The sequence below is a fragment of the Vitis vinifera genome, chromosome 9 (genome assembly GCF_030704535.1).
Source record: "Vitis vinifera cultivar Pinot Noir 40024 chromosome 9, ASM3070453v1".
In the NCBI taxonomy this organism is placed as follows: Eukaryota; Viridiplantae; Streptophyta; class Magnoliopsida; order Vitales; family Vitaceae; genus Vitis; species Vitis vinifera.
Window position 1 is genome coordinate 8,650,384 of NC_081813.1, and position 64,316 is coordinate 8,714,699.

Genomic DNA, 64,316 nt, shown 5'->3' on the forward strand with positions numbered 1-64,316 from the left:
AATCAACGGGTTTGAATCCTACCTAGACAAATGATATTCAAACTCTAAGCTCTCAAATATTTATCCCAACGTTCTCTAATATTTCTAATCTCTATGGAAAAGAAATTATGTATAGAGAAGTTAGGAAATCTAACTCATACACAAAGTTTCTAATTTGAGAAGACCTTTTACCTTCTCTTAATTTTTATTTTTTTTATTTTTTATTTTTAAATTATGATTTTACAATTAAGTTTGAGACCCTACAATAAAGATCAAGAAAAACCACATAAACATACACATGATTTTAATGTACTTTGACTAACTATATTTATATTCACAAATAAAATAAAATCATTTTATTTTTTCATAGAGAATATTAGAATTATATATATATATAGACACATATCCTCTTGTAACTATATCATTAACTATGAGCTCTTATTCTATCAAGTGTCTCTTACTCTTTTCTACATCTCTACCTACTAGATAAATATTTTACACGCTTATCTGTATTTCATAACTTTTTTTTTTCTCATTTTCTAGAATTTTTACAAAGATATGTTTACCAACTTTCCAAATTTTACATGGATATCTATTTTTATAACAAATTTTCAATACATAAATTATTTTGTATAATATTCTTTTACAAAAATAATATATACTACAAAATTTTAGATGCTTAGTAATATAACATAATATTTTTGCTACCTAAAAGTTAACTTTTACTTCCATCTCTATTCTAAAAAATTTTAAATCTATATCTAATTCTACGACCATTAAAAAGCACATGTTAGTCATCTTTAATTTCAAAATCCAAAACAACAAATTTATTTCATTAAAGAGGTTGTTAATTGATTAATTAACCATACAATACCCTAATTAATCAGTTAACCCAATCCAAATATACCACTCACTTATCCCTATGCAACCTTGCATGATTACCAAAAATGCTCTTATGCATAAAAGTGAACTAAAAATTCATCCAACCCTTATAAACTATGTCATCAAGGCATATGAGCTCAAAGTAAGGACCACTAGGCCCCATAGGAGTACATGCTCTCTCATAATCAAATTCTGAAATTGACACAACATTGCACTACAAAGAGTCAACAACATTCCAGTACCCTATGTATATTACAACCAGACACTAAGTGCTCGAGTCCGTGACATACTATCCACTACATGCAAACTCCCCATGAACCGGTGTTCATAATCTAACAAGGTAGTGTTATCACCTATCAATATTACCTCTCAAATTCTTGAGTTACAAATCTCACTTATTATGTGATTAATTGACATAGTCTAGTTCCAAAGAGCATATGTCAAATTCCTTAAAGGAATTACTGTGGTCACTTCATGATCACATGTCCTTTGGATCACCTAAGGGGATACACTATCTTAATCCCATGAGATATCATGGTACCTCTATTGAGAATACCTATTGCCACCAGCCTTTATCAATAATGACTCAATCCATAGGGATATATGACTACTTTAGGATCTCACCCATAAGTCAAAGCCTCTTGTTGATTTTGGCACAGGCTCAATATCCTCTCAAGGTTGAGAGTCCATGTAATATAGTAGCTTGGTGAATCATGATAATTAATAACCTTGCGTCATGATTCACCATAGGTCATGTCTAGTGTGCATCACATACATTAGTACACTCATCATGGGAAACTCATCTCGACGTCCAAGACAACTCATCCGACTTATATCTTTTGTGCAACTCCTAATGCACCCAAATCATGTACAATATAAGATACATAGATTGAATACTCAAATCATTATCAATATACCAAAGGGATAGCAAGGGGATAGTTAAGTCTAACTTCATTACATCATGTTTTGTTTTTTTGGGGCTCAATCCCAGTAGTTATCTTATGAAAAATACCAAATAAATAAATAAATAAATAAATAAAACTAGAACTACTTTAAGACTTATACATTTTCAAATTATTTAATCTTTATATCGATGAGTTAAAATGAGTGATATGAGTTTGAAGTAGTAAATAAAAATGATTTATTGACTATAAATCTTTTTTTTTTCTTTACTTTTTCTTTTTCTTTTTCAAATTTTTCTCTTTATTTTCTTTCCCCTACATTTTCCCTCAAATTTTTTGGAAACCAAACAAAACCTATAAAAATCTATTTTCTAGTTTTAAAATAGTAGTGACCTCAACATCAAAAATGAGTTTACAATAGGTTAACTCATTGAATAGAACAATAGGTTTATTCACATGTAATTTCCAATAAATAAATAAAAATATATGTATCCTATGATAAAAACCACTAAAATGAAAGGTTTTATTTTTGTTTGGAATTCTAAAACTAGTAAATTTGTAGTATGCTTTTCTCTGTGGTTCACCATTTTGTCTTTTTACATCATAAAGTTAACTACATAAATAAAAAAACAAAAATTAAAAAATAAAAATAACTAAAAATTTAAATGTTATAATTAGTAGCATTTAACAAATGAATATTTTTTAGAACATACAGAAATTGCAATGTCATTTTGATAGCATAAACATGGTGGAATTGATATTAAGGGAAGAGAAACACTTTCTTGCTTGAGAAGTTGGAATCAATTAGACTTGTAAACATGATACCTAAGAACTACTTGTAATTACTATATTAAAGGTGTGTCATTTTATGGAACTAAAGGCGACCATCTTTTTCACACTTTAAGTTGGGCCATCTTTTTCATACCTTAGGTGTGCCATTTAAGTCCTTTTTAGGGGCACCAACTAAAAAATACATTAGTCCAAAAATTGAGGCCTTTAGCAACAATTTCCGATTATGGGTTAGGTTTAAGACTTCAAACTCATTTAGGCATGCCCAATTGATCCTATTAAGATGTCAAGTTGGAATCTCATTAATAGTTTGTTAGAGGACAACTAATTGTTACGGGGACTATAAGGATCTTCTTGAATATTGATCTTACAGGGAGTATAGTGATTATAATAATAGATAATTTTTTCAATTAAAGATTATTTTGTCTATATAGAATAATATGGTTTATATATATAATAGGGAGTATTTGTCTATATAATAGGGAATATATATATATATATATATATAACCCCTTTTTACTAATTCATTCCATGTCTCAAACTATATCTAGATTTCATAGGAATTGTTGTTGAGGCTGATAACATTATACCACAAAGCACCCACTATAAATATAAGGAAACGAGGTAGTTATTGTAATTATTACATCACATAATATTTACTAATCATAATCTTCAATATTTTTAAGTATGATTTTATATTAAATATTAGTTATTGGAAACACTTTTTAATTTTATACTATTGAAAGTAAAATTAAAGCATATAATGAAAATTGTAATTTATGATTATTAATTAATTAGAGAAGTGTGAAACAATCTTGTATTATTGACTCCACTATGGAAATCAAATATGTTGTTGCTTTTGAAGTGGCAAAGGAAGTTGTTTGGCTTCAAAAGTTCCTATTATGACTTGGGGTAGTGCCCTTGCTTGTACCGTCCCTAGTATTGTTTTCTAATAACAATGGGGCGATGACACAATCTAAAGAACCAAGAAGTTAACCATTGGAAAGGTAAGCATATTGAGAGGAAGTATCACTTGATACCTGAGATAGTGATGAGAAGAGATGTGGCTATGGAGAAGATCGCTTCTACAAAGAACCTAGCGGATCTCTTCTCAAAGACTTTGTCTACTAGAATCTTTTATGGTCATAGGGATGGTTTAGGTGTCAGATGTGTTCCCAACGTGATTTAAAGCTAGTGAGAGTTTGTTGGGATTGAGCCCTAGGAAGCATGGCATGATGTAACAAATAGAGATTCATTTACAAATTTATTTATCTATGTTTCATAGTTTCCCTTTGTTATCCCATTTCCATTAATTGGTTATTTGAGTATACACGCTCCACATCACTTGCATTGTACATGACTTAGGGACATTAGGAGTTGCATAGAAGATCCAAGTCATGAATTCCTTGTAAAGTGATTAGTTATCAACAATCGGTTCATGGATTTGGTTAATCCATCTAAAAGTATAATGCACTACTTCCTAATTGGAGAGATGACTTATCTTAGCCATCAGGATGATTTTCCTACTTTTACGAAGACTTTGTCTACTAGAGTCTGTTATGGTCATAGAGATGACTTAGGTGTCACATGTGTTCCCAACATGCTTTAAAGCTAGTGGAATTTTGTTGGAATTGAGCCCTAGAAAGCATAACATGATGTAACAAATAGAGATTCATTTACAAATATATTTATATATGTTTCATAGTTTCCCTTTGTTATCCTATTTTCATTAATTGGCTATTTGAATACACATGCTCTACATCACTTGCATTGTACATCACTTGCATTGTACATGACTTAGGTGCATTAGGAGTTGCACAAAAGATTCAAGTCATAGGTTCCTTGTAGAGTGATTAGTTATCAATAGTCGGTTCATGGATTTGGTCAATCCATTTGAGATTATAATGCACTACCTCCTAATTGGAGAAATAACTTCTCTTGGCCATCAAGATGATTTTCCTATGGTGAGTGCACTAGTGCATGTAATGCACACTAGATTGGACTTATGGTGAATCATGATGTAAGGCCATCAATTGTCATGATTCATCGAACTATTATACTGCATGGACCCCTAACCTTGAGAGGATATTAAGTCTATACCAAAGTCAACAAGAGGCTTTGACCTATAGGTAAGACCCTAAAGTAGTCATATATCCCTATAGATTAGGTCACTATAAGGATAAAAATATCAAAAATTACGGATATATCGGTATTTCAATTTTATGGATATATCGGAGATACATCGGTGGATATTTTGGAAAAAAATATCGATAGATGTAAAATTGATCAAAATTTATAAAAATATAAGAACAACTTCATAAAAATGTAATTAGAAGTATAATAGATATTTTAAAGTTGTTTTATTAAAGAATTTGATATATGTATAATATGATTTATCATATTTAATAATAATATCGTATACATCAATAAAAATATGAATTTCATAATTGTACATTTATTATTAAATTAAATCAAATATTATGATATTTGATTATAATATGTCTAATTTTAAAATATATATTAATATTAAAATTATGATTCATTTAATTCAATTGTATTAAATGATATAAAATAAATTATGATATATGTACAATTTTTTAATATTTAATTAATTTATTAATGATATTAAAAGTATTTTGAAGAAAAATGTTATGATAATTTTTATATTTTTGGTAATCAATTAAAAGAAATTTTTGTATTTAATTATAAATAATTATAATTAATTTTCTCTCTAAAATATTCTTTTAAATTTTCTTTATATGATGACTTTAAATATATGTTTTTAGTGCATTACATTTAACAAGGGCAAACTTGCCCTAGTGGTAAGATGAGTTGAAACCCAAACCTTTTGTTTGGGGTTTGAGTCCCCTCAACGGCAAGAAAAAAAGACATTTTTTAGGGTGCATTGTAGCAATGTTGACCCCGCGTTGACTGTTTAATATATTGCCAAAAATCGGCAATTTATCGTCAATATATCGATAAATATCATTGATTTTTTACGATTTCTCTCGAAATTTCGCCAGAACGATATTTCTCCACAAAATATCGTATTCATACCCTTCGATACACGATATATATATATATATATATATATATATATATATCGCCGACATATCACAATATTTTCTTCCATGGGTCACTGTTGATGGAGGTTGGTGGTAATAAGTATTTTCGATATAAGCACTATGATATCTCATGAATTGAGACAGTGTGTCTCTTTGGGTGATCCAAAGAACATGTGATCTAGAAAGCTATAGTCATAGCATTTCCTTTAATGGAAATTTGACATATGCTCCTTGGCGTTAGAGTATGTCAACTGATCACATGATAAGTGGGATCTATAACTCAAGTATTAGAGGGGTAATCTTGATAGATGATAGCACTACCTTGTTAGATTAGGATACCGGTTGGAGTCTCATGTAGTAGATAGTTTGTCCCATTAGGTTTTACTAGTAAGGTTTTAAATAAGGTAACTGTAGTAGTTTAAAAAAATATTGTATTCATTTTCCTTCATTAAGGTTTTTCCTATAGGGCTTTTCTTTGTAAGGTTTTAATGAGACATATTCTTATGTCATCAAAGGGGGAGTGTTATAAAATATAAGAATTTATCGGATTGTGAAAACTTATGGATGATCATCCATATTAATATAAGTCTCTTCCTTACTCTCTATAAAAAAAAAAAAAAGGAAAGCTCTTAATGAAATGATATTCTATTTTTCTCTATGCATTCTCATTTATTATTTTCTTGTTTCTTCTCTAATTCTTTTATTAAAGAATAAAGAAACATGAAAAAAAAAGGTTTAGTAAATAAATTATTAAATGTTTAATAAGAATGGTAAAGATATAGAAAAACAAAGGATTTTTTACCAAAAAAATTATTTAATTTTTTTTTGTAAAAGGTTATGAAAATATGTATCAAAGAATAAAGAAGCATAGATAAAGAATGAATGGAACACAATAGGAATTTTAGTAAATAAATTATTTAATTTTTTTATAAAAAGGTATGAAAAATATTTAAGAATTAAGCAATATGGAATAACAAGACCGAGTAAATAAAGTATTTAAAATTTTTTTTATAAATATTATAAATAAAAAATATTCAAATAGAAGATTTAGAGAAATATGGAAATAGAATAATCTATAAATAAATAAATTATTCAAAATTCTTTCTAAACAAGGCAATATATGTTAAAAAAGAAAATATATGAAAAAAAGATTGAGAGAATGAAATTTTCAATAGAGGAAATGGTGTTTTAGAAAGAAAAAAAAAAGTTTATGAGGATAAATGATTTGTTAGGAAAAAAAATAGGGAAAATAAAAAAATAAAAAATAGAAAATAAATTTAAAGTGAATAAATTATTTTTGTGTATTATTTCTAACCCATTTCATAATTTTTTTATATGTACAAAAATTATTTAAGAGTGAATTATTTTTTCCTTCCACATTTTATTTAGTTTTCTTAATACTTTGGTATTTATATATATATATATATTTTTTAATTTTTTATTAAATAAAAAAATTAAAATATTTTATTTTTTCTATTCAATTAAAATAACGTAGAACGAAGTGAATTTGTTAGAATTTGCCAGTGATGATTAATATTAGGGTTGTTCTATGGTACCCACTCTTCATTTTGGAGGTACTACCCACATTTGACCCCAATAAAAAGATGACATGTGTAAAGTATATATCATTAAAAAATTTACAAAAACTTATCAAACCGGTAAAGATGACTTGTTGGTGAGAAATAATCACATGCATTTCATATATATCTAAATATTACAACTTTTTTATAATTTATTATTAAATATCAAATATAATTTGTTATTTAATGCATTACTTAACTCTATCTAAAAAAGAAAATCCTACCAACTACTTTTATACTCTCATTATTCATATATAAAAAAAATGGATAGTAATTTAATATGAAAATTAAATAATTTCAACTACCAAATTACAAAATATGTAAGAGGTATTTTGATGAATCAAATTTCAAGATCAAGTTTAAAACTTTTTGAGAGAGAAAATTTTAAATTTGTATTATATGAAGAAGATGAAGGATTTCAAGTGATTACAAATGTCAAAGGTAACATTTGATATTATTTTTATCCAAATATAATTGTTGTAGGAAGAAATGTGATGTTAAATAACGATTTTAGAATTTTTTATGAGTTTATTATAAAATTTTGTTATCAAATTGTTATTAATATTTTTATATAATTTTTTTTTTTTTTTTTTGTTCATAGATTAAATTTGAAGATGAAGCTTTATATGTCTTGAAGGATGTCAAGTGATTACAAGTGTTAAAAGGTAACATTTGATTTTTTTTTTTTTTTCCATTTACATATAACTATTGTAGGTAGAAATGTCATGTTAAAGGACATTTAAATATGTAATGATTTATAACATCTAGATTTTTATTTTTTATTTTTAGTTATTAGTAATCAAATTGAGAGCATTTAGTCATTTGTTATGAAATTGTCATCAATATTTTGTAAGAAATGGTACAAACTTTCTAAGAGAGGGTAGAAACATTATAAGAGATGGTACGATCTTTCTAAGAGAGGGTACGAACTTTCTAAGAGAGGGTACGAACTTTATAAGAGATGGTATGAACTTTCTAAGATAGGGTACGAACTTTCTAAGAGATGGTACGAACTTTCTAAGAGATGGTACGAACTTTCTAAGAGAGGGTACGAACTTTGTAAGATAGGATACGAACTTTGTAAGAAATGGTACGAATTTTCTAAGAAATGGTACGAACTTTCTAAGAGAGAGTATGAACTTTCTAACAGATGGTACAAATTTTCTAAGAGAGTGTACGAACTTTCTAAGAGATGGTACGAACTTTTTAAGAGAGGGTACGAACTTTCTAAGACAAGGTACAAACTTTCTAAGATAGGGTACGAACTTTCTAAGAGATGATACAAACTTTCTAAGAGAGGGTACGAACTTTCTAAAAGAGGGTATGAACTTTCTAAGAGATAGTACGAACTTTATAAGACAGGGTACAAACTTTTTAAGAAAAAAGGGTACGAACTTTCTAAGAGAGGATACGAACTTTCTAATAGAGGGTACAAACTTTGTAAGACAGGGTGCGAACTTTGTAAGACAGGGTACGAACTTTGTAAGACAGAGTAATAACTTTGTAAGAGATGGTACGAACTTTCTAAGAGAGGGTATGAACTTTCTAAGAGAGTGTACGAACATTGTAAGAAATGGTACAAACTTTCTAAGAGATTATATGAACTTTCTAAGAGATTGTACGAACTTTGTAAGAGATGGTACGAACTTTGTAAGAGATGGTACAAACTTTGTAAGACAGTATACGAACTTTGTAAGAGATGGAACGAACTTTCTAAGAGATGATACGAACTTTCTAAGAGATTGTATGAACTTTCTAAGAGATGGTATGAACTTTCTAAGAGATGGTACGAACTTTGTAAGAGAGGGTATGAACTTTCTAAGAGAAGGTACGAACTTTATAATAGAGTGTACGAAATTTGAAAATATAATATTTTACAATTACGTAGTGTTTTAATATTTTAATTTTCTTGAAAATAGTTTTCATCATTTCTATGCTTGATTAGTATCAATAAACAATATTATTTGTATTTTTAAGTGGAAAAAATCAAAAAAATCAAAAAAATCGAAAATTTTAGGATATGGAGAATATGATTAGTATGAAGAATGTGAGGATTTCTCATAATCTTCATATCTTTTCTCACATTTTTCGTATCCTCTCTAATTTTTTAGTGTTTTAATTTTCTAATTTTTTTTTTAGGATAATTTACATTATTTCCAATTTTAAAATTTTAAAAATCTTTTTTTTTTGTAACAATTCTATCAATAATAACTCAAAATAATATTATTAAACCATGTTATTGTTATTTCAAGTTAAAAAGTAAATATGAAATTTTAAAAATATAAATAATTTAGGGTACAAAAAATATGAGAATGGTACGAAAAATGTGATAAATACATGTTTGGTACTTTCATCATATTTTTCATATTGATTTTTAGTTTTAAAATTTTTGAAATTACAAATTTATTTTTGAAAATACTATCATTAGTAACTCAAAAGAGTATTAATAATTTATTTTATTCTAATTTAACTTTAAAAACCTTAAATTAAAAAAACGTAAAATTTGGAGAGTACTGAAAAAAATTAGGACGATCTAATTACCTAAGTTTTACATATGATTATCAAAATGTTGAATTTTAATGAAAATATTCATTTTATATTAAAATATTATCATATTAATTTTATGTTGAATTTAAATGTTTAATAATTTGTTAAAAATAAAATAATGTAATTATGATATATGATGATTTTTTTTTTTTTGTTAATAAATATGTTTTCAAATTTTATATCATTTTTATTTTTATTTTTATTTTTATTCTATTTTTATCTCATATTTATTTATTTAAACCAAAAATTGTTGAGAAGGGAGGAAGAAAGAAGGCCACGTTTAAGTAGAATTTTTATTTCAAATTTAAAATGGATGGCCAAGATGTAATATTGAACATCCAACGGCTTAGAAAAACTTTTGTGTATGTATCGAAGAGGTACCCTAAAATTTTCCTTAATATTAACATGTGACTTTTAGTTTTTTGTTTGTTTATGTTTTTGTTTTTTTTTTTTTATCGGGGGGTATGAAACCGAATGAAATCTGTACGTATACGCTTGATTAGGTTTTATAGACCATTCCCTTTCATTCTCCCGCACACAGAGCATTCGTTGTTTCTTCTCTCTATTCTGCTGTGCTCTCTCCCAAAATGCTTTCATTCTCTTCCTCCAAATCTTTCACAACCGCGAAAGGTTTTCCTAATCTACACTCTCTCTCCAATCCCTTTTCTGATTCCATTTCTCTCCGTTTGAACCCACCAACTATTCTCAATCTCCGCTCGAAATCCCTTCAAATCACAGCCATTGACGCCGCTCAGCCCTACGACTACGAAACCCAACTCCGAACCCAGTTCAACAAGTCCAACAACCTCAAAATTGCCATCATTGGCTTTGGCAACTTCGGCCAATTCCTGGCTAAAACCTTTGTCAAACAAGGCCACACCGTCCTCGCCCACTCCCGCTCAAACTACGTTGACGTCGCACGAAAGCTCGGCGTTTCGTTCTTCCAAGATCCGCACGACCTCTGCGAAGAACACCCAGAAGTTGTATTGCTATGCAGTTCCATACTTTCAACCAAGTCGGTACTGAAATCGCTCCCGTTTCAGAGATTGCGTCGGAACACGCTGTTTGTGGACGTTTTGTCGGTAAAAGAATTTCCCAGAAATCTTTTTCTCGAAACTTTGCCTGCTGAGTTTGATATTCTTTGTACACACCCTATGTTTGGCCCGGAGAGTGGTAAAAATGGGTGGGCAGGGCTTCCATTTGTGTATGATAAGGTAAGAATTGGGAACGATGAATTTAGGATGGCTAGGTGTTCTAAATTCTTGGATATTTTCGCCAGAGAGGGGTGTAGAATGGTGGAAATGACTTGTGCTGAGCATGATAAATATGCAGCCGGGTCTCAATTTATAACCCATACGATGGGGAGGGTTTTGGAGAGGTTTGGATTGGAGTCGACGGAGATTAATACAAAGGGGTATGAGACGTTGTTGAATTTAGTGGAGAATACAGCAGGAGATAGTTTCGATCTGTACTATGGTTTGTTTGTGTATAACAATAATGCAATGGAGCAGCTTGAGAGGTTGGATATGGCATTTGAGTCGATCAAAAAAGAGATTTTTGGGTATATGCATCGCCTTTATAGGAAGCAGTTGTTTGAGGATGAAGGAGGATTGGGAGTTTCCAAGGACAAAAAGGTAGGGCAAAAGCTGCTTCATGGTGGTTCTGCTCTGGAGCTTCCTTCAGATACTCTGCCTCCCAATGGTGCTGCTCGGGAACCTCCTTCAGAGACTGTTAAACAAACGCCTTAAATGGACAGCTTTTGTGCTATGTGGTATGTGTGTGCTTAAAATTCATTAATTACTAGTTTTCTTTTTATTCCTTCCCCTTTTTTCTTGCCTCTTTGGATCTTATGGATGTGGGAGACAGATGTATTTGAATTTAATAAGAAGTGAAATTTATTTATAACAATTTAATTCTCAGGGAATTTTTTTTTTTTCTTTTTTTTTTTTTTCTATCAATGGATAAGAGTATAGGTTTTCTTTTGGTTTGCCTGCAGAACATGAGTTTGAGGACTACTATGCATATTAACTTCCTGTTGAGTTAGTTTGGCGCTACTACATTTAGGTCAAAGTTTAGATCTTTTATATTGCGGCAATTGAAACGTTTTTCTTAATTGTATTGGGTGTTAGAGGTTTTAATTGTTCTCTTAATTAGCAAATAGTTTTGGAAATAGACTCCTGCTATGTGCAGTTCAGAATGTTTTTCTTTGGTCCAAATCTTGTGATGCATGATGTGAACATTTGGTATTTTGTTCCTAGATAGAGAGACAATAATAAAGAATCATAGAGATGAAAATAGATAAAAGGAAAACAAAGAAAAATTGAGAAGTTGGAGAAGGGAGAATTGATGCAAGTTTAGCTAATCCTTTATCTTCCAATTGTAAAAAAATTTGTCCTGTCCTAAATTAACTTTTGAGTGGATTCTTCTATGAGAATATTTTGAATGTGTACCTGTAACATGAATCAGAATTTTTCTTATTGAGGCATTGTAACAGGCTTGGATTTGACTCCATACTTGTTTCTGGTAAAAAAAAAAAAATTGTTTCTGGATTACTGGTTTATTGGAGCAATTTTGTTTTTGCTCTTTCCCTGAAATTCCTTGTTTCTGACTCTGGCTTACCTATGAAATTTGAAACTGCTTCTTCAAGTGGTTATGTTAGGTGGGCAGCTTTAGCTGTCAAGATGAGAGAGTTGGGGTTTTTTAGGCTATTGATAAACTTTGTGGTCATTTAAGGAAGGATACTCTTGGTGTTGGGGTTGAATATGCTCATTTTTTGGTGGGATGTGTCAACCTGCACTAAAGTGGTGAAACATGTTCACTCGGAAGTGAATTGAGTGAACGGGGGGAGGTTTCCTGGGACATTTTAGACCCTGTGAAAAGGATGAGGCTTTAAGAAGCAATTTTGGATCTTGTCTATTTCTCCACTTTCCTATGGCATTTGCATCTTGACACTTTTGTTTTGGATTCACATGGATTCATTGGCTGCCTGACTGATATATCTACCTTAATGGAAGTAGTTTTTCTAGTTTTGGTAGGAAATGCTTTGAGAATGGCACTGTTATCATCCAGCTGGATCCTTTGAGAATAATGATATGAAGAAATGGTGCTGCAAGCTTTATCTTAAACTAATACAAGGTTAAATCTGTCTTTTACCCAAACATCACTACAAATTGGAGGCCAGTGGATTCTCCTCTTCACAAGTTAGAAATATACCTTTCTTTTTTCATAAGCAAATGAGGCAAATATTATAAGGAAAGCACCAGATAAAAGGAAAAATGTATAGGATGTATACAAAGAATACCAAAACTGGCAAACCAAAGGGAAAAGGGTAAACAAAAAACAACCCACCTCTCCTTACTTCGAGTTCAGTCTGTCTACAAAGCTTGTCATTGAAGAAGCATGATCATCATCCATATACAATCTAGCCCTATTCATGAAGTTATATATATATATATATATATATATATATATCCTATGTCAAAGGTTTATCCAATTTGCATATGTTTCTTATATCTCCATAATTAAACTAAGTGTTGGACTTATTTTCTTGCACACTGTTGATAGAGTAAATTTTGGATTCTTATGTGGGAAATGTTTAAACTCCATAATTGAACTCAAGACCATATGCATGATATGTGGAAGAAGTAGAAGGATCATGATTTATGACTATAATGAAGATAAATCCCAGGATACTTATAGACTAATTTTGAGTTCAAATTCGGTAAATTTACGAAGTCTGGTATGATAGTTTGGATATTTATTGAAAATGTATCAAGATGAAATTATTTCTACTTGGTTAAAGTTTGCCAAGTTTCTTGGTAGACCATGAAGTAGAGAGAAAAGGAGAGGAGAAAAAAGAATAGGAAACCTTCCTATTTGAGAATATCATTGAAAGGATAATAAGAAAATTAAATCTCATTAATTAGCTTCTTTACCAAGAAAGATCGAGTCTTGTAGAATTTCTTCACCCATAGGTTCATTTTACATTGATTAAGAAATGGGATCCAAGTCTGTTGCCAAGACTCTACAAGAAGGTCCCCTTGGTTTATGTTGCAATGCACATGCTAGGAACATCTTATTTAAAAGAACTTATATTAGAAATTCAATTTTGTAAAGAATGCCTTGATTGATAATTAAAAATGAAAAAAAAAACAAATAAAGAAAACAACTCCTTTTTACTTGTTCTCTGGTTAGACTCCTAGACTCACTTCAATTCTTTCTTTTTTGTTAAATTTATCCATTCTTCTTTTCTCCCTCTTGTCTGTTTTCATTTCCTTTCAATTCTTATCTCTTTTCATATAAACCATGAGCATAATGGCAAATTTGTTGCATGGATGAATGGAAATTAGTTTTCCATTAAGCTTTGGCTGGTTCATTTCACAGTAGTTTTTCTAGACTGTATTTTCTCTTGTATTTAAGATACTGGAAATAAGCTCCCTTTGAAGCACCTCAAGAAATTGTATTTTCCCTTATGATTAAATTTCATGTGTTTCACGTCCATACATGATACTCCTCTTGCATGCACATACTTAGGTATCGAATATCCATACATTACCTAAGACTACTTATTTTAATTACAAAGAGTATGTACATGCAGCAAAGGATCCATAGCATCCACAAACTACCATATTAAGACAAACTTCTTTCTTACAAACCACAGTAGACAAGGATTGTATTTTAAGGTTTTGCTACATGAAGGGCTCTCTGCCCTTTCTGGTAGTATTTCCAGTGTATATCAGCATAATCTTTCACCTTCTTGAATAACCTTGGTCTTTCCTCATCAATTAAGCCTTCTTCTGGTCCAATCAATTTTCCGGATTCAGGTGTATAGAAGACAGCCACAGAAATCCTCTCCCTTTCTGAGCTAGCCAATACCCGGTGCACTGGACTCTTGAATATTCCATTACTCATTATCTGCTTGTGTCAAAGAGAACCAAATCTACAATTTAACCATATATTATTTCCTCTTATGTTAATCTGGTATTATGTAAACCACATTAGGGTTATCTATGAAATTATTTAACTAATTAATTATTAAAACAACATTTCTAATGTATGAATATTTTTTCTTATTGTTAGTATTTTTTAATGAGTTCAAGCATGACCTTTTTCTCTATTGAAAACTATGATGCCACTAGGTAAGCTGTAAACTGTGTTATTGTTTCCGTGGAACATCATTTGGAGCCGTTGTGTTCCTACTAAGGTGGGTTTCTTTGCTTGGGAAGATTCGTGGGGGAAGGTCCAAACCTATATCAACTCAAAAGGAGGGGGTGGAACATAGCTAACAGATGTTTCCTTTTTTGTGATGAAGAGGAGACGATTAATCACATTTTTATCCATTGTTCCAAGGCGAGGGTTTTGTGGAAGCTTGTTTTTGCTCTATTTGGTGTGATGTGGATCCTTCCGCTTTCAGCTAGAGATACTCTTCTAGGTTGGCATGGTTCTTTTGTGGGCAAGAAGCGTAGAAAGGCTTGGATGGCAGCTCCTCTTTGTTTATTTTGGTCGGTTTGGAAGAAAAGAAATAGGATAGCTTTTGATAATGAGGTTATTTCGATTCAAATGATGAAATATTCGTTTGTTTGTAATCTTTGGTCCAGGTCTAAGTCTTGTTTAGATGTAGGACCTTTACCTTTAATCAACTTTTTTGATTGGTTGGGTTCTAGGTGAGGGCTGGTGAGTTTTTGCTTCTCTTTGTTCTTGCCCTTTGGCATCTCTTATATACTCCCTGTATGCTTTGGGTTGCCTTTTAGGCGCCTTTTTATCTTAATATATTTTTTCTGTGTTTATCTATCAAAAATAAATAAATAAATAAACTGTGTTATTGTTATTTATGGCATAGGCAGACTTGGGGTATTCTGCAAGGGCCTACTGGAATGGTGTTTAATGAATCTCAGTTAGGAAAAGAAAAATGAATGGCATCAAATTATTGTTGGATTATGGACACTATGATCTTTTCATTAAGTTGAACTTTTGACAGAATAGGTCAAGTAAATAGAAATTTCTGGAGGCTTGCTTTGTAAGTGACTATGCCAACTATGTCAGATAAAAGATTAAGAGTCTGTGTACCTCCATTTGATCACCCATAAGGACTAGGAGAGCATTAGAAATTGTAGGAATTGTAAGCCAGCAATCATCTTTGAGGATTTGAAGACCATCTACTTCATTTTGCAAGAGAATTGTGTATCCTGAACCATCTGCATGGGGTTTTAAGCCTAGGACAATATCAGGCCTCAGACATCGTGAGTAGTAATTAAACCTTGCTTGCAGTGCTCCTCGTTCACCAAATTGATTCAAGAAGCATTTTTCTTCTAAATTCAGTGACTTTGCCATGGCCTTGGAAATCATCTCTGTCACTATCTTCATCTTGATGGTGTAGTTCTCTAATACATCTCTGCATAAATATAAATTCTAAGTGCCTCTTGCATATAATAGTCAATGAAATTGCTGAGAACTTGAATATGAAATGGAACTCACATAAGAGGTCTGATGTTAATTTACATTCTCTTGTTTAAGTTGGTCAGCTTACTGTATCAAATCGATCACTGCAATTATTGTTCTTGGTGTTGATGCATATGCTGTTGGTTTTCTTTTATTATTGCTAAAAGCCTAAAACTGTCCGATTATGATGCCTAATCGTGTAATTATATGCTGTAACTAAAAATGCTATCTTGATACAACTATCAGAAAAGTATGCTAAAATCATTTATAGAATTTGAGAATTTTGGTGAATAATAAATATGTGAGCTGTTATAATAATTAATATAATTATATAATAAGGTCAAAATGACAAAAGTTTTTCTACTTGGATTGTGTTTGGTCTAATTCCTATTAATTTGGCTTGATTATTTGTAACTGCATATTTGTACTACTAAAAGAAATTCTAGTTTTTGGGCCAAGGTTCTTGAGATTCCTGCATTAAGACATAGAGAACCATAGGATCTCCAAGGCTCTACTCTTGTAGTTGGTTTTAGGTGTTTTGTTTGCTTGAGGACTGCCCAACTAGTGGCTGGACTAATGGGATTCTACTGAACCAAAGTGAAATCCAAAATTGGAGATGGAGAGAAGGGACCAGTGGGAAAAGGAGTTTTTTGTTGAGGGAGTTTGTGGAACTACCTGAAAGAATTTGGGCTTTCTGGCCAAAATTTATATTTCCTTAGATCTTCTGGGTATACATCGAGAAACACACGATCAGACCAGTCAAGGTATTGTCCTTCTTCAGGGGTGGGATCAGCTCCATACCCTTCAAATTCTTCAACTCCTTTAGAAATCTTCTTCTTCTCTTCTATTGGCTGTTCAAAGAACTCCTTTGTGACTTGACGAATCTCATCTAGAAAGGAAGTTGAGATCCCATGACCTGTTGCCTGGAAATCCAAGACGAGCCCTTAAGTATACGCTAGCAGAGTTTCAAATGTATAAGATGAAGTAGGTAAACAACTTGAATCACACAGTTTTTATGAAGTTTAAGATCCTATAAAGGCCAATTTCATTTGCTAATCAATAACTGGATTAAGCTTTAAGATTGCAGTTTCCAGCTACTCCTATGCAGATTATCTGGTGGTAAGGATATATAGTTGGTATATCTCTTATGCAAGTGCTTAAATCTGATTCTTAAACTTCGAAGGTATGAGTATATTCTTTTTAATGCCATAAGGCCTGAGCTTCCTAAATCTGCTTTCATCTGAAAGCAGTGAAACTATTTGGAGCAGATAAACCATTGGCTGTCTAGAAGACTAAACTAATTATTTTTAGAACTTTCAACTTTAAACCTGAAAGCAGCCCCATGAGGAAAGCGCTGATTTAAGCTTCTGTAATTCTTTTTCAGTAGTCTCTGGTGCTGAAGATGAGAAAAGACTTAGATCGATGATGGGAATGGGAGATAATGAAGAAGAAACATCTTCACTACCATCACCATCCCTGCAAATATACGGCTGCGGTGGATCCTCCCCTTTGAGGACCATTTCCTGGACACGCTTGGCCAGCAATACGTCCAGGGGAAGAACAGAAACTCCAGCCATATTCTCAGCTCTCTCCTGGGAATGAAGCAGCAGGAATTTGTGAGGCCTTGTTAGTGTTATTTACTGGCTTAGGTGAAGATAATAAGCATATGAAAGCAGCCTTGTCATTGTCATTCTCTAGTTGGATGGAACACTTCGTGGGCCTTCATGTTTGAATTCTTGCTGGTCTAGGGGTAGTGCTGATGGAGATATGAGAAAGACATAATTGGACTCTTGATGCTGTTATAATTAAAGGTAGAAAACTTCATGGGCCATACTTTGTGCTTGATTATAGGTCTGAGTGCTGCCTAGTCACATTGGTCTTGAGTGGTTCTGGACTTGACTCAAACAGCCTAACTTGCAGTAGTTACCAGGAATAGTGGGTTTGGGTGCCTACTTTTAAGCCTTCTAGATCTGATCTGAAATTTGTTTGAATAACCACTAATTCTGTTTTAGCAGATTACGTATCTGGGCATTAGACATTGGCTGATCCTTAAGATCATTTTTACTGATATGAACAAAAACTGCTAAGTGGGAAAATGTATGAATCGATTGAATGATGTGACTTGGGTGGTAGATATTTTCTAGGCGTCCAATGGTAAGGCAGTGAGGGAAAGGGTGATGTTGTTAAGAGCTCTGAGCTATGACAAGTGGGCCATTGGCATCCAGACTTCTTTGCCTTCGGATTGTACCATTTAATTGGCTCATAGTCTGACTGCAAGAAGGAATAGACCATTAGTACTACTTTTCCAGCTGTGGCTTGAATCAATTTGCTTTTTGTTTGGACAAGAAAAAGTACTTAAGAAAAAAAAAATGAATTATTTTCTTTGGTTTATTGCGAAAAGTAATTAAAATTAGTTTTAAAAGAAATCCATATTTTTAAATTATTTATTCTTGGACAAAAGAGGGAATCAGATCAATAAATTAAACAAAAATGGAAAATAATAAAATCTTTGATAAAATAAGTCAAAGTGTGCTCCATTATCATGCTTCACTGTCTTTTTCTTCCCACACTTAACCTTCTCTAAGCTTTAAGCTTTTTAGCACCTTGACTTTGACACTAATTTATTTGTTTCACTCTTTCATACTTTCATATTTATTGATTTTAATCATTTTTTTAATATATTAAATATAAAATTATAATATATAATAAATTATAACAAATTTAATATAAACATAAATAGGTAGTGCATAAAAATAAAAATATTATCTCGCACTCAAAACACTTGATAATTTAGATTATTAATTATATTAATACATTTGATAATTTAGGGTTTAGATTTAAAAACTATGTTGTATTATTTAGAGGTTAAGTATATAAGATTTTTTATATTAATGATAATAAAATATTTATTTATTTTATCATGTATAAATAAAATAAAATAAAAATATTTGTATCATATTATTTTTAGTTTTCAAATTTTCATATAAAAATCACAATCAATGGTTGTAGTTTTAGCTTATGATTCTAACTTGATCGTAGTTCTAGCTTTTTACTTAATTAAAATTTTAATTCTTTTATTTATACAAAATTAAAAAAATTATAAAATTTTGTATTTAATATTTTATATTAATTTTCTCTTAATTTTATTAAGAATGGCCCTTGGTTAATTTTCATTTCTTACCTAACTAATACTAGTTTACATATTACTAAGAGAATTCACTCATATACGGCTTGTTTATAAAAAGGATATTTATTGATCAGAAGAAGAAGCCCCTTGCATAAAAATTAGTGGAGTCTAATGGTAGAAGTAGCAACTATGAAAGCATGCCCAACATGAAGCAATGGAGCATCTATTTCAACCACTTGAATATATTGATCATTTTACTCAAAAATTTTGATTAAGATAAATGATAAATACTTAGTACTAGTGCTTGCATTTGACCACAACATATGCATATTTGAAGCTCACTACCAACCATCTTTTGATGTCGATCGTCCATTTTTTATTATCTAGTCGTGCATGTACGAGGACCATTAACTTCTGATGTCGAAATGAAATAGATACACTTTTGTTCCATCATACATGGGTGGGGATTATTGACTTTAACTAATATCAGAAGGAATAAGGCATATCGTTCATAAATTTTGGTACATCCTTAAAAAAAATGGATATATTCTAAATAAAATACAATACATTCTATAGGAAAAAGGTACATTGCATTATATACATGAGTCATTTAACATTAATTGATGACAATCATCCATGTTCTTTATCCCATTATACCCGATTGAGGACTACTAACCTCAATTGATGTCAAAAGGAATTCGGTACATTCTTCATAAACAGGTACATCATGCATAGCTTAAAGATGTACTAGAATTTATGAATGATATGCCTAATTCCATCTTAAATTAATTGAGATTTGTAACCTTCTTCCATGCATGATAGGTACATATTTCTCCCTTTTACGAAAAAATTATACAATCATGACTTATTTAAGAAAAATGAATTTTTTAAGAACCCAAAGATTCTTATTTCGTAATAAGAATATAATAGAAAAAGTAATCCCTATCATATGCACTCCAATAGTAAATTCCCTATAATTCCAAAAATACCATCAATTTTGTAATTGCCTTGCCATCATAGCGAGTAAAACTAAATCATTTGGCTTATTTTGGACATGAGCTTGCACTTTCATAGGTCTCTCTATGCATGTGAGGCCTTCCCACATCTCACTTTGCATCCTAGAACCTTGGGTACATCCCTTGGAAAAATAGGTATATCGTGTTGAGAAAATAAGAATATCCACTTAAAAATATGTTGCACTACATTATATAGGTGACTCATTTGACCTATTTTGGACATGAACCTTCATTTTTATAGGTCTCAAGTTGTTTTTGAAGCCTTCTGACTCCCATTCCAAACCCTAAAACCTTGGGTACATTCCTTAGCAAAAATGGGGACATCATGTTTAAAAATAAGAACATCAAATAAATAAATACATCATATTTGCAATGTATAAGTAACTCATTTGACCTATTTTGAACACAATAAAATAAGTACATTATAAAACATTGAGTACACCCTTTAGAAAAATAAGTACATTGCATTGAAACCAAATAATAATGAAATTGATCTTAAAACTAAACTAATTTTTTAATTATTTAATTTGATCAAATTTATCCAATATAAATTAGTACATGTATCCATAATTGTAAAATATTCCTTTTATTAACTCTACGAAGAAAGAAAAAAGAACTGAACAAAAATTCTCAATTATATTATAATAATCTATTTGATCTGTTCCAAAATAATTATTTCTTCATATTTTTAAATTTAGATAATTCATTAAATAATATATTGTCATAAAATATTATGAAAAATGTACCTAATTCCTTCTAACATAAATTGAGGTTCGTAACCCTCAACCATGCATGATAAGGTTGATTATCATTGGTTAATATAAAATGACTCATGTATATAATGTTCATATAATGTACCTCTTATTTCGTAGAATGTACTAGATTTTCTTTAAGATATACCGACTTTCCTTAAATGTGTACTAGAATTTATGAGCAATATACCTAATTTTATTCAATATCAATTAAGGTTAGTAACCCTTAGCCATGCATGATGGAGTAAGGAATACCGTTATCAATTTATGAAAAATAACACTTCTACCTACCATTCATACAAAAGGCTTCTTTTTTAATATGATGTATTAGATTTTCTTTTTAGGATGTAACACTTTTCCTTAAGAATGTATTAGAAATTATAAATGACGTATCTATTTCATGCCGACATGAGTTGAAGCTAGTAACCTAAGACGTGTGTGACTAGTAATCCAATAACGAATGATTGACATCAAAAAAGGGTTGTCGGCCTATATATATATATATACATACATGCATGTAGTGATGAAATGCAAGCATCGAAAATAAGTATTTGTCGCTTGTTTTATTCAAAAATATTTCCAAGTAAAATGATAAATGTATTCAAGTGGTTGAAATAGGTATTTTATTAGAGGTAGCATAAGTTCTTCTCATTCTAAAAACTTTGAACTCAGTATTTGACTAAGTAATAGATATCTTTTTTAACAAACAAGCCTTACAGGGGGGGTGAATTTTTCCCGTAGTATGTAACCTAATATCAGTTAGATAACAAATGGAAACTAACCAAGGGTAAAGAAGTAAAATATCCTGATTGAAAAGAATAAATTACAACAAAGTAAAAATTTAATATTTATAAAATATTTTAATTCCTAACAAAATTAAGAGAAAAATAATATAAAATTCAATATTTAAAAAATATTTTAATTTCTAATAAATTAAAAGAAAATTAACATAAAATATTAAATTCAATTTTTAATGTATTTATCAATAAAAATTTAAAATTTTAATCGAGACAAAAAACTAAAATCATGATTATTAATTATGATTTTAACATATAAAAAATTAAAAGTTAAAAATAATATATTTTTATTTTATTATATGCGATGAGATTTACAAAACAAATAAATATTTTACTTAGCATTAATATAAAAAAATTTGTATCCTAAACCTCTAAATAATAAGACATAATTTTTAAATCTAAACCCTAAATTATCAAATGTATTATTATAATTAATATTTAAAATTATTAAATGTTTTATTTATGGGATGGGATTTTTATTTCTTAGATGCTTATATATATATATATTCAAATATGATAACTAAATTTGTTTGTTTATTTATTTATTTATGGTAACATGATTTTTTAAATAAATTAATTTTTTTTAAAAAAATAATATTATTTAAATAATTCTCCTTGTTGGGGAGAATAGTAGCTACATTTTTTGGGGCCTTAATAATGAGGCATTAAGAATGAGTTACTTATTATGATAATAATCTAGGATGTCATTTGTCTTTTCTATTGTGAGTTGAAGAGCTTTCTTGCTTCGTCATAAACCAACATGTATATGATGAGAGACTTCCATACGACAATGAATGGCATTTTTCTTCTTTCCAACCTCCATATCCATCCTCCATAGAAAGGGTCGTCATGAGGTTTTTATAAGGCAAAAGGTAATGGTAGACGCAACAACCACTTCAAAAATCTTGGTTAATTTGACTCCCATTTCCCATCAAATATAATTGACCATCTTGGATTTAAAATTTTATCAAATATTTTTTCTATTTTTCTTATTTATTTTTTCATTCATCTTTCATTTAATTCAAAATAAAAAAATTAATAAAATTTTAAGCTCACAACCACTAAATGTAATTAACAATTATAGATACGGAAAAGATAACGTGAGAATAATTTTTTAAAAAGCAATAAAAATATATTTTTTAATATTAAAATTTAATTTTTGTTTAATAAAAATCATGCTTAGTAAATTTTTAAATATTTTAAAATTTATTTAAAATGATTATTGATAATCACTTTGATAATTATTTGATGGGTAATTCTTTTAAAAATTATTTTTTTATTTAATAACAATTTTTTTTTGTTTATATCTAAATAGTAAATAATTTAAGATTTTTAAAGTAATATAAAGTATTTGTTCGTTATAGCATTGAGAGAAACAAAATAAAGAGTGATTTAGAATTAATATCATCCATCCAACCACTTAAAGGACTCATAATTTTTTCATTTTTATATTTATTACAATCAATGAAATAGGCTCCACATTTCAACCAAAAGTTCTTTTTTTCTTAATTCATAAATAAATATAAACTTAGAGTATAATAGGAAGTGATAGGAAGTATTTTTAAATGATGTTTGATGATAATTTTATAAAGTATTTTTAGTCATTCTAACACTTGAAACTTTTTATCTTTTAAATATTAAAAAACTTAAAAACATTTTCTAAAATCAATGTCAAACATACTTCTAGTTTAAAAAGTGTTTTTGAAAAAAATAATAATAAAATAAGTGTTTAGCAAAATTTTAAAAATCTGAAAAAATCATTTATTTATGTTGCAAAATTACTTGTAGTATTTTATGGAAAAACACTTGCAAAAACAATATTATAATTCGTTGAACTCGTATTTACGAAGGAGAGGGTATGAAGGAGTTCATTCTGTATGGAAGAAGGAAACCTAGGAAACCTATTCTCAACCCAAGCAAATAAAAAGTGAAAAAATAAATTCAATCTTCATGTGTTATATGGCTTGTTTCATTTTAAACGACTCTAAACAAAACGTTCATCCACTTTTATAAACCATATACATTGTTCAACTGAATTCATTCTCGTTTTGGTTTTATGTTTATGAAATTTTAATAGTAGAGTACGTTTGACAATGATCTTAAAAAGTATTTTTATTCTTTTTAATATTTGAAATATAAAAAAATTTCAAATATTAAAAATATTAGAAATACTTTTGAAAATCACTATCAAACACATCTTAATTGATGATTTTCCTAAAAATATTTTTAAAAAACCAATTTCACTAAAAACACTTTGAATATAAATAATTTCAATGACTTATCCTCTTTATTATTTATTTTTCATTATTTATTACTCCCTTGCATTCAAACCTCATAAAAACCATCTTTACAATCCCAAATTGTAAACTGCTATGCCTACGTTTCTCAAATATTTCAAAACACTTTTTCTTTAAAAATGACATAAATAAGTAAATTTAATACATTCCCAATGCTCTATTTCATTGCTTTACAAAATATAAAATCATAAGAATAATTTGAATATTTTTTTAAACAAAAAATTGCTTTAGAATGTAAAGACGTTGTTCTTCATTTATATTCTTTATTAAAAATAAATAATTAATTAATCTTAATTTCAGTCAATTCCATCATCAGATCATGATCATCCATGGGGATCAAAGGTAGATAGAGGAGGATGATAGAGCTGCGGAGTACAGAATCATGAATTTCTGATAGATATAAAAAATTCCTCGTCACCTTGAAAAACACCAAAAGCAATGTCGTTTTTAGTTGCGTCGTTGCTGACTATGTAGAGGTTTTGTGCTGTGTGTGTCCTCATCCTAAAGACCTTACCCTTCTTAATTCTTGCTCTTATCCTTCTCTTTCCCGACTATTCTCCTCAGAATCTTCAGATCTGCTCTGATTCACTCTCAGGTTTTTACTCTCTTCTTCAATATGTACTGGTATTTTATCAACTTCATCAACTGTGAGTCTTTATTTTCCGTTTGTGTGCTGAGAAAATGTGGGATGGATTTGGGTTTTTCGTCGCTTGTAGTTTGATGAATATGGGTTTTTATTTAAAGGGATAAAAAAAACGTGAAACATGATATTTTATTTTCTTTTCCTCTGTTTTCTCAGCAGCCAAACGGGGGTGCTTCGTCTTCTGTCAACTTTTTGTGATGAGATTTTGTGTGGGATTTAGGTATTTGATTAATGGGTATTGGTCATGTTTTGGAATTTGTTGTTTTTCAGTGATTCTCCATGGGGAGTGCATCATCGATGTTAACTCAATATGACATTGAAGAAGTCCAAGAACACTGCAACAAGCTATGTGGGTTTACTTTATCTATGTCTTATTTTGTGGGTTTCTTGTATTTTGTTGTTTATTTCTGAATTAAATGTGCATTTGTGTGAAATTCAGTTTCCCAGCAAGAGATAGTGTCATTGTATCAGAGATTTTGCCAATTGGATCGCAACGCTAAGGGTTTCATCTCTGCTGATGAGTTCTTATCAGTGCCAGAGTTTGCTATGAACCCACTCTCTCAGGTAATCTGTTTGGATTGTTTGAGGGCTTGAATGAGAGATTTTTGATAGGTTAATTGAATTAAGTTTGATTTTTTTTATGGTTTGGTTTCTGGGTTTTTTGCAGAGGCTGCTTAAGATGGTTGATGGTTTGAACTTTAAGGACTTTGTCGCATTCTTGTCGACATTTAGTGCTAAAGCAAGTTTACAACAGAAAATAGAACGTAAGATTTATTAACCTTGGATACTATATTTTAGAATTTAGTGGCATTGTTTAGGTTCATAAGATATTGAACAATGTATTGATTATTATTCAGTTGAAAGATTAACTGTTGTGTGGAATTGAGGTGGATATTTGTTGCATAAACCATAAAAATTTTGCTTTGTTCAATCGAAAGGGTAATCAAGGGAGGTTGCAGGGTTGATGTAAATACTTGTGTCATAGACTGTAATATTGTGCCAAGTGTATTATGATTTAGATGTTGCAAAATAGGCGGATAAGATTCATGTATATTAGGGGTTTGTGAGGGTGTTTTGCAATGCAGAGATTTATTCAAATGGGTTTGGGCAATGTCATGTATGTTGTCTTTTATTTGGTTCAGAGCATAGTTTTTTTTTTTTTTTTAAAAAAAAAAAAGGTCAAAATCTGAGACTTATTTGGCACCAGGAATTATTTGGACCTTGGTTTGTTAATTTGGAAAGCTACTTGAAAGATTTAGGAACTTGAACTTAGCTTTCGAAGAATTTCAGTGGGACAAAATTAGTACATGTTAGAAATATAGTTTGTTATCTGTAAGCATTTCATGAGTTAATGGGGCGTTGTTTGCTATAGTTGAAATTCATGAATTTGTGAAACGTTGTATAGTAGGCGATTAAATTGGGCAGATACATTTACACAATAAAAAAGTTTAAGTATGATTCGGAACCTGTTCAAAATTTCTGAGGCTTTAGGTGGGAGGGTTGAGGAATACCTTGGTGGATCAAACAAAAGTATAAAAATTAACTGAACCAGTACCTATCAAACAAGGTAGCTATCAACAATTGTGATTTTCCAGTAATGATGATAGCTTTTAGGTCACACGATAAATGCTATTCAAATAACTTATTTTTTTCTTTCTCCAATTTTCCTGTCATCTTTTGTATGCTCTACCCCTTTTGGCATCTTATGTATTACATGGTCATGAATACCCTTGCAAAATTAATATCAAGTGAAATTGCTTGGTTTTATATTAACACTACTGATCGTCTCTGTTACAGTTATCTTCAAAGTTTATGATTCAGATTGTAATGGGAAGGTGACTTTCAATGACATAATAGAAGTGCTGAAGGATTTGACTGGCTCATTCATGTCTGATAAACAAAGAGAGGTATTACCACTGTTCCCCTCATATTCTGTTTTCCTTCATTAATAATACACAGTTCTCTCCACAGATATGCCTGAATTTATTTGCTCTAGAAGTTTGAATCACTCCCTTACCAAGAAAGAACTAATGGCTTCAAAGAAACATGATTGTAGGTGTACCATTTATCACAATCAGTAATGGAGCAAGTTTATTGGGCAGAAACATAAATCCAGGTTTTATTTTTATCTTTTTAAAGAACTTGCAATGAAAAGAGGAGATTAAAATGAAATGAAGAGAAACCAATGTTTTGAAAGGCTAAAAGAAGTCTTGAGGCGTTTTGCCTAAATGAGGTGAAATGTAAGCCTCAAAGCAGAACAAGACAAAACTTCAACTTAAAAATAAAAATAATACTACAAGTACCAATAATAATAAAGAAAATAAAATAAAAACTCAATATCATAAAAATATTAATGAAATCACATGAATAATGTTCAAATTAATTGCATGTCATCATCAATAGTTCCTAATTTAATTCCTTTTTCACTCTTCTAAGATCCAACTCGATCTCATGGCTTCGTCAAATAATCAATGCTATCATCACTATCATTCATATGATCCTCCAATGAATTAATAATAATATCCAATTGCTCAGTTGTCCTCTATCTCAGTGTTAATATCCTCCTATTCTTCTTCATCATACATATAATGGGATAATGATTATATATACAGTGGCTAATAATTCCTTTATTTCTTCTTCTCAATCTTTTATTCTCCTTTCAGTTTTAAGGGTTAGTTGGTACCCAACCAAGCTCAACCATTAAATTTGGACATCTTACACTGCTCTTGAAATAGTTGAAGATCCAAGTTGTCCCTTTCTACTGTGAGAGCTTTGTCAATAACCTAGATAAACACTAAGCTCCAAAATGGACAACTTATTCTTAATATTAGACCTCAATCGATCCAGAAAACAAAAGAGTCTTATGTTTCTCAATACTAATCAAATTTGGTGCAAAGTGGGAGAGCTTAGTAAGCTTCACCTCATATTGGATCATTGTCCTATCACTAAGGACCAGTTACATAAACTCGGTCTCCTTTTGCCACTGGACACTCAGGAAAGAACTTCTTATAGAAAGCAACCTTAAACAGCTTCTAAAAAATAAGCGCTAGATTTCCATCAGCCTTTTTAGTATCCTCTGACAATGTTCTGTCTCATCCACTAGGATGAAGGTGGCACAACTAACCATCTATGCTCAGAAAAACTTAATGCTTAAAAGCACCTTTCCATTGGTAAAATTCAAGACTTTAGCACAAAAGGATCTTATTCCCCTTTGAAGGAAAGGGTGATTAGCTTCTTGAACTACTCAAAGGAATTGTCATAAGATGACAATAAAATTCCTTTAGTCTAAGTCCCAACAGCTTGGGCCTCAACAACTCAAGTTTAATGTGCCACTCAAGGATCAAAGGGGGCATATTGACTCCTATAGTCCTAGAAGATGGAACATTGTAAGGTACGTCCTCCTGCTTAACCTGACCACCATGATAAGAAATGGTTCACCTTGGTGCCATGATAACCTAGTCATTACATGGCACAAATATTTGTAATGGAAGGAAACAAAAGGGTTAAAATAGAAAGGACTTATTGCTAAAATGGAGAAAAAGGTTACATAAATCAAAACTAGTGTCACACTTAACTAACCCAATACCTAAATAGGATGGAAAGTCTGCATGATCATAGCTTTGTTATCATTTGTGATGATTTGTGTAGATATTGTTTACATTTTTAAAAACTCTTCAACATATACAAGATAACTCACCCTAGTGTTAAGAATTTCTCCTCTCAGACAACAAGGGATATCATGTGTAGTGCCCTGATTTAGGTCCTTAATTGATATTTAATTATTTTGTTCCTAAGAGCAAAATAGTCCTTTTATGATTAAGCATGTGAGCTTTAGTTGTTAGGTAACTATTGGACCAATTAAATGGGTTTTGGAGTTTGTAGATATTCGGGCTAATAGGCCCAAGACTTGAGTGGAATTTAAGTCGAGGGTAGGATTCTCTTTCTAACTAGATATAAACTCTATATCTCGTGTATGAGAAGTCATTTCTATAATGACAAAGAGAGAAAAAAGAATAGGGTTGAGGAACAAAGGTGAAATATAAGGTTTTCTAATTTCTATTTCTTGCATCTTTTAGATCTCAAGGTAATTAAAAAAGATGGAAAATTCAAACCCTAAATTTAAAATTTTAGGATCTTGAAACTTGGATTCAAATTTGGAGAGACATAGGAAGACTTTAACGATGATTATTGGATAGTTATAAAGTGCCAACAATTGAAACAAAGATTTTAAATACTGTAATTTGTGAGACAAAGTTTTTATGTTGTGCTTATGGTTGTGGAAGTAAAAAAAGAGTATATATAAATTTATGGAATTAGAAGTCTTTGAGACTGTATATCTCCAAGGACAAGAATTCAAGAGTAAAGAGTTACAAAACAAAAGTTGCTTACTTTAGTGGTTAAGGTATTTGGGGTTAAGGTAGGTTCAAACCTGACTTGGATAGGAGAAAAACGTCTTTTTTTTGTTCCATGGTATGAACCCTTGTGTACCGGCCCGATTCTCACAGTATGCCTTGATGAAGAAGAAATTTGTGAAAGAAAAATAACAAAAAAAAAAATAAAGTGATGGAGACGATTTGGTAGGACTACTTAAAGGACATGGGAGTAAGAGTTTATACATAAATCTTGATCAGCTTGGTGGTTACTTTGTTTGAGGTTTTGCTTATGCCTAAGTGATGGAGCCCATTCCCAGATTGTGCCTTGAGAAAGAAGAAAAATAATAATAAAGAAAATGATGGAGACCACATGCTAGGACTGATTAAAGGATATGAGATACAGATTTTGTTGAATCATAATATCCATTGTAGGCCCAAATACCAATACCTTAAGCATTTAGGGAAATTGATTATGGTATCAAAATTGTGATAAACTGAAGGTCCCAAGTTCAAGTCCTCCCTCTTTCAATTTATCTAACTATTATGATCACAAAAATGTGATTTGTTTCTAATGTAGTTTGTGCCTCCCACGACGGGTATGAGGCCACTAATGCAATACGTGCCTTGCATGACGGGATGAGGCTGCATGTGAGGGGGCTGTTGTAAATGATACACATTCTGTGCTCAAATCCTAATAGTTTAAGATTTTAGAAAAATTGGTTGTCTAACATAGTTTATACATAATTTTTTATCGATTTAGTAGTTACCTTGTTTAAGGTTTTGCTTAGACTTGGGACAAAAGAAGAATGTAAATTTTTAATGACAACTATACTTATAATGGGATAGAAAATGTGTTTGAGTTGGATGTGCATTGTTCAAAATTAATATATCGAATAATATTAGGAATAGAATAATGTTAGAAATGCAAGTCCATATGCCACTAGAAATGATATCAAAAGTCAATCCTCAACTAGTTTGACATCTAGGAACTACATGGGCCACAACGAGGATATCATGTCTATATGAGAGAAAGAGAGAGAGAGAGAGAAGAATGCGATATCCCACATCTCTTGGGGGCTGAGTTCTTGACACTTATAAGGGGAAACTCATAGAATGTGTTGTCATGACATATGTTCTACCCTATCTTTATTTTTTATTTTTTATTTCTTATAGGTAACATATTTTCTAGTCTATCTTATAATATTTATGATATATATGGATATCATTGGATACCCAATTCCATTTATATCACTAAATAGTAAGGTTAAAGTTCACATTACTAAATAGTTGATATCTGTTTGATGTATATGCTGGTAAAAGATATCCTACCCTGATTTTATAGATATGTGACTAGTTCCTTACAGATTTGTTCTATATTTTTTGTAGCAAGTCTTGAGCCATGTACTGCAAGAAGCTGGTTACACTAGGGAATCTTCCTTTTTGTTGGAGGACTTCATTAAGGTACTTTACCTTCCATTTTATTTGTTTATCTATTTCATGATCATGCAAGAAAAATGAGAAAAACATTTCATTTGTTAAATTCAAACTCAAAACTTGAACCCCCAAACCCAAACCCTTATGCTTTGTTCAGATTTTTGAAATACAGTGAGAATTCATTTCTCTTGTTGGATTTTGATGGAAAATAGGAAGGCCAAAAAAAAAAATTAGAAACTTTTGGCATTTGAAACTCCCCTTTTCTGTTTGAGAAAGTGAGGGAAGTTGTGGTAAGAGGGGAGAATATTTTTTTTGGGATCTTTCTTTCCCTTCCCTTTTCCCATTTGTTACCCATTCCTTGCAATTTCTGAGACCCAAACATGCCTTCGTCCATTGTGGTGGACATTCAATTCCATTCTATTTAGCACCCTAAACATAATAGTTAAGCACCTTTGTATTTCTGCTTTTATTTCAGGTTCTTGGCAGTTCCAGTATCAAGATGGATGTAGAAATCCCAGTCGACTGAGCTAATTCCATGACATGACCCTACTGGATTCAATATGAAACCGAGAGTGAACACTTTGGCAGCCTTTTTTAGATCAATTATATACAGAAAAATGAAGACATACACTTGTATAAATTTCTTCTCTCTGTTTTCCAGTCAACAATAAAGTACAGGAACCTGTTTATTCCAATAAAATCGTAGTGATTCACCATCAACATTTTCTTTTTAAGTTGTTTCGTAAGTGTATTTAGCTGTCCACATTTTTTTTTCTTGAAATTGGTTGTTGAGAACTTGTCATCCATTGCATGTCTCAATGCCGGTTTATCTGGCCTTAGAATATGATGTCAAGCCTGCTGCATCATATCGACTTTTGTTGGTAGATCACAACTGCCTAATTGGTCGTGTTCTGCTGATGGAAAATTGTATTCTATTGGTAGAAAATCACATGGTAACATGGGTAGATGAGTAGTCGTCAAGTTTTCTTCGAACCTGATGGTTTATTGGTAATTTGGTCTCAAGATTAGGATCCTTTTAGTCGTCTCAAATTCAGCATATAACCAAACCTCTGCCTGGATACGGCCAACATGAATTAAGGCTTTTTCTGCTGGGTGCTCATCACTTCCCCTAATGATACGTTATAAATTTTTTATAACATCAGCTTTTATATGGATCATCTATTGCTATCAATAGTAAAGAGACAAAGTTGGAATAAAGACATTTTCTTTGCAGGTTCTTACCACTTTCCCTTCAACTCCCTCTCCCTCTTCTCTCTCTTAAAAGAAAAGCAAAGCAGAGATGTTTCAACTTGTCCTTGAGTCTTTGGACTCTGCAACTCTGTGAGCAAAGCAACCATCATTTTCTTTTTACTATCATGCTCTGCAACCAACTTCCCAGCTTTAGACTTTATCTTCTCCAAACCCTTCTTTGATAAGCTTTCAGCACAGGGTACATTCCTGGGCCAAAACCTAAGCTAGTTCAAATTTCTTTTCATTTTCTGGTAAGTCTTTTGACGGTTCTTGGTTGCATAATATGATTAGTGGGGTACTGTGCTTGCTTGTTTGGTGTTTCCTGACTAGGGTTCTTTTGTTTATCTCGGTTCCTTCATATATGATAGACTGGTAGAAGTTTGGGGCTTATATTAGAGGCCTAGAGCTGAAATTTTTTCATATGTTGCAGGCCTGCAAAGAAATTGTATGTGGAAAGAAAATAGAAATTCCCTTAAGTTTAGACTTACTTGCCCAAGAAACCAGCTTTCAAGAAAATAAAACCAGCCATATGGATAATGTTTACTCTGGGCTAGTGGTTGAAATTTTGGAGGATATGATAAATGAATATGATAATTTTTGCAATAATTTTGGGATGTTGGTTTCAAATGAGAAAGAAACCTCAACAGATTTAAGGGTCCTTAGTTCAAAGCTGGATGCTGGAAAGCAACCCCTGGGTCATTCAGAAGTACAGGCATGGAGTAAATACCACAAGGGCATGGTAGTGTTTCAAGCTGGTGAAGTTGAACAGCTCAACAAGAGATTGCAGATTCTCGAAGAAGACGCTGCAGTCATAAAGCAATCCTTCTTTAGCAGTGTAGAAGAAAGAAAAAAATTGATCAGGGAGATACATCAGCTGTTTCAGATCATACACCATTTCCTTTGCCTTCAAAGTCAGGGAACAGGTGAGAAAACCCATGCTGGAGCTCTGATAATCAATCCTCACAAGGTAATTCTATTCACTCCTGCCTTTCATGCTTCTTGCTTATTATCTAGTAATATGTCTCTTAAGTCTTTCTTCCTCTTGCCAATTACCTCCCATTGGTCGCATCTTGTCAAAAAATTGATGATATCTTCTACAACACTCAATATAGATTTTCTAAATAGACTCCTAATTGTTTAGATTCTAATTACAAATTGCCTCCTGGGTGGTGGGTTCTGGTGGCTATCTGGAAAGCCATATTTTCTATTGGAAGCACCCATGTATATATGTTTGTTTGCAAAGAATCTGGATATTTGGACCAGCTTCCAGGAAAACTACTTCCACTGACCACTACCATGAATGCTCTGAAGCTGCTTTTTCTTTTCTCTTTATTGTTGCAGATAGCCAATTGCAGCACATTACCCTAGGAATGTTTACTTCTCCTTTCTCCCCTTAATTTTGATAGATTTTAACACAAAGGCAGTATTATTCTAATAATAAAAAGGGTTATTGACAACCAAGAGAATAACAGTTGTCCAATCTAATGTTTGTTTTTAAAAACTGTTTTTAAGTTAAAGAAACAAGAAAATAATTTTTTTTTTAGTATTTTCTAAAAATAAGAGTGTTTAGCAAATTGTTTTTAAAAAAATAAAAAACAAAAAACTTGTTTCAATAAATTGTTTTTAAAAATAATTTTTCTATTTTGATTTACAAGTGTTATAAATTCAATTTATATAATATTAATTAAATTTATTTCAAGTCTTATTAAAAATGAAAATAATTTTGTAATTACAAATAAATAGATTTTAGTATAATATTATAATAAAATCGTAAATTATATCTTTTATAAAAAAAAATATATTATTTTAGTATGTGTTAGAAATATAAGGATATTAATTGCTTCAAAAAAAATTTGTTAAAAATAAATTATAATAATTTTAAAATAATAATCATTAATAATATTTTATTTAAAATAAATAACAAATAAAGTTTTTTTTTTTTAATATGCAAATGAGCCAAATTTTTCATTATATGTACACGTTTATTACGAACATAACATTTTAAAATGTTCTAATTTATCTGCAATTAATTTGATCAATTTTTGAATTCTAAATTATTCTTAAAAATTAAAAGCTTCATTCAAAAATTTAAATTATTAATTATATCTCACTTAATTTATAATCTATTTATTTAGTGAGAAAATTCTAAAAATATAGGTGTGTATTATTTCTTGTGGGCTAGGCATATTTCTTGTGGTGGGATTTGCATTTTCCGGTATTTATATGCTTATTTTTCCTATGCTTTTTACTAGCCTTGATGGCTTTGTAATGAATTGTGATGCACATGGTGTGTAAACAGGATGGAAGAATGGGGACTGGTCTCTCACAAGTTCTAATCCAAGATTCAAATCCAGCTCTTGTGACCAGAGGCCTTAGAGCTAATATGCTAGCATTCCAGGGAACTGCAGAAAGTGAGGAAGCATTCATTCCCAGATAGATTATTTCTTCAATTGAGATGAGATGCTGACAAAGTCACCCCATCTCTCTATTGCATTTTTTTTATTTATTATTATTTCAAGTAGCCTCTATAAGTTTCAATTCAATTACAGAAATATTATTTGGAGCTATTTTTCATACCTGGCAATATTAGCAAACTTAAATTCTGTTTTTGTGGATAATTCATTTGGAATGGCTAATTAAAGGAGCTTCTGTTAATGCCCAGCAAAAGTTACACATTTGCTTATGCTAGGAACCTTGCTATTTTAGAAGTGTTGCAGAAAGAGCAGAATCTACATCATCTGTGTGAACAGATGGACAAAGCATAGGTGGTATCAACAGAAGGACAAAGCAACTGCAAGCAGACACAAGACACCAATTTTACATGGAAACAATTTGCAATGCCAAAGGCAAAAACATGGGACCAATTCAGATAAAATTTTCCAGTCTTGTTAAATATTCTCCACCTAAATGCTGGGTCACAGTAAGTATTAACTACTTTTAACCTAGACCTGGGGCTTCAAAGCAAACAGAACAATGATAGATCTTAATGGACTGTCATAAAATATCTTCTGAAACACAGTTGAAGGGTTCAATCAATAATTTGTTACATAAGGATGAAGATTCTGGCTCCATGATTCACCTTCTAAACTTTTAGCCAATACTTAGCTGAAACCAGCATTCAATTTGGCAGTCAGATGAAGAGGAAAACATTTAACAAAATCCCCACCTTGAAAAACACTAAATCCTTGTCATAAGTTGAAGAACAAAGTTCACCTCAGAAAAGAAATACATTATAAGCTCAAAGGATAATTTGACATATTTCAATCCCTCGAAAGTTACAAGCATATAGGCTATGCCATTATAGGTGAATCTAGTATACATTCATCCATCACATTGAGTAAACAATTGGAGGGTAACTGCTTTTTGCAAATTTATGAAACCTACAGAACATGAAGGAAGCAGTGACCAGATTGATGAACATGCAAAAATTCACATGTCTTGAGTAGAACTCATATTTCCCCTCTGTAGCCCCCAGAACCAAAATAATCCCTCCTAGAACTGGCAATTGCCATGCTTTTCTGATGTTCTAACTTGGGGCAATCACGGATACGATGACCAAGTCCACCACAATAAGCACAACCCTTGACTCCACTTGCATCAGTAATTGCATCCACATCTTCCATTGGATCATTGAGTTCAGCCAAAACAGGAGGAATCCGTTGTTTTGCTTCTTGTAATAGATGTTTCAAATCAAGAAGTGTCGTCTCACTTTGGTTCTTGTTTATAAATGTTGTAGCTATTCCTGTCTTGCCACATCTTCCTGTTCGCCCAATCCTGTGAACATAATTTTCTATTTCTGCTGGCATGTCATAATTAATAACATGTTTAATATCAGGAAAATCCAAACCCTTTGAGGCAACATCAGTTGCAACCAGGACATCTTTCTTGCCAGCTTTGAAGGATGAAATGGCGTATTCTCTCTCTTCTTGATCCTTGCCCCCATGAATGGCCACTGCTTCAACTCCTTTTAGAAGGAGATATTCATGAATATCATCGACATCCGCCTTGTTCTCACAGAATATTAAAACAGGAGGTGAGGTTTTCTGTAGGCATTCAAGAAGGTAAACAATCTTTGCCTCTTGCTTCACATACTCGACTTCTTGGATCACATCAAGATTTGCTGCTCCAGCCCTTCCAACATTAACAGTTACAGGCTTTACCAAAGCACTTCTAGCAAAATTCTGAATCTTAGTGGGCATGGTGGCAGAAAACAGAAGTGTTTGGCGTTGAGCTTTGAAGTGGTCAAACACCTCCCTTATGTCATCTTCAAATCCCAAATCCACCAATCTATCCGCTTCATCTAGAGTTAAATATCTGCAGGGAAAAAGAAAATTTAAGAATCATAGTCTATAATTGTCAAGCTTTCCCAGCCATTTATTGGTTTATAAACAAAATGGAAGTCAATAATCCCACAAACACTCGTATGAAACTATAAGATGCATTCTTGTGACAGTAAATTCTAGAAATATTTCCAATTAAATAAAAACAAATAAATAAAGGAAAGCAAATATAGATAATAAACAAGTGACCATGCAAGAATCACTTATACATACATGTCAGTACATACAATTTTAGAATTAAAATATCTATTCCATTGTCAAGGCTAAAATACCTAATTCAATTTTTCTTGTTCTATACCCTAGGTTGAGTTAAAGTACATATTTAATATAAAATGTGTGTCAAAACAAAAAATAAAAAATAAATTGACGAAGAAGACAACCTGAATAGTTTCTTGAGGAAGAAAGCTTCAAAACAAAAGCACACTCTTTAGTTAGTAATACACAAGGTTGTGATATATTATTGGGAAATGACTTAGTCAATTTCTACAATATGTTCAAGCTAAGCCTTAGATTAAGCTTTATACGCCTTATAAGCTTTATTGTGAATATATCAAGCATATACTCGTGCAAGTACACCTTCAAATTTTCACAAATGTGGTGATGATATAAGAAAAATTCGGAAAGAAATTCAAAAACCAATTCTCAAATTAGAAAAGTTTGAAAAAATAGAAGAAATGTTGAAAGGAAATTTTGGAGAAAATCCTATAGAACTTTGGGATAAGGATAAAACCTATGCTGATATAGATTTTCTTTTTTTTTTCTTTTTTTTTTGATAGGTAAAGAAAAGTCCTATAAAAAGTAAAGAAGAGACACCGAAAACAGTGCCCTCAGAGTATACAGGAAGTAAACAAGTGAAGCCTAAAGGCTCAAAACAGAGGGGAAGGGACAGAAGCAAAAAACATCACCTGGTTATAGAATTAATTGATCCTCAGACTATTCAACTACTAAGCCTAAAGAATAACCAATAGAATATAAAGATAGACCCATTAACATATATGGATCCTGGTTATATTCTCAATAGAATAAGCTAGACCAGTATCAGATTCTCAAATATCCACTAACTACTGAATCTGCAATGAAGAAGATTGAGGACAACAACACCCTGGTTTTCAATGTTGACATCCGTGCTGACAAGAAAAAGATCAAAGATGCAGTGAAGAAGATGTATTACAAATCCAGATCTAGCAATAGATTTGTGAGATCAAGAGTTCATGGATAGCAATATCTCAGAGAAATTGGACTGTCACTCAGGTATCAAGATTTATTCCTATGACCTTTACAGGAATAGTTAGTGAATGGTATCAAGGTTTAACTCAAAGCGAGAAAAATACTATTATAAGTGGAAATCCAAATAGTGAACCAGCTGAGGATTCTACTTATATAGATATTCTCAATACAGTAGAAAATGCTGTCAGAAGAGAATTTCTTGGAGAACCTGGAATATCAATAGACAAAGAGAATTAGAAAAAGAAAGAAATACAAATATGAGGAAATTACAAAATCTCAAAATATGCAATTTGTGTTATTTCAAAGAATATGTTTGTGAATTTCAGAAATATTTTTATAAAGTATATAGTAGCACAGATAGAAGTAACCCTTTGTTACTAGATATGTTTTTGGGAAAAATTTCTAATCCATGGTGATTAAGAATGATACCAGGATATCCAGAGTATATTTCGAGGATCTGCTGATACACTTGTATCCAGAATACAATATGCAAGAAAATGCATAAATCAATGGTGTCAAGAGGCACAAGAAATGAGAAAAATGAATAAATCTATAAAGAAATGATTATGTTGCCCTAAAATAGCCACACCAAGCAAGTTAGGATGTGGAATGAATAAAACCTATAGGGTCAGAAAATCTCAACCTAAAAGGTTCAGAAAATACAGATCTAAAAGAAGATTTGTAAGAAGATCAAGTACAGGATCCAGTTCAAACTTTAGAACTAGTCAGTCAAGTGTAAATAAGAAAGACTTGCATACCTGCACATGCTAGTTGTGCAAGGAAAAGGGACATTATGCCAATAATTGTCAAAATTGTAGAACTAGAAGATTGGAGGCTGTTTTTATCTGTGTGATGTTATTGAAAATAGCAAAATGGTGCATACCTGCAATTGTCAAGGTTCAGTTTCTTCTTTGCGAGCATATCCTTCAACCTCCCTGGAGTAGCAACAATAATATGTACACCCTTCTTCACAACCTCCAACTGTGACCGCATATCAACTCCACCAATGCAAAGCAATGGCCTCAATTCTGGATAACCACACTCCCTCATTGGAACCAAAAACTGCTCCACAACTTCATACGTTTGTCTTGCAAGTTCCCTTGATGGGCAAATCACTAAGCCAAATGGCCCTTCCCCAGGAACTATAGGCATCGACACCTCCTCTTGCAAAGCCACCATGATTAGTGGTAACACAAAAACAAGTGTCTTGCCTGACCCTGTAAAGGCAATTCCAATCATATCCCTACCCGATAAAATCACAGGAAGGCCCTGTACTTGAATGGGTGTCGGCTGCACAATCCCCTTTGCTTTCAAGTTCTTCAAAATTGGTTCCGGAAATCTCATATCCTTGAAATTCTTTATAGGTGGGGGAATCTCGTCACCATCCACAATGATGTGCCATTGCTTCCGAATTGATTCACATTCCTTTCTTGACATCCTTCGAATAGGCAGAGGAGGCTTCCATCCTGTCAAAAGTGGCTCTGTATAAGTAATTCCCTTTGCCAATTCACGGACTGACATCAGAGTTTTTCTGTCTGAAAGATGCTCAATCATCTCCTTCTCTTGCTGCACAATCTGCTCAGCGGGACTGATCTCAGGAAGATCACGCTTAAGCTGTGATGCCTTTACAAGCAAGCTAGGTTTTGCCTCAGCCAGTTTGGATTTCTCAGCTTCATCTTCAAGAGCAGAAGATTTTCCCTTGCGCTGAAGGATTCTCTGCGCTTCCATCGCCCTACGCTTTTTCACAGGAATGTACTCGACATAATCATCGTCTTCCTCCATGTTGAAAGATTCTATAGCACCAAAAAATTTAAAGGAATCAAAATAACTATAGGGATTAATTATTTACACCGAATAAATTGCAGTTTTAATGCCTAAGCTACAAGATAATAAGATCAGGGAATCAAGACAAGAAAATGAAAAATCCAGTGAGCACAGTAAATCAAGGTAAATGCGGATCAGTAAAGCATTAATTCAATGATAAACTTGATTAGCAAATAATTTAAGACGTGCAAAAAGACTAGAATAGTAAAAATCAGGAAACCTTTATTCTATTAAGAGGAACCTCAGAAAAGAAAACAGATTTAAGGGGCATAAGAAAAAGCAAAATATCAGAACTTGATTCAAGCAAGCAGGAATAATAGATTATTGAATAACATTTTACAAAACAATTTCCACACATTAAAGAGGTGCAACCAAAGAGCAGAAATCTTTGAAAATTTTCAACTTAAGACCAAAAATTGCAAATGAAAGGAAATATCTGACCTACCCATATGAAAGATTTCTTTTTCGTTGCTCACTTAAGCTAATGAAAATGAGGAACTCAAAAAGATTGAAGCCAATTTTTTTAATCAAGATAAGTATTAAGTAATTTCTCTGAAATCTACAGAAAACTCTACCTCCAGGTATGAAAATTATCTGAAAAATCGAATTTTAACAAAAACAAAAACACATTCCATGTTGAGAACCCCAAGGCATGATATAAAAGATTTTAATACTCTCACCAAAATCCTAGGAGACCAAACACTCAACACATTAATCATATATTCAAGGGCAAGGAAGAGAAACATAAACTTTTAAATTTTCGTTAACCATTACATCAAGGACCACAGTTGTCAGAACTCTCCTCCTGATCATTACATATGGCACGAAAAATCCCAAATTCTCCCAGGTTTGTTGGCATTTCATCTCCTATTGCCAAATAGGCCTAACTTTTGGCATGGGAGTTTTTGGGCTTGTTAGGGTATTTTTTGTATCAACAAGGATTCTATTTCTATCCATGAAAACAGATTCTGATTTTCATCAAATTACAGCACTTATGAAGTAAGGTAGCCTCCGATTTAATTGACATTAAGCATAATATTAGTAACTTATCTAATCAAAAATAATATCAGTAACTTAGTTTGGAGTAAACTCCACAAGGTTCATAACAACAACACCTCATTTTGCATCAAAGTCTTTGCTGGGATTTTCATCAAGTAGCTAGTCTGTTAAGTTTATAAAACAACAACATGGTTTTTCATCCAGAAAAAAAAAAAAAACAGAAAAAAAAAATCTGGGATTTTCAGGAAACAGCTTCTATACATCGTTCAACACCAAAACTAACGACATAAACTATCGAGCATCTACTCATTTGGTGCAAATTTACGACAATCAACACGATTTTTCATCATATTTTTTCTGGGTTTTTCATCAGATAGCTTCCGCGAACAATCTAACAAAATCAACAGTTTTGATTATGAAGAAAACACAATAAAATCAGGCGAACACCACTCCAAGAACAAAAGAAAAAGGAGAATCAAACAAAGGGATTCAAATTGAACATACCTTTAACTTGCAAATCAAACTCAGAACCCTGAAATTATCCTGAATCGAACTAAAAGGGAGCCTTTCTCAACGAAATCTGCAATAATCTTCTAGGGTTAGGGTTTGAAACGCAAAATAGTAAGGAAAGAGGAGAGAGAATGGCTAGGTACAAGTGAAATGAAAGAGCAACCTCGATTTAAGGCGGCGCGAATTCTCTTTCAGCAACTTTCCTGGTTCTACTACCACCTCTCATGCGTCCCAAGTAGCTCCTCACCCCTTTAACCAATTAATCGTATCTTTAATGATTAAGACTAAATATAAATCTAATTAATATAAATAAATAAATTTAAATTTAAAATTTTCGAATGATGGAAGAGAATATACCATGAAAAATTATTAAGCAAGATATAAAATAGAAAATGATAAAATAAAAAAATAAAATATATATATATATATATATATATATATAAGAAGGAAAAAATTCAAATAATGTAAAAATAATAAGTAAAGGTATTAAGTAGGCTTAACTCTATAAGTAAACTTTATTTTAAATTTATAACATTATTTTTTTTATGGTATTTGAAATGAAATTATTATTTATATTTTAAAAATCAAACTTAAATTTATATTTGTAGTTTTTTTTCCTTTTTTGGAATTTATAGGGAATAATGCATACACATTTTTTTTTTCTTGGGAAATTCGAGGAGGATATATATGTCCTTGGGTTTTACTAGATCTGTTGTTGTTTAGTGATATTAAAAAGTATTTTTATCATTTATAATACTTGAAAGATAAAATTTTTGATTTATTAAAAATATTAAAAACGTTTCTTAAAATCATTATCGAACAAATTTTTGCTATTATCATGAAAAACGTATTCATTAAAGTAAATAATTATTCTTACCTTACAAAAATAATTTTTTAAAGATTTTTATTTTTATTAATGAATATTGAAAAATATTTTTAATAATTCTGTACAATGAAATTAGATTTTTTTTTTTTTTTTTAAGTTTTAAATATGTAAATTTTTTATTTGAATAAACATCAATGATCTTAATTTTTTTTTCAGATGCCTTATCCGTCAGCCCATCACTGAGTAAGGAGAGATGAGTAACAATCATTCTTACTTTCCACCACTGCCACTCAAAAACAACGAGGATGCAACTTAAGCTCCGTTTGGTTGCTGGGAAAGATGTAGAAACTCTTCCCTCCCTTTTCCTATTCTTTCTCGGCAGCCAAACCGCGCCATGGAAGTCGAGGTCAAGCTTCGCCTCCCTGACGCCGCCTCCCACCAGAAACTCTCCGACCTCCTCGCCCCATTCCATGTCAAAACCCTAATCCAAGAGAACATCTTCTTCGACGGATCAGCCGCCGAGCTCTCCTCCAAATTTGCGGTCCTCCGCCTTCGGTTCTACGACCTCGATTCCCGCTGCGTTCTCTCCCTCAAATCCCAACCGCAAATCTCAAACGGCATCAGCCGCGCCGAAGAAGTCGAAGAAGAAATCGAACCTCTGATCGGGCGTGCCTGCGTGGCGGAGCCATGGCGATTTAAATCGATGAATTCGAGGATAATCAAGAGGTTGAGAGATGAGTTTGAGGTAGGAGATGAGGGCTTGGTGTGCCTGGGAGGGTTCAGGAACGTTAGAGCGGTGTATGCGTGGAATGGATTGAATTTAGAGCTGGACGAAACTCATTTCGATTTCGGGACGAATTATGAGATTGAATGCGAGAGCTTGGAGCCAGAGAGAGCGAAGAAGTTGCTTGAAGGGTTCTTGGAGGAGAACGGGATTAGTTTCTCGAACGCGGAGGCCTCAAAATTTGCAGTTTTTCGATCCGGAAAGCTGCATTAGTGAGTCAATTTCTCGTTCTGAGTATTTGTTTACAAGATGATTGAATTTATGGATTGAAGCCTTTCTGCTGATGTTGAATGATAGTGTGGGCATCCTATTGCAATTGATCAATACAATTCTTTAGCAAATTGCAGGGTATGTGATAATCATCATACTATATGCTGATTGAATATATGATTTGAAGTCTTTTTATATGCATAATCATAGATAATGGATTGTGATGGTAAATATGTTCTTATGGGATGTTCTAGATGCTTTGAGAGCACAGAAGCTGGAGTTGAAGCCAGAGAGACAATCTGTAACATTGATACAAGAGGTTTGACAAAGTTCATCAATTGCTTCAACTTTTGACACAGTTTTCTGAAGAAATATTTGTCATCATCTCTCTCACCACCAGTATACCATGGAGAGAGATGAATCATTCCCCTAATCCATTGTTGTGAATCCCAGCATATGGATTCATTGATGTGCTCTGAACCTAGGTTTATTCAATCCGACTTTCTTTTATGAATGATTGATAAAGAGGAAAAAGAACATTGTAGTGATAAAAGTTCATCTGCATTTTGTTACATTACAGGGCTCATAGAAGATTATGTTTGGTTTGAGAAAATTTGAAAGAAAATATAAAGAGAAAAAAATAAAAGGGAAAAGTAAAAGAAGAGAAAAAAATGAAAGAAAATATAAAATAAATTCAAAATCAATAAATTATTTTTATATAAGATTTATTTTAATTATTTTATATAAAGACTAAATCATTTGTAAATACATAAATAATTTTAATTATATTTTATTCTTTTTATATTTTTTATATTAAAACCAAATATATAAAAAAAAAATTCCATTTTCTGTTCTTTCTTCATAATCTCATTCTGAATCTGTCATGTACATTATCGATATTTCAAATGATTGAACTCATTCCTATTAAATGTGTTATCTCATTTTGAATCTTCCAATTTAATAAAGCTTCCACTACTTTGCTTCCAATTTGTTAGTGTCGCTCAGATGCATGACTCCTAAGCTTCTGCATTCAACTTAAAAAAAAAAAATTCTTTTAAATCCATTCTATAAAATTTTGAAACAAATTAATGTAATGAAGTAATAGAAAAATATGCTCTTTGCAAATGAGAAGAAAAATAATTGTTTGTTAGAGCTTATGAAGATTATAGGTTATTAATATATATATATATATATATATAAGAAAACTTAGAAAAGAGTAAATTAATAAATTGAAATATTTTACATGTGTTTATTAGTAAGGCCAAAATGAGCTATAATAATTTTAAAAAAAATTGAAAATTTTAGTGAATGAAGTTTCACAACCCCTTTAATTGTAATTAGAGGAAACATTTTGTAGTTTACCTTCAATATATTTTTTCACTTTTAATTTTTTTTTTCCCCATTTTTATTTGAAATTTTGTTTCTAATGGGCTCATTTCCGAAAGCAAATTTTGAGCACTCCCCTTCTTGTTCTCTATTCCGTTGTTTTTAAGATTCTTGGTAATTGTTGCAACCTTTTTCAACTTGAAGATGAACTTGGTGTATCCCTTCCTCCTACCAATCAACACAGACAAATGAATGAAAGGGTGGGCCAAATAGTCAAACCCTCTTCATGATCAAATTAGTCATGGTGTAAAGCAAGAAGTCAACAAATAAGAATGAATAGATTTGTGTCTAATTTGATGAGGGGATATGAAAGTAGTCATAACATTTCTCTAGTGAGTTCCATTTGTTCGTATGTCGACCAGTACAAGAGATAACTATGCTACTAGGGTCTATCAAGACTCATCAAACTTCCAACTTTGTAACCTTTAGTGTGATAAGTAGTGGGCCATGAGGGGTCTAGATTCATCAAAGCTCCTAAATGGAGAAAGTGAGTAAGAGTGCGTTTGATAGTGATTTTAGAAAACGTTTATAACCTTTATAACACTTGAATGAGACAAATTTTTAAGTGTTAAAAAGGTTAGAAACATTTCCTAAAATCACTCCCAAATGGACTCTAAGAGTGTGTTTGACAATATTTCAGTAAACGTTTTTAGTATTTTTAACACTTGAATGATAAAAAAATTTAAGTATTGGAAATATTATAAACGCTTTCTAGAATCACTACCAAACGGAATCTAAGTCATGCATCAAACCTCCATAAGTTAATTTGTGCAACCATGTGGACGTCTGTTCCCTTTTTTCAATGCAACTCCAAGAGTTCTTGCATTTGGTTGCTACTAGTCCACCATGGGTAGTGGTGATCATAGTGGAGGGTGGTAGTTTTCTTAGGTGGTGATGGACGTTATTCTTCGTTGTCCTGATTTTCACCTCTTTGGTTTCCCGTGTTGTCAATGAACTCTTCATTTTTCCTCCATTGATCACTTACTCCATGCATCTTTTCAGACTTCAACATGCATTAGTCTAAAGGCCACATTTTTTGTGTATATACCAGGTGAGGTTGCTTACCACTTCTAATGTTAGTTTTTTTGCAATCCTTCCTCCCCTTAGCTAATCTTTGCTAATTTCAAGACTTTTTTCTTTCATGCCAACTTCCCTTTATCAATTTAAGGATTTTAAAACTCGTGTCAACAAGACTACTATTGTGGGCATGAATATTCCCATCCTTGACTTGCTAAAGCTAATGGGAATTCCTATGCCTCCCCTAAAGAAGAGGTTGATTAGGGGAGGGCTTAACTCAACATAAGAAGTTTAAGACGAGGTCATCTTCCATGCAATCACTATTAACGTTTGAGAAAGAAGTTGAAATTGGTGCAATCACAATCTAATTCAAAGAGATAAAAGTCATCTTCATTAGAATCATTATCTAATCAAACTCCAATCAATATTTAAGCTTCTCCAAGCATCGAGAATGACTCCTAAAAGGAGTCAATTACTGAGTCAATGGTGGTTGATGACTTCCCCTTAGGTCAAGTCACCTTGTTAAGTCGTATTGAGGCCTTTATCTAATGTCCTTATGTTGAGGATGGAGAGATAGTTGCTAGATTTTAACAAGTTAAAGATTCTTCTACTACTACTCTATCAAAATCTTCCCTCCTTGGGAAAAAGCCCACACAATTCTAACCTACAAGTTTTGGTTGCCCCTCGAGCCAGTGATGAAATGTCAAATGGAGAGATTGATCTTATCTTTGACAATGAGAAGCATTTTCTCATGATCAAAGTGACCAAATTTGGGAATTAAGGTCATTGTTCCTCCTTGTCCCTCCGATGATTATGTCCTACTACCCTCCTTAAGTGAGTGGGCTTAACTCTTGTATGGCTTTAGAAAAGGGCCTTCTATTGGTGAAAGCTATCTCATTCTAAGGATGGAAGGACAATTGTAATATTTTAACCTGTTAAAGACTCTTCTTTGTGATTGAGGATTGTTCATGTTATAAGTAAATCATGACAAGCCGATTGTAGCCCTAAAGCGGAACTCAAGCAGTTGCAATGACTCTTCTTTATGAATGAGGATTGTTCATGTTATAAGTAAATCATGATAAGTAGATCGTAGCCCTAAAACGGAACTCAAGCAGTTGCAATGACTCTTAATAAGGAATCATTGGCTTAAGCCCAATCTAATTAGTAGATCCTGTTTATAAGGAAGGAGTTGGAGAGTAAGGATGCACTTCTTAAGGAAATTAGAGATGACAAGTTGGCTACTGATGAGGTCACCCTTTTCTCCACACAAAAGGATGGCCAAGCTTTCCAAATTAAGTTAGGAATCTGAAAGGTCAGGTCAACACCCTTGAGGCCAAACTTGCTAATGTTCAATCACTAATTGATGACTCGAATAGAAGCTTCATTGGCATGATGCAAAGGTAAGTGATTAGTTTGCAGCTTTTAAAAAGAAATCTCAAGAGATGAATGACCATGGTTTGACTATAAAATCCCTTACAGTTGATGTAGTTGTAGCTCATTCTAAAACTTCCAAGATCAAGGCAGAATTAACTATGGCGTTCATAGAGAAGGTGTTCTTTGCCTTTGAATCAAGAAGGTAGTTGGGTTGTCAAGAAGCTAGGTTAGGGAATGAGGTTGAAGAAGTGGAGGGTTAAAAGGTTAAGAAGGGAGCAGACAAGGGTGACAAGGAAGGAGATAAGGAAGAGAGTGGTAGTTAGGTGGTGAAGGAAGAGTGATTGTTTCAACTGGTGGGAATGTTTCCTTTAGGCCACTGAGGGTTGTTTAAAGGGAGTCTTCCCAATGAGATGCTCAACCTAGTAGATTATGGTCCCTTAGGTGAATGTCCTTGAGAGATTTAAGTCACTAGGGGTTGTTTAAAGGGTGTCATCCTAGGGAAATGCTCGAACTAGTTAATTGTGGTCTCTTAGGCAAATACCCTTCATAGATTATGGCCACTAGGGGCCATTTGAAAGGAGTTATCCTTGAGATACTCGACCTGGTCAACTATGGTATGTTAGGTGCATGCCCTTGATGTATTTGAGACTATAACAATCGACTAGGTTAAGCTTGAGAAACGAAGACTATAACAATCCATACCCTTAGTAGAACTTGGAAAGAATCTAAAGCTTCCTCTAGATTTTTAGTGATTTTCTTAGAAATTTCCACATTCCCTATGAAGTGGTAAGGCTCATGGAACTATTAAAACCAAATAGAGGAGCATACTCACTTTTGCATGATCATACAAAGCCTTAGAGACTACCAATTATATGTTAAGCTAAATAAGTGTGAATTTTGGTCAAACTACATCACATCCTTAGGACATATCGTCTCTAGAGAAAGAATATCTATAGACATAGCTAAAGTGAAAGTAGTTATGACGTGGAACAAATTAGTCACCATGATGGAGAGTCATAGCTTCCTTGGATTGGCAAGATATTAGTGAATATTAATTGAGGGATTCTCCTCTATAACATTACCATTGATTTTCCTAATGAGGAAGGGAGTTAAATTCTTATGAACTAATGAATGTGAATAGAGTTTTGAGGAGTTAGAAAATCGTTTAGTGTTGGTGCCAATATTAATGGTGCCAAGGGGATCCGAAGGATATGTCATCTATAGTAATGCATCTCACAAAAGATTGGGGTGTGTTCTTATACAAAATGGAAAAGTGATAACTTATGCATCTCACCAATTGAAACACCATGAGAAAATCTCATTCATGACTTAGAGTTAACAGTAGTAGTGTTTGCCTTAGAATTTTGTGAAAAGTGCAAAATCTTTATAAATCACAAAAGTTTAAAATATTTGTTTACAAAGGAGCTCAACATAAGGCAAAGGTGATGATCGGAGCTCATTAAGGACTATGGCATAGCAATTCAATACCATCCCCGGAAGGTTAATGTCATAGCAAATGCTTTGAGTTGAAAGTCAGAAAGGATGGTAGCAACAATGTTGCTTGATTGAAGTCAACACATGGAAGTTTTATATTAAGAATGGGAGCAACTCCATATCCAAAGCAATAGTAAGGTGCTAGCCAATTTGGTAGCGCAACCAATGCTAATGGTTCTTGTATTAAAGCATCCCAACATAGTGATCCCCAAATTACTAACCTTGGTTAAGGTACCTCATCATGTTGGGGACATTGGCTTTAGTATGGATGACAAGAGCATCTTTTGTTATAGATCACACCTTTGTTTGCCCAACGTAGAGGATTTGAGAAAATAACTTCTCAAGGAGGCTCACTGCTCTTGATACATTGTACACCCAAGAGGAACAAAGATGTATCATGACTTTTTTTTTTTTTTTTTTATGAATAAAGATATATCATGACTTGAAAGAGCACTTTTGGTCGATAGGAATGAAAAGTGATATAACCAATGTTTTATATGCTAACAAGTCAAAGACCGAGCACCAAAAATCACCAAGATAATTATAACCACTCCTAGAATAGAAATGGGAGAATGTCATCATGGATTTCATTATAAGGTTACCAAAGTCACTAGTAGGTCATAAGTAATATGGACTATAGTGGATAGACTCACTGAATCAACTTATTTCCTAGCTATCAAACTAACCTACAAACTTGAGCATCTGGCGACATTATATATCAAAGAGATCATAAGATTGCATGGAGTGTCATTATCCATCATATTTAATCAAGATCTAAGATTCACTCCATGATTTGGGGTCAATTTGTAGAAGGATTTGGGGACAATTAGATTTTAGTTCAACATTACACTCTCAAACCAATGGATTGTTAAAGAGAGTTATTCGCATACTAAAGGTTATGCTAAGAGCCCACATATTAGATTTGGAGGCAATTGGGAAAAACACCTACTTTAGTGAAGTTTGCCTTTACTAATAGCTAATAGACAAGCATAGGCTTGTCTCTTTATGAGGCATTATATGGCAAAAAGTGTAGATCCTCAAGATGGGATGATTTTGGAGAAAGATGACTTATAAGCTGGGAAATGGTATAGTTAATGATAGATAAGGTATCTTTATTTCAAGAGCATCTTCGAATAACTTAGAACAAATAGAAAAGTTATGTTGATGCCTATCGTAGAGATTTAGAGTTTGAAGTAAAAGACCATGTGTTCTTAAGAGTCTCACAACAAATTGGAATTTTAAGTTCAGCCAAAAAGGCAAGTTGAGTCTAAGGTATGTAGGACCATTTGAAGTTTAAGAGGAAGACAAACTAGCTCCTTATCTAGTTGCCTTACTACCAAGTCTCTCATGCATTAATAATGTATTCCATGCATCTTCATTAAGGTTTTACAGATCAAATCCATTATACATGTCCTAGACACAATAGAAGTAGAATTAAGTGAGGAGTTGTCTTATGAGGAACAACTTGCCCAAATTTTAGATCACTTGGAGAAAGTATTACAAAACAAGGTCATACCATTTGTAAAAGTATTTGTGGCACAATCATCTTATTGAAGTGGCTGCTTGGGAATTAGAGATGAGATGAGGGAGTATGTAGAACTATAGGAAATTCTGAGAAAAGAATTTGTTGAATGAGGGTAGATTGTAATGACCTTAGTTTTCTTTTATAAATAATACTTTTGAAGTTTTCCTTTTATAGGATAGTATCTCCACGTTTGTCTTTAGACTAGAGAGGAGACACTATCTTGCATGGATGGCACCTACAAGGGCAGGTTGTCACAACGATTCTTAAAATGTGTTTGACAATTGATTACTACCAAAAAGTGCTATTTTGTAGACCTAATTATAATGGTTTTAAGCACCTTTGAGTAGTAATCATATTCATTTAACCCAATTAATTCATTAAGGTCCTTAGTAATTGGTTTTAACCATTTTGTGGCAAGTTTATATGTTTTTATCAACTTATGAATCAATTCAAGCATGCCAAATGATGGAGGAGCTACTTGGACAAGTTATGGCAAAGCTTTTGGAAGCTCAAATTCATGAAGAAACCAAGCTTTGGAGCCTCATAGTCCTTTGCCTTAGTCGTTTAAAGTATGCAAGGAAAGAGCACTGGAGAGAGGAAAAACAAAGTGAAGAAAACAGAGGAAAGCCAGCTGCAGTCTTCTTTTGCACTTTTGGAGCACTTCCCGAAGTCCATTTTCTACATTCTATATACCATTTCAAAGCTCAGGAAGTCAAGAATCCAATGCTTCAAACGGTATGCGATTCGGAGTTGAAACGAAGAAGTTACAGCCACTGCAAGTCAATCACTCTAAAGTGTTGCGAAATCAGCCTTTTGTTGCGAGAATTTCGCAGCCTTTTTGTACAGTGCTATGGAATTCCTCCTGAAGCTACCCGATACATGCCGCAAGCTGGAATGCTGAGAACCTCAAGGTGGAAGCCAATTTCGCAGCCCTGCGAGTTTAACTTGTTGTTGCGAAAATATTTCGCAGCCCTCTTGAGTGTCTGCGAAATCTCGCAGACACCATTTTCACCTGCGAAATGTCCTTAGTGCTTCCTGATATTTGTGCACCGACTCTTTTAGATATTTTTCTTCAGATTTTTGTGTCTAAATTTCCATTTTCTCCTTGTATTCAACCACTCATGTAATTCCTTAGCTAGGAAGTATCCAAGGAAGGGTAAATTACCTTCCTATATAAACTCTCTTGTAAACACTTTCAGGAGACGCTCGGAGAATCATGTAATCCAATATATAGAATCAACAAACAGAGCACTTGCTCTGTTTTTCATATATATTCTTGTCTTCTCTTTCATTTTCATTTTCTAGCCAACCAAACTCTGAGGATTTTTCCACAGAGGATGAGAGGTTAAGCTTTTTGTCTCTTGGAGTGAGGAAAGCCGGGTAAGTTTCCACATGCATAAATTGGAAGTTTTGTTGTTTTAGTTTTTAATGAAGAGAAAGTGTGACCCGTTAATGGTTTTTATCTTTTTAGTTAACTTAAAACGCCTTTAAATCACCTGGGCCAACACTTGGTAAGGCAAGTGATCTCCGTCCATGGAGATGCACTAGTTTACCCCTTGCGAGCCTCTGGGAGGTGACTTGAAGGTAGGATTTTCTAGAATAGCCAACACTTGGTAAGCTTTTGGACTCCAAGGAGACATCCATTAGTTATCTTTTGCAAGCTTTTGACGGGTAATCCAAGGTTAAAGATCACTTTGAATGGCAAGTGCTAGGTGAGAGGTATGAGTCATTGCAAAGTGCATCAGTGAGAGGGATTTAGTGTTTGAATCCATTAATGGGAAGCATCTGTACAACACCGGTTGGAGAAGGAACTATATGTTAATTCTCTAATGCAAGGAAAAGAAACAAGTGACCGGAACTCTCCATTTTGTATGAGGAACGAGCCTAGTGATCTGAACTCCAAGAAACACTTTTCTTTATAAGTAAAATCAGTTACTATTTTTGGTTAGTTTAAAACCAAATTCTTTTCTTTCAAACATCTTTATGTTTTCTTTTAAAGCTAACCTTGAAATGAAAAGGCACCAATTCAGCTTTGAATTGATATCATTTGTGAAGTGAAAACCCATCCTAGTGAACGATCCTAGAGCCACTATACTATAGTAGCTTTTTCTTTGCTACCCTAGTATATGGTGTTATAGGTTATAAATTTTGTTGATCACTCCCTCAATCAAGGAGCACCAGCTGGACACGAATCAGCTGAGACACCAATTAGGCATGAATCAAATGGCGCCGTTGTCGGGGATCAAACCTCGAATCAAATGGTGCATTTGCCACTGCCACTGCTAGGGACGAATCAACAATGCTTTTGGAAAGCACTTCTAATATAAAGAACTTTTTAGAAAAAAAATATATGTTTGATAAAATTTAGAATGTAATTTTAAATAATTAAAAAAAAATCACTTATAATGCTCTCAAGAGAAGTAATTGATAAGCGATTCTTTCAAAAACATTTTTAGAAAAAACACTTTTATTAAAAACACTTTGAATAAAAACTATGTCAACACACTCTTAATCTATTCCCCTATTACTAAGAACTTCCGCTTAGTATAGTGAAAGTGATTCTAGCAAAAACGTTTTTACCTATATCACTTTCATTAATAATACTTAGATCAAATTTTTTGTTGTGTTTTTAGTAATACATTACATAACAAAAAAAAAATAGGGCAGTTTTGAAAGAAACACCAATCAAGCACCGGTGCAAGCATCAATTCAAGTTATTCTCCACTCTCCCAAGACAGTATTTCACCAATCGAGTCACAGGTATCAAACATATTCATACCTAACGATTTTCCACAAAGTGGTGACGAAACGTATAACTTGTACAAATCTTTCCATTTTCCAATTCGATCTAATCCATTCGTTCGTAGAGCTATTTACTCGATCGCGGACATTTCTGGAACACCTCTAACAAAGGGACAAATAGTCAATTTTGAAAGAACTTATTGTCAACCTCTTTCATATATGAATCTATCTGATTCAGAAAGGAAGAACTTGCATCAGTATCTCAATTTCAATTCAAACATGGGTTTGATTCACACTCCATGTTCTGAGAAATATTTACCATCCGAAAAGAGGAAAAAACGGAGTCTTTGTATAAAGAAATGCGTTGAGAAAGGGCAGATGTATAGAACCATTTCCGAAGGAACTAGAGTTACATCTCTTTTCCATTTCCATTCAAGAGTTCTTATGTGTTTCCACGCCCCTTTGAGACCCCGAAAAATAAAGTTTTTCAAGTGATTTTTAAAATGTTGCCAAAGACTTGGAGTGCGTTTAACAATAATTCTAGGAAGTGTTTCTACCATATCTAATACTTGAAAATTTTTATTAGAAAGATTTGCTTCCAAACATTAGAAAGCGCTTCCAACTCTTGTAGCATCACTCCTATATAGGCTATTAGTCAAGCATATGGGATCTCTCTACTAATATTACACTAACAGTCCATGTAGAATTGAAACTAATACCTATTGGCACTGCTTAAATCCTTCTTTTCCATGAATAGTATGGAATTATGATAGAAACATACACAGCTATGGCACTTAAATATGAAATAAAGCTATACAGCATGTTTACAGGGCTTCAAAATTGGTATATCATAGCAGTTGAATGAAGATTCATCCTGTTGTTTCTCAACAACAATCCGGGATTTTGAGGGTGCAGAAAAGAAAGTGTTTTACCTGGAAAAACAAAACAAAACGAAGTACATGCAAATACACTTATCATATCTCATTACAAGAATTTGTTTTGACAAATTGTTCACAAACATTGAGGCTTCACATGATTCTCAGGAACTGGAAGGAAAAAAGAAGGAAAGAAAGAAATGAAAGTAAAAAATGTAAGTATGAACCCAATAACTTTTCTTTCATTCTTTCAACATTTGCTCTCTCGAACAAAAAATCGGGTGTTTTAAAGTGTTCAAACTTTCTTCAAATTTTCATCATACTTTTTGTTGTCTTCCAATATTCCATAATAATCAAACAGCAAAAACAAATACTCCTATTACAACATTTCCTAGATCAAAACAACCTAAACCAACTTGACTTTTGACAAAAGAGAAGAACTAAACCCAATCTTGCTTCCTATCAAGCAAGCATTTGCCCATTTCCAGGAGTCATATTTTGGAAACCACTTGGGTTGTGTTGTGTATAAATACTACCATGCTAATGCTTAGGGCCTGTTTCTTGCAGCAATATGTTTTACCTATCTTGGTAATTTGACACACCTTCACATATGAAAATCTTACTGCACGTCCCGTGAGGGGTTCAAATGAGGGTGTCTCTTTAAATTAAAAGGCCTATGATTTAAATATGAGAGCAAAAAATATAAATGAAGAAATGGTTTAGACAAATATTTAATAAAAGTTCATCATTCACTGACAAATGAAATTTTTTCCCTATAAAAATTGAAAGGATAAAAAGGGAACAAGATCAATTAGTCTCACTTCTTTTTTTTAGAAGGTGGTTGGGCTTGCTTTTCCTCCTCATCCCCATCTTCTTCATCACCATCCTCATCTTCGTCATCATCATCTTCGTCATCATCATCATCATCTTCATCTTCATCATCACTTCCTCCATCACCATTGGCCTCAACATCATCGTCCTCATCATTATCATCGTCGTCGTCGTCGTCATCATCATCATCATCATCATCCTCGTCATCATCATCATCTTCATCATCATCATCATCGTCATCTTCATCATCATCATCATCTTCATTGGCATCCTTGTTCTCAGTCTCCGGCCTTTTCATTTTCTTAAGGTCGGCTATCGGAAACCTGCAAAAGTGCAATGGTACCACATAATCAAGGATTAAAGTTTCGACATTTATCACTGAGATTTCAATGTGAATGGAAACAATTTCAAGGCCAAATTTTGGCATCAGTTTTTATCTTTCCATGCATCCGATTTTTTTATCAACTTATCACCATTTTTAGCAAACTGATAAATTGGCTATTTTCCTAGCATCTAGACAATTTTTTTGAGCAAAAAAAATTATATGAGCAAGGGTGCTCAAATCTGAGTCTATTGTGTGGAATCATGAACTTTGCAACCAAGCCAAGTTTGCCTATGTTATAATATATAAAATTAATATAGATAACCTTTATTTGTGATATATCCATAAAATTATGTCTATCAAAAAATATATCCATAAAATTATTAAATTCCATTTAATTGATTAGTGCAAATATAAAACTGTAATTAGATATAAGACACACATAAACTTGTAAATAAAATTATCAATATTTTGTACAAAAAATAATCATACATATATCATCATTTCCTTTATATCCTCGTGTGTGATCATCATTTTAGTGTACATATATATGGTACAATTTGTAATATTTGACAATAACATGCACAACTTGAATATATCCATTTTTCAATAAATAAAAAAATTAATGTGTATTACTGTTTGTTTTATCAAATATTTCTATAAGTTTTGATCAATTTTCTTTCCATCAATATTTCTTTCCCGGATTTCCATCTAACATATCTGTAAAATCCAACCACCAATATTTCCACATTTTCCAATATTTTGATCCTTGCACATAATTAATTAAGATTTGTTTTTCCCATGAATGAAGAAAGCTTCCAAATAATGCATGAAAATAAATAAATTAAATCTTCCCAACCTCTCATCTGCCACGGGCGCTTTTGGTAACAAATCAATATCATTTGGTAATGATCCAATCTGGAAAAAATCAAAACGTAATGGCAGAAAATATTAAAAAACACAACCAAAATATATACTGATAAGCAAACACATTACCCAAGCACTTCAGGAAAAGCTAGGATTAATTTATCATTTATGGCAGAGAAACAAAGAAGGAAGCAAACTATACAGCCAAAGGAAGGAAACATACATTTTAGGTTGCATACGAAAACTAATTGGCAGATCCCAAATTAATATCTATGAATTCAGAAATGAGAAATTGCTGGACATCAATCAAATTATTCGAAAACAAAAACTGAATATAAACCGGAAAAAAAAAAACCCAAATATGCCGTCTGCTGGGGAGTTCTCACTCGAACTTTTTAATTACTACATGCAAAAGCAAGCCAAAACCCATTAGCAAGGGAGTGTCCACCAGGTTGCTTTTACAAACATTAAGCTGCCAAGTTCTATTTTTGGGAATTAGCTTTGAAAAAGGTTGTTTAGTTTGAAAGCTTGAAAGCAGAAAACGTAAAAATAATGGAACCAAAAATGCAAAGAAACAAAAAAAGGATTGTGCATTCAAGAAACCATTTCCGGGAATTTCTCTTAAAATTGTTGTTTTTCCAGGTTTTAAGATTCAAATCTTCTTTAAGACAAATGAAACGACTTCTAAAGAATTTTAGCTGTTTGCATTTTCCAAAACAGAATAATGCATTTTCTCAAACAAAAGATGTTGTTCTGAAACCTCAAAGTAGTTGCCATATAAGCAATAACTCAAACAACAGATAGCAGAGATCACGCCCTGTAGTGTCCCAGAAATCCAGAGAATGCCCTTGAGTCATTCACAAAAATGTTTGGTTCAGTGCTTCAAAATGTAAGGCCCTGTTTGAAAAATATTTTTGAAAACAGTTTTCTAACTAAAAAAACACTATTAACAAACTTTTAAGAGAACAAATTTTTAAGAATTTGTTCTAAAAACAAGTAGTTTTTTAAAACATATTTTGGGTATTTTGAATTATTCTTTATATAGAGTTCCGAACGACAATTGAAAATGTGAAAAACGCTTCAAAAGCCTTTGTATTGTATAAAAATGGATAGTACTTTCACGAAGAATGAACGAAGAAAACCATTTTTCATATTAGAGATCCCAAACAGAATTTGGTTCATGAAAATGATTGAAAACTATTTCTAAGAATAGTTTTCAATAAACTGTTTTTTGAGAACTATTATCAAAAACATTCCCAAACAAGCCCAAACTTTCCTAACAATCTTTTGACTGCCAAGGGAAATAATAACATATTTGACTCATGTTTCATATTGTTCTGTTTTCCAAAAATGGAAAACTTGCCTCAACTAAGCCATTTAGGGCAGTGGACAGAGTTGATGGATGGTTGTTGGTTTGTCAAAGTTGTATTTTCTTCGACTTTCCCACTTTCTCAGGATCCAAACTGATAGCTAAAAAGTCTGAAATAACAAAAATGGGGGAGAAAAACACATCAAATGGAAACAACAGGATAACAGAACAGTCAATTCAACAACCTCAAGCTTTAAGCATCCAAAACCTAACTTCTTCATTCCATAAGCCAGACTCAGAAGAATCTCCATAATCTTAGCCTATAAGAAAAACTAGTACAATGCTAAATGAGATAAACCACAACCTTGTTCATGTTGAATTGTGAAACCTGAATTAGTATTGTGGCGTTTCGTTCACGGATATTTTTTTTATGTGATGATTGACAAATTTGCCCCTAATATATATTTAACCCTTTTATGTTTAGGGTTTAGGTTTTTAGAGAGTGTGGCCGCAATTGAAAGGTGTTTTTCGAGAGCTTTACCATCGCAACTCTTCTCATTCTTTTTATTAGTGAATTGTTGAGTGTTGATACACTCCATGGATGTAAGGATCACGATGATTATCAAACCATGTTAAAAATCTTGTCTTCGTTCTTTATTTTCTGCTGGTGTGTTCGTGGTTTGGTTACCAGTTCATTCCCAAAAGCAACTCTTATCCTCTGTTTGGTTGAAAAAAAACCAAAGCTGGAAATGAAAATAAGAAATTTCACCAAACTGAGCCAAACACAAACTAATCAAGGTAGGGTTTTTATTACGACTGTAATTCTTTCTTCTTTTGTTTATTTCCCTCGATTTTCCCATGAGCCAAACGGAGGGCAACTCTCAAAGAGCAGCAATACCAAAATACTCTTATATTCAAAGAACCACCCATGAACAAAAACATTCCCACAATCCAATAACAGCACAGAAGAAACTCCAAATCACAAGAAAGAAATACATAGAAAAAGATTAAGGGTGAGCATTTACCAACAAGAGAAGCCAAACAACAGATTTGTGAGCGACCAAGGTAGTCTCCACCACCACTGCTTCCACCAAAGAGCACAAAACCCTATCCAAATCAACAGACCCAGAAAAACACAGACTTTCCACCTCCATTGCACCAAGATGAGTATAAAAGGAAAAATGGTACTGAAAATTCAAGAAAGGTCAATGACCCAGAAAGAAAAAGTGGAGAGAGAGGGGAAGTGTTCGACACTAAAAACACCTTCCGGGCTATTGGGGATTTGGGTTTTTGCAAGCCATGAGAATTGAAATCAGGGTTTAGAGGGTGGGCAGGGACAGAGCATTAGGGTTTTGAGCTTTAGACACGAGTAATGTACAATTCCAAATTGTACGGTGAGTTAGGTTGTGTACAGATTGCTGCCATGTTAGCAGCAAAGTGAGTGATATAATAATTGTGCCGTCAGTGACTCTATTGACTTTTGCTTGGCTTTACAGAGATTTGACATCTGTCTTATTAAAGGGTAGAATAGTAATTTTGAAGGCATTGATGCGTTTTGTACTTTGTACCCTTAGGAACTTGATTGGCTACGTCCGAATCCAAACTGACCTATTGGGTTTAAGTAGATGTTGGCCAAATTCCTATTAATATTTTTATAATATATATTACATAATAATATTCATTTATTTATTTTTAAATTAAATTATAATAGAACAATCTTTATATGCATTTATTTTTTATTAAAATATTATCTTGTTTATTATTTACTTATTTATAGAAAAAAGTTATAAAAAATATTATAAATAAGAGTCAATCAAACCTAATCTCACGAATGGCTAATGCATCTAATATAATACTTCAATCAAACTCGACTCATCTCATGCCTATTTTATGATATACTACTTGAATCAAACTCGAACTCATCTCATGCCTAAAAAAATAAGATTAGGTTAAATTTTGACTAAGCTTTTCAAATTTAACTCGAGCTTTTTTCATGCTTGGAAAAATAAAATTGAGTTAAACTTGAATTAAGTATTTTAAGTCAAAAATCCCATTAGATTAGACTTTGCTTAAAGTGTTTCATTGGTTTGGATCAATTCCACCCTTGTATACTTTTCATCCTTTAGTAGTATCCATCAATAAAAACTTAGCAATTATTATAAATAAAAACTTATTTATTTTCATTATAAAAATACTTATATAATAAGTCTTATTATAGGGAGTGTTTGATAAAACTTAATACTTTTTAATTGACTTGAAGTTAAATTATTGACTAAAAACTTATTACTTGTTTTTATTTGAATGTTTAATAAAGTTAACTTAAAATTTATTTTAAATCGTTAAATTGTCATAATTAGAGCCTATTTGATAAAATTTTTAAAAATTATTTTATGTTTTTAAAAACAGAAAACATATATTAAAAACTCACAACACCGCTTGGTTATTGTTCACTATTTCCATTTCTTAAAAACAAAGTGAAATAGAGAACAATTTTTAGAGAACAAATAAAAATTATTTTCACAATTTTTTTAAAAGCAATAGTAACACACATACTCTATTATTTATCTTCTACATATAATCATTATTTTTCTTTTTTTTTTTCTTTTTTTTTCATTAAACAAATTAACAAATTAGACAAAACTTAATGTGTTGGATCTATTAACAAGTCTATTTATTTTTAAAAATAATTTAAAATGTAAATAATAAACTCATTAATACCAAAAATTTATGAATAAAAATTTGTTTAAAATAACTCTATTGTTTCTTTTCTATATAAAATTATAATTTTTCAATTTTTTTTACTAGGAAAATGAACTCCAAATTAAATAAAAGTTAATGTATTTGATTCATTGACAAATCTAATAAATTTTTAAGAATAATTTAAAATTCAAATAATAATCTTATTAATACCATAAATTTGTAGATAGAAATTGGTTTATAATGACTATTATTTCTTTTTTGCATATAATTAAACTTTTATAATTTTTTCCACTAGAAAAATGAGCTTCAAATCAAGTGACACTTTTTATTAAATTTATTAATAAGTTTAATAATTTTTTAAAATAATTTGGAGCTCAAAAATAAATCTAATCATTGAAAAAAAATAAGAGAGGAAAACCAATATACCATGAGTCATGGCTTTACTATTTATCCTATACACACAGCTATTTTAAAAAAAATCACTAGATAAATAGATTATAAATTAAGTAAAACATGATTACTACTTTAAATTTTTAATAAATTCTTTAATTTTTACAAATAATTTGCAATAAAAAACCAGTCCAATTAATTATAGATTAAATTAAAATATTCTAGAATGTTATATTTAAAATTAAGTACTAAATATGTGCATATGTCATAAAAAACTTGACTAAAAAGTAAAACTTTATTATTATTCATTTTAAATAAAAGATATTGACAATTAGTATTATTTATTTTTAACAAAAAAAAAATACAAAGATGTTAATATCTTTATGTTTTTAACATATAATAAAATAATATATTTTCTACTAAAAATATAATTTATAGTTTTATTATAATATTACTATTTATATTTTACTAAAAACTATTTATTTTTTAATTTATTTGTAATTATAAAATTATTTTTATTTTCAATAAGACTTCAATTTTTAAAAACAAGCATACAAAATCATGGTCAAACAAGAAATTTTAAAAAATTAACTAAAGTACTTATTTGACTTGTATTAAAAATGAATATTAAAATTATTTTTTATCTTATAGTAATTTTTGTTTCACTAGAATAAAAAAATTATTTATCTTTAAATCATACATAATTGTATATTTAATTTTTACTTTTTGATAAGACTTAACTTGAATTTGATTTCATATTATTATAAATTAAGTTTATAAACTTTTTATAAGATAAAAGTAAAACATTGTTTTTAAAAACAATATAAATTCTTTCATCCAAACAAGTTTTTTGTTTTTTGTTTTATTTTATTTTTTAAAACATCTTGCCAAACACCCTTATTTTTTAAAAAAATTTAAAAACTTTTTTTTGTTCTCTATTTTAAAAATAATTTTTAAAAACATCATCAAACCGGCCCTTACTTTCTTTAATTTTAACTAATATATATATATATAATAGTTATTTTCATTAATTTTAAGTAATAAATGTATTTGTTGCTCCTACGTGTTTAAAGTATTATAGGTATATAAGATAACTACAAAATATTTACTAAAAAAACATAAGTCATATATGTGGAGTTATATAGTTTTAAAATATACTATTACTAAATGAAGACAAATGAAGTAAAAAAAATAAAATTGAAGTTAAGAATAAGTTAACTATTTAACTTAATACTTAGTTAATTTATTAAGTTATTTTATCAAATATATTTAATTTACTTAATGACTTGAATTATTTTATTAAATCATAATAAGTTATTAAGTTAATTTACCAAACACCCTTTAAGATTTGAAATGTGTTTGAAAGTGTTTCTACTTGAATTACTTTTAATGGAAGTGTTTTCTCTAAAAGTGTTTTTAGGAGAATTATCTATCTATTGTTTCTTTAGGAAACATTACAAATGATTTTTCAACATTACAAAAGACTTTTCAAAAATTTAAAAGTATTTCCTAATTTTTGTTAAATACTTGATTTTTCGTCAAAAAACTATTAAACGAAGAGTGTATTTGACAATGATTTTATAAAGTGTTTCTAACGTTTCGAATTTTAAAGTACGTTTGATAGTATTTCTACTTAAAATATTTTTAGTGAAAGTGTTATTTCAAAAGTGTTTTTAAGATAATTACTTATTAAGTATTTCTCAAAAAAAAAAAAAAAAGACTATATAAGTGATTTTTCAATAGTACAAGTGATTTTTTAGGTTTTAAAAAGTGTTTTCTAAATTTTGTTAAACACCTATTTTTTTTCAAAAATATTTTTTAAACTAAAAGTGCTTCCTGGATCATTGCCAAACAAACACTTCAATTGCATTTGTGAGTGTTTCTACTAAAAGTATTTTTAGAAGAATCATCTATTAAATATTTTTTCATAAAACGCTAAAATAATTTTTCAATAAGTAATTTTTCAAAATTTTAAAAGTGTTTTTAAAATTTTATCAAATATTTGATATTTTTTTCAAAAATGCTTTTTAAGCTAAAAATATTTTCTAAAATTACTAATAAACATTAGCAAAATTTGTTTTGAATACAAACACTATTATTGAAAAAGTATAATCATATGTATTCTATGTGCACTTGTAATATTTATTTAAAGCAATTAATTATAACAATTCATTTGGTTTATGAAAAGTACAAGGAAAATGGAAGGAAAAAAAAAAGAAAGAAAGAAAAAGTGAAAAAAAAAATAAATTTAAAGTTGATAAATTATTTTTTATATATTACTTTATACTTTTTTTTAACATATTTAAATCTTTTATATAAAGATTAAATAATTTTAAAAAATACAAATTAATTTTTTTTTCTATAATATAAGCAAACATGAAAAACAATCATTCTCTTTAATATTTTTTATCCTTCCTTAATAGGAACCAAACATAACCTTATGTTCACTAATTAAAATACATAAAAAAAAATTAAAAATTGAATCTAAAAATTAAATTGTTCCAACTACTATATTATTTGCAAAATGCACAGGATATGAGAGTTTTGACTTTTGAAAGATCAAATTTGAAGACAAATTTTATGTTTTATAAAGAAGGCATTGAAGCAAGGAATTTGTATTTTTTTTATTTTTTTTATTAAGCCATTGGAAGAAGAACCTTAAATGACTCCGAGCGTTAAGGTTTTGCTTCCTATTTTTCGTAATGTAATTATAATTTTTGTAACTAAAGTTTTTATGTCAAATAATATTTCATTATTCAATGATTAATAAGTTTTTTATTTTAGTTCTTCTTTATTTTTAATTTTTACTTTTACATATGAGTTTGTTATTAGTCAAATTGACATAACTTAGTTATATTTCTTATTAATTCATTTTTATCTAAGAAGTTTTTTTTAATCTTAAACCATGTTTTTGTTTTAAAATGTAATTTTCTGTCTTAAAACATTGTTTACAATAAAGAAAATCTAAAAGGGGATATGAAAAATGTAAGTGAGGTACGAATATTAAAAAAATGAAAAAATATAAAAGAGTACGAAGAATGTGACAAAGGATATGAATAATGTGAGAGAAGATATAAAAAAATATAAGAAAAGATACAAAGCATATAACAAAAGATATGAAGAATATAATAAAAGATAAAAAAAATGAGAAAATGTGAGAAGAGTACGAAAAATATGAGGTGTTTGAACTCTTAGGGTATGTTTGATTATTGGAAAGTATTAAAGAAATAAAAAAATATTAAAAAAATGATTTTATTATATTTGGTTTCAAGATGAAAAATATGAAAAAAAAATAAATATAATTAAAATTAGTTAAAAATTTGCATATTTTAAATTATTTTATCTATATATAGAAGAAGAAAAATAAATTAAATAAGTTTGAAATAACATATAAAATAATTTAATGACTTTAAATCTATTTTTATTTCCTTATACTTTTTCTCTCTATTTTGTTCCCTTACATTTTCGCTCTTAATTTTTAGGAACCAAACATAGCCTTATATTATTTGTACATTTTCACACTTTTTATTTTTATTTTATTTTATTTATATATATCCTTTGGTATTCTTTACACATCTTCTTACATTTTTTGTACCACTTTTACCTTCTTTTTATATATATATATATATATTTCTTATTTGAATTATCATATTATTTGACATTTTGCTTTGAATAATTATAAGCATCTATGAATTTCTATACAAAAGATTGGTATCACCATGAGAGCAGACAATCTTTCAAGTTGAATTATTTTGTGGTGATGCTTTAGATTCAATTATCATACTTATGATTATATATTATGCAATTTATATTTAGAGTGCGTTTGATACCGATTTTAGAAAATGTCTTTAGACTTTCTAACACTTGAATGATAACAAATTTCAAGTATTATAAAAGCTATAAACGCTTCTTAAAATCATTATTGAATGAGATCTTAGTAATTTAATGTAAAATTTTTATCATCATTTCTTAAAAACAATTATAGGCCAAATTAACCTAAAACTAAATGAATTAAACTAAACTAGATGAAACCAATATTAAGTATATTTGATTTTAGTTAACAAATAAATTAGGTCTAATTAATTTCAATTTATTAAGATCGATTCATTTGATTCCGATCTTGGAATATTTAAAAACCTACTAAAACTAAACCGTGTCAATCTCTAATTTATGCTAACCTTAAGCCGACGTTAAATTTAAGCATATTCCAAGATCAAATATTTACATCCTTACTCAATATCGAGTCATTTTAAGACAAGTCAAAACTCGATTCAGGCTAATTTTAAGAAATGTAATCTCCCAAATGGAGAATAACTTTTATTGAAGCATCACCACGATTCTCATTTATTTGTGATAAACTTATATGTTAATTTAACATAATAGCATATTAAAAATATTAACATATTTTCTAAAAAAGTTAAAGAAAAGAATAATATTTTTATTTTACTTTATTTTATTTGTGTAGATATTAATAATTATTTATGGAATCGTTGAAAAAAAGACTAAAAATACATTTTAATAATTATTATTAATTAGTAAAATATAAATAATTTTAATTCAAATTATATTTTAATTATTTATATTCAACAATTTTTGGTTAATTCTAAATCTCATCCAATTTTGGTAAGACGAAGATGACATCATTCTAAAATATAACATTTAAATAAGAATTAAATTTTAAAATAATATTAATTCAAAAAAAATAAAAATAAAAATCCAAACGCCGTACAATTTAATGCTATTGCAATTCCGTGATTTGAAGGGGGCTAGGCTCATAACCAAGGATTGAAACATCGGTTTTTACGGATATATCGGTACTTCGATTTTACGGATATATCGGAAATATCGGAGAAATATCGGTGAATATTTTTTCACAAATATCGATAGAGTGA

General features: G+C 31.1%; 7 protein-coding genes across 12 annotated transcripts; 4 read left to right on the forward strand and 3 right to left on the reverse strand.

Moving 5' to 3' along the window:
* The first annotated feature begins 10,240 nt into the window (after window positions 1-10,240).
* LOC104877397 (arogenate dehydrogenase 2, chloroplastic) lies at window positions 10,241-15,530 on the forward strand. The gene is made up of 2 exons (XM_010656540.3): window positions 10,241-11,515; window positions 14,883-15,530. Exon 1 carries the CDS (start codon window positions 10,332-10,334, stop codon window positions 11,490-11,492), a length of 1,161 nt encoding a protein of 386 aa, XP_010654842.1. The 5' UTR covers window positions 10,241-10,331; the 3' UTR covers window positions 11,493-11,515; window positions 14,883-15,530.
* LOC100249729 (protein SRG1) lies at window positions 14,183-18,062 on the reverse strand. Of its 2 annotated transcripts, none has more exons than XM_002271599.4 (4): window positions 17,511-18,062; window positions 16,858-17,105; window positions 15,811-16,135; window positions 14,183-14,658 (listed from the first exon to the last, which is right to left on the reverse strand). In XM_002271599.4, the coding sequence occupies exons 1-4, from the start codon at window positions 17,757-17,759 to the stop codon at window positions 14,422-14,424; spliced, it is 1,059 nt and encodes a 352-aa protein (XP_002271635.1). In that variant the 5' UTR covers window positions 17,760-18,062; the 3' UTR covers window positions 14,183-14,421. The 2 variants fall into 2 exon arrangements, with proteins under 2 accessions (XP_002271635.1, XP_010654841.1); XM_010656539.3 differs by having other exon boundaries at window positions 14,183-14,683.
* A 6,521-nt stretch (window positions 18,063-24,583) lies between these two features.
* LOC100244675 (uncharacterized) lies at window positions 24,584-31,341 on the forward strand. Of its 3 annotated transcripts, none has more exons than XM_010656541.3 (7): window positions 24,585-24,795; window positions 25,085-25,163; window positions 25,254-25,378; window positions 25,482-25,578; window positions 26,612-26,721; window positions 30,574-30,648; window positions 31,097-31,341. In XM_010656541.3, the coding sequence occupies exons 2-7, from the start codon at window positions 25,094-25,096 to the stop codon at window positions 31,145-31,147; spliced, it is 528 nt and encodes a 175-aa protein (XP_010654843.1). In that variant the 5' UTR covers window positions 24,585-24,795; window positions 25,085-25,093; the 3' UTR covers window positions 31,148-31,341. The 3 variants fall into 3 exon arrangements, with proteins under 3 accessions (XP_019077805.1, XP_010654843.1, XP_002271539.1); XM_002271503.4 differs by having other exon boundaries at window positions 24,586-24,766; XM_019222260.2 differs by lacking the exons at window positions 30,574-30,648; window positions 31,097-31,341 and adding an exon at window positions 26,871-27,097 and having other exon boundaries at window positions 24,584-24,766.
* A 206-nt stretch (window positions 31,342-31,547) lies between these two features.
* Window positions 31,548-34,490, forward strand: LOC100853579 (uncharacterized). Of its 2 annotated transcripts, XM_003632720.4 has the most exons (3): window positions 31,548-32,123; window positions 32,303-32,839; window positions 34,172-34,490. In XM_003632720.4, the coding sequence occupies exons 2-3, from the start codon at window positions 32,402-32,404 to the stop codon at window positions 34,307-34,309; spliced, it is 576 nt and encodes a 191-aa protein (XP_003632768.1). In that variant the 5' UTR covers window positions 31,548-32,123; window positions 32,303-32,401; the 3' UTR covers window positions 34,310-34,490. The 2 variants fall into 2 exon arrangements, with proteins under 2 accessions (XP_003632768.1, XP_010654844.1); XM_010656542.3 differs by having other exon boundaries at window positions 31,548-32,839.
* A 549-nt stretch (window positions 34,491-35,039) lies between these two features.
* LOC100249809 (DEAD-box ATP-dependent RNA helicase 35) lies at window positions 35,040-41,186 on the reverse strand. 2 transcript variants are annotated; one of them, XM_002271298.5, is made up of 4 exons: window positions 40,936-41,186; window positions 40,767-40,842; window positions 38,323-39,232; window positions 35,040-36,186 (listed from the first exon to the last, which is right to left on the reverse strand). In XM_002271298.5, the coding sequence occupies exons 3-4, from the start codon at window positions 39,219-39,221 to the stop codon at window positions 35,322-35,324; spliced, it is 1,764 nt and encodes a 587-aa protein (XP_002271334.2). In that variant the 5' UTR covers window positions 39,222-39,232; window positions 40,767-40,842; window positions 40,936-41,186; the 3' UTR covers window positions 35,040-35,321. The 2 variants fall into 2 exon arrangements, with proteins under 2 accessions (XP_002271334.2, XP_059595621.1); XM_059739638.1 differs by having other exon boundaries at window positions 40,767-41,020.
* Window positions 41,187-41,793: 607 nt separating this feature from the next.
* LOC100254954 (triphosphate tunnel metalloenzyme 3) lies at window positions 41,794-42,793 on the forward strand. Its single transcript, XM_002271401.4, has one exon. It carries the CDS (start codon window positions 41,993-41,995, stop codon window positions 42,593-42,595), a length of 603 nt encoding a protein of 200 aa, XP_002271437.1. The 5' UTR covers window positions 41,794-41,992; the 3' UTR covers window positions 42,596-42,793.
* A 10,915-nt stretch (window positions 42,794-53,708) lies between these two features.
* Window positions 53,709-57,814, reverse strand: LOC100259959 (uncharacterized). Its single transcript, XM_010656543.3, has 3 exons — window positions 57,360-57,814; window positions 55,018-55,076; window positions 53,709-54,159 (listed from the first exon to the last, which is right to left on the reverse strand). Exons 1-3 carry the CDS (start codon window positions 57,486-57,488, stop codon window positions 53,823-53,825), a joined length of 525 nt encoding a protein of 174 aa, XP_010654845.1. The 5' UTR covers window positions 57,489-57,814; the 3' UTR covers window positions 53,709-53,822.
* Window positions 57,815-64,316: the final 6,502 nt, after the last annotated feature.

Coding starts and splice junctions, on each gene's coding strand:
- LOC104877397 (XM_010656540.3), top strand. CDS start 10,332: ATGCTTTCATTCTCTTCCTCCAAATCTTTCACAACCGCGAAAGGTTTT.
- LOC100249729 (XM_002271599.4), bottom strand. CDS start 17,759: ATGGCTGGAGTTTCTGTTCTTCCCCTGGACGTATTGCTGGCCAAGCGT. Junction 17,106..17,510: donor CCTCATGGGGCTGCTTTCAG/GTTTAAAGTTGA, acceptor TTGGATTTCCAG/GCAACAGGTCATGGGATCTC. Junction 16,136..16,857: donor GAAAGCCCAAATTCTTTCAG/GTAGTTCCACAA, acceptor ATATTTATGCAG/AGATGTATTAGAGAACTACA.
- LOC100244675 (XM_010656541.3), top strand. CDS start 25,094: ATGGGGAGTGCATCATCGATGTTAACTCAATATGACATTGAAGAAGTC. Junction 26,722..30,573: donor TGTCTGATAAACAAAGAGAG/GTATTACCACTG, acceptor TATTTTTTGTAG/CAAGTCTTGAGCCATGTACT. Junction 30,649..31,096: donor TGTTGGAGGACTTCATTAAG/GTACTTTACCTT, acceptor CTTTTATTTCAG/GTTCTTGGCAGTTCCAGTAT.
- LOC100853579 (XM_010656542.3), top strand. CDS start 32,294: ATGTTGCAGGCCTGCAAAGAAATTGTATGTGGAAAGAAAATAGAAATT. Junction 32,840..34,171: donor TGATAATCAATCCTCACAAG/GTAATTCTATTC, acceptor GTGTGTAAACAG/GATGGAAGAATGGGGACTGG.
- LOC100249809 (XM_002271298.5), bottom strand. CDS start 39,221: ATGGAGGAAGACGATGATTATGTCGAGTACATTCCTGTGAAAAAGCGT. Junction 36,187..38,322: donor CTGAACCTTGACAATTGCAG/GTATGCACCATT, acceptor TTTTCCCTGCAG/ATATTTAACTCTAGATGAAG.
- LOC100254954 (XM_002271401.4), top strand. CDS start 41,993: ATGGAAGTCGAGGTCAAGCTTCGCCTCCCTGACGCCGCCTCCCACCAG.
- LOC100259959 (XM_010656543.3), bottom strand. CDS start 57,488: ATGGAGGTGGAAAGTCTGTGTTTTTCTGGGTCTGTTGATTTGGATAGG. Junction 55,077..57,359: donor TTGTTTGGCTTCTCTTGTTG/GTAAATGCTCAC, acceptor GATTTTTTCCAG/ATTGGATCATTACCAAATGA. Junction 54,160..55,017: donor GCGCCCGTGGCAGATGAGAG/GTTGGGAAGATT, acceptor GCACTTTTGCAG/GTTTCCGATAGCCGACCTTA.